General features: G+C 39.7%; 1 protein-coding gene across 1 annotated transcript; it reads left to right on the top strand.

The window, feature by feature from the left end:
* The first annotated feature begins 18160 nt into the window (after window positions 1-18160).
* LOC128743744 (zinc transporter ZIP1-like) lies at window positions 18161-19439 on the top strand. Its single transcript, XM_053840398.1, has 2 exons — window positions 18161-18640; window positions 18854-19439. Exons 1-2 carry the CDS (start codon window positions 18180-18182, stop codon window positions 19431-19433), a joined length of 1041 nt encoding a protein of 346 aa, XP_053696373.1. The 5' UTR covers window positions 18161-18179; the 3' UTR covers window positions 19434-19439.
* The last annotated feature ends 52650 nt before the right edge of the window (window positions 19440-72089 follow it).

Below are 72089 nucleotides of genomic sequence, written 5' to 3'. Positions count from 1 at the left end.
TGGAAAATTAGCTCTGGTATCGTTACCAGTTATGTCAAAGGTGTCTTATATCGAGGTAAAAATTGTTTTATATCGAGATTGTTTTATAACGAGGATGCAATTGAAAATCGTCATCGTCGGCAGCATAGAGCCAGGTTGACTCTTGCTGTTTCAAGCAGTCGTCCCCTTTTAACTCGATCTTGAGCTACTCGTCGCCAATTTCGCACACTTCTTAAAAGTATCAATTTGCTCTCGGTATGGTCGAGCCGTTTTGCACGTTGGGCTCCTGTTTTCCAGTTGTCGGTAGGATTGTTGAAGAGAACCAGTTTCGTCGCACTGTCGTTCGACATCCTTACAATGTGTCCCGTCCACCGTAGCCCATCGATTTTCACCAGATGTACGATGGGAATCTTTCCAAGCAGTGCCTGAAGCTCGTGATTCATGTGACTGCGCCACCCTCCGCTTTCAGTTTGTACCACGCCAAATATCGTTCGAACACGGTAAGGGCGCGTATGTCCTCCATGAGCTGCGTCACAGAATCAAGTGCATAAAGAACAACTGATCTAATAAGGATTTTGTAAATTGTCAGCTTCACATGGCTGCGTACGAAGAGTAAAAAAGGCCTAATTTTCCGCTTGAATGCTGCTGGATCTCCCTTACTAATGTTATTATCCGCGGTTACCAGCAAACCCAAATACACGAACTCATCAACCACTTCTAGTTCGCCACCGTTACCGGCCGTATGGAAGGTATGCGTTCGTCTCCTTTGTGACGTTTCTTTTTATGTATTTGGTCTTCGAAGCAATTATCTATAACCCGGTCTTCCTAGGCTCCGCTTTTAGTCTGGCGTAGATCACTCAACACATCACTCGATTAGAGATGGTCGGGTTTCATATTTTCCAAGCCCGAACCCGACCCGGGCCCGAAAATTTGTTTGCTGTCGAACCCGGACCCGACCCGAACCCGAATTTTTATTTTCTGTCAAGCCCGAGCCCGACCCGAACTCGAAATTTTATTTTTGGTCAAACCCGAACCCGACCCGAACCCGGATTTATTTTTTCTGCTAAGCCCGAAACCGACCCGACCAGAACCCGAATTTTTTTTCGGCCAAACCAAAACCCGATCTGAACCCCAATTTTTATATTATGTTAAATTTGATCTTGCCCTGAACTTGAATTTTATATTAATTTTCATAAAACTCACACATCGATTTAAATCTCGGCAGTTTTCCTTTCGTATTCTCCATAACGGTCGAGCTCTAAAATTCATTTAAAATTTTAGGTTTTTTTCACCTTTCTTTTGGAACTGAATTGAAAATTATAAAATATTAATGTATACACTAGAATCGTTTCTTTCACTTTTCACGGGTATATCTCTTAAGTTTTCTATGAAACCTGTAAAAAGCGAAAAGAAAAATTTACATGAAAAATTATTTTGAAATGCTTGGATCTTGTTTCATTATGTTATACCGGTATCTAATAGCTGAAAGCTATTAGTCTAAAGCACTAGCATCTTAGTTTAAGGGTTGCAAACATAAAAGGGATTGATTTTAACACTAAACATATCGACTTCACTCTACAAATATTTTTCGCGAGAAGACCGGAAAAGCAATGGGTCAAATGACCCCTTCACGACGATATGTTTAGTGTTAAAGGCAGCTAAACTTACAACTATTCCGAGGCACGAAACTTTTTGTCAGTCCACCCAATCACTAGTTTGGGCGCAGTTATGACATGATCCAACTAACGAATTCTGGAATATATAACTTTTGGTCTAAACTCGATCTAAATCTGAAAAGACTAAACCGTCTAAAAAGCAACCAGTCCAGTGTAGCTGATATCTGAGTCATACTAAATATCATTAAAGTACTGCTTGTTTTATTATGTTAAAATAATACTTTTACAACAACTGAATGTGGAGATGGTTCGGTTTCTCATTACCCAAACCCGAAACCCGTACTTATTTTTTTCGCTAAGCCCGAACCCGACCCGAACCCGAATATTTTTTTGGCCAAACCCGAGCCCGACCCGAACCCGACACCTAGTAAAAGCGTCAACCCGTCGGGTTCGGGCCGGGTTCGGGTTTTTTTCGGGTTTCGGGTCTGAAAACCCAAGACCCGACCATCTCTACACTCGATCCAATATAGTTCTGATCTGTTACATAAGTTTATCTGGAAACCATGCTCAAGCATTATCTATGATGACTGATCTCGATCGACTGTATCATATGCTGCATTCAAGTCAATAAAGGCGTGATGCGTAGGCACACTGCACTCCCGACATTTCTGTTATGTCCATTGGATGGTAGAAGTTAATTTGGTTCATAAAAGCGCAAGTTCCTATAAAGCCCGCTTGATAATTCATTACGAAAACTTATGCTATCGGTGGCAGCCGACATAACAGGATCTGGGATAGTGTATTGTAGGTGACGATTACCAGCATTATGCCGCGATAGTTGAAGCGGTCCAGCTGATCGCCCTTTTTTAAATGGGACATACCACTCCTTCCATCAACTCCTCCGGTAGCTTCTCCTCCTGCCAAATCTTAAAAACAACCCAAAGTACAGTCATTTGCCAGCGAACCCACAGCCTCCTAGCATCTTTCTTCATAGCCCTCTAGCGAGTTAAACAACTCGTGAGCCCAACCAACTACACATGAGGGCTAGTGGCACACTGGGATGCAGATTTTGCATTATTTTTTTTCTCTTTTACTTCGCCCGCGATTTTACTTACGGGCGGGAGTGCGAACTCTTGCGAGTAATCGGTAGCAGAGGCTCGGGTTGCAGTGACGAGCGTGAGTGACTACCGTGGCTGTAAGCTAAATACGAGAGCGAGAATCCGAAAGCGATGAGTATGCCGCGGTGTTCGTTAGAATAAGTAGGGTATTGTCGTAATCGTCGGGCCACTGTTATGGTCGGGCCATCACGATTTTACAGTTTTAGTAACTCATGATATCTATGATACAATCATTGCAAAACTTCTTACTGTGATAGCTAACTTTTCACAATATTGTGAGTTTCAATCGTGTATTCAAAACACCCGTACTGAATTCAGTGACTAAATCTTCCAAAAAAAAGTTTTCCACGCGCAATGAACTTTTCTTCAAGAAATGATTCATGAAATGCAATTATCGAGATAAATTTTGAAAATGTATGAAGTGTGTTGTGCTGCACACGTAGACTATAGAAAAATCCCCTCCAGTAAGGTGTTTGGGAAGGCTAAGGTGAAATACTAGAAAAGCGCTATTTGTACAGGTCGGGTCACTTGAGTAGTCATGGTTGGGCCACCATAGTTTTAAGCGCAGAAGCGCAATAATCGCTAGAGAATGTCAGTCACGTAAAATGTGATGAAATGAAGCAAAATTAATACGATAAATACTTGGATTTTTGTTGTTATTTCATTGTAGTTGTACAATTCGGAAAAGGCGATTGTAGCAATACTGATTTTACAAGATCGCCAAAATTTCGCAAAAATGCAATTAAAAATAGGGTATTTGTACATATATGAGCCGTTGCTCATGGAATTCATTCTTTTCATGCCTCTATATAGAATTTCAATACGTATGTCTTAGATTTTCTGCGGTGGCCCAACCTGTACAACATGACCCGACTATGACAACATTTTTTGTGTTCACGTAAATGCCTATAACTTTTTTATTTTTCAAGCAATCAGTTCAAAACTTTTCGGGAATATACCTTATTCTTAGACCTTTGCAACGATGTATTTAGATTTCCAAAATTCCTTTTGAAACGAAAGTTATGGACGAATTCCAAAACGTGGCCCAACCACGACGACACTCTCCTACCCTTGAATTAGACCACACGAATGCGGGCTTCGCAACACTGCTCGAAGGACTTGAAGAATGTTCCAAAGTCTTTCCTGGCAGAGAGATTCCAATAATTTGGTGGATTGAATATAAAGTTGTTCAAAAATAAATTGAAACGCGATGTCTGACTCATACAATGAATCATTTCTACAGCAAAGATGCTCGACTGTGCCTCAAACGGGTTGAAATCTCCAATTATTTAACCCAGAGGTTCACTTTTATCATTGCTAATAGTCGAAGAATCTCTTCAGCATTAACACCAAATGGTTTTTCTGTGAGTTTTACAATTTTTTATCAAATTTGGTTCTTCTTCAATATCGGAGGGGTTAGACAAAATAATCCGGACAGGCAAAATTTTGATGAATTTCAAACGGCCATAACTTTTACAAAATTGGACATTTTTTGATGAAACTAATTGCATACGGCGGGGAAATTTTTCTAGTTTTCCTAAAATATTTCAAAATTAGCAAAAGTCAACGGTCACCAGAGATATTCCACGTTGTCTGGTGGTATATCAAAAACTGATTTTTTGGATCGCCTGTATCTTTTTCTATCATGAAAATTTATTATTTTTATATTTTATCCCAAAACTATATTTCATTTCCAGTCGATTGGTCAAAAAAGATCGGAAATCCGACGAGAAACAACCGAGATATGGCCATTTTAGTGAAATTAGTTCTGGAAATGTTGCCAGTAATGGCTTACCTCTATGACCATTTTAAAATATGACCAAAACCAGTTCAATATGGATGTCAAACTTCAAATATTCACGAGGGTTAAAAATCCTGAAGTTTGACATCCATATTGATATTATTTCGAATATTCCCTGAAACGACCACTTCCGCCGGGGTACCAAGAACCTGCTACAGGGTTGCCATGGCACGCTGCGGACCTGGAAATGCTCCCAGTATAAATGGCTCATAAAACCTTCATGTTTGATGCTCATATTGACATGGTTTGCGTTATATCCTAAACTGGTCAGAGTAAAAGATGTTACTAGTACTGATTTTACGAAAATGGTCGTAACTTGGTTGTTTCTCGTCTGATTTCCGTTCTTTTTTCACCCATCGACTGAAAATGAAATCTACTTTTGGGATAAAATATGAATATGAATAAATTTTCAGGATAGAAAAAGATACAAGCGATGAAAAAAATCAGTTTTTGACATGCCCCCAGATAACCCGGAATATCTTCGGTTTCCGCTGACTATTGCGAATCTTAAAATGGTTTTGAAAGTTTAGAAAAAATTTCCATCGAATGCAATTAGTTTCATCTAAAAATATCCAATTTTATGGAAGTTACGGCCGTTTGAATTTCATCAAAATTTTGCCTGTCCCAATCATTTTATCTAACCCCTGTATATAGTCGAAGCAAAATTTTAAAGGAACTGAAAAAAAACAGTTTTTTGCCTTTCCAAAACCGGTGTCCAAAAATTGGACGGTATTACCGTTTTCGGTGTTACCGGTAATACCGGTTGGACAGCCCTAGGCTCAACGAATTGGCGACTAGTAGCCCTGGACCAAGTACAGTGGAAAAGAATTGTTGACAGAGTCAGCCGTCAGCAAGAGTCACCCTGGTTCTCTACTGGTAGAAGTAAGAAGTATTTTAAATTAGACTTGAATTTTAACATAGACACGACATTAGACACGAAGTATTACTTGAAATTAGGATGGGCATCTTTTGTCTTACTCTCTCACACGTTTTATCTTTTTCTGTTCTTTCTTCCAGTTCCGTTTTTTATTCTTTTCTGTACCGTTTTCCTGGTTTTTGCTCTCACTTTGCTACATTTTCCTTCCGTTGTTTTTTTTTCCTTCATTTTCCTTTTTTCTGTCTCGTATTTTCTCTTTCAATGTTCCATTTTTCTCCTATCACTGTCCCATTTTTTTATTTTTCGTACTGATTTTCCTCTTGTTTTTCAGTCATTTTTTGTAATTATCTGTAATTCCTGTTCCCCGTTCCTCACACTATCCGTTCCTGTTACCTTTTGAAGCGCCTCGTCGAAATCTGCGAAAGTACACGTCACCGACGCATCGAACAACGTATGGCCAGAATGATCCAGTGCATGCTTGTTGTAGGCTTGGCACCGATGCAAGCCATGTGTTCGATATGAAAATTATCAAAAATCTATTTGTATAAGAGGCTTGTCTGTAGCCAAAACCAGGTCTTTGACATTGACAGGTCATAAGAGACTTATCGGATATTAAAAACAGGCTCCTGACAGGACGTCATGTTTTCATAGCAATGAGTTCTATTCTCAGTCATCTCACTGGTCGACTGCTGGACTACTCGATTGCTCAACCGGTTGACTAGACTGCTCGACTGGACTGGTCGATTAGGCTGCTCGATTCGATTACTCGACTGGACTGCTCAACTGAGCTGCTCGACTGAACTGTTCGATTCGACTGCTCGACTCAACTGCTTGATTGGACAGATTGATTTGACTACTTGACTGAACAGCTCGATTCAACTGCTCCAGTGTACTACTCGACTTAACTTGATTGATTCGACTGCTTGACTTAGCTGCACGATTGAACTGCTCGACTTGACAGCTTGACGACTTGATTTCACTCCTCGAGTTAAACACTCGACTTGGCAGCCCGACTCAACTGCTTGACTTAACTGCTCGATTCAATTGCTAGACTGGACTACTCGATTCAACTGCTCGACTCGATTCAACTGCTCGACTCGACTCAACTGCTGGGCTAAACTACTCGACTCAACTGCTTGACTCAACTACTCGATTGAACTATTCGAACCGGCTGCTCGACTCAACTGCTCGACTTGAGCACGCAGTCGACTTGACTGCTCGATTCAACTGCTCGACTACACTACTCGATCGAATTGCTCGAATCTACTACTCAATTCAACTCGACTGCTTGACTCAACTGCTAGATTTCACTGCGAAACTTAACTGCTCGACTGAACCACTTGACCCGACTGCTGGACTAAACTGTTTGATTCGACTACTGGACACAACTGTTCAACTAGACTGCTCGATTCAACAGTTCGACTGAACTGGTAGACTGTACTACTTGACTGAACAGCTTAATTCAACTGCTCGACTTGACTGCTCGATAACCACTTGACTCGACAGCTTGAATCGCATGCTCGACTCGCCCTCAACTCGATAGCCTGCTTGTCGAGATATCACATGGTCGGTGTTAAATCAGACCAGACCAAGACCGAAATTTGAAAAAATGAGTTAATGACAGCAAACGATCAAGCATTTTCTAAGCAACATTTTACTAATCAGACCACATAAATGTTGCAAACAGCCAGAGTTATAAGATGATTTCGAACGATTGATAGCTATAAACCATTCAGAGCAGCAAACTTTGAATGCGTTTTTCTCGAAGACAGAATTTTATCACTTGGTTCTGCCTAACCTAAAATCGACCGTATGAATCGAATTGCGGCAGAAAAAGGACGGTTCAAAGCCACTCACACAAAAGAGTTACTTTGCCCACCTATAGATTCAGCATAGTGGAGATAATGTTTTTATTCAGTTAAATAAAATCCAATGCGAGCATAAAAACTATTTGTTTCAGTTTCCGGGTAAGACCCTTTTATGTACAATATCTTAGAGCTATATTATGCAATATGAGAACTCAAAGAACTAATACAACGATTAAACATCCTCGCAAACACTGACCAATGGAATGTATCCGCAGTTTTCTGAAGAGATCTTTATATTTTCCGGATCGTAAGATTCGGGCTCAACTAGCAGTTTTATAAACGCAATAAATAATCTAAGTTAAAACTAGTCTGTCCTGCAATGAAGACTGTCAACAATAAACATTTCTAGTCCCCATTCGAGTGTAACCGTCGGCCTAGTCTCCGCCCAAGATTTAGGAGACTGTCGCGCGTGTAAAATGTTTAACAAATGTCACAGAATAAATGGTCAAGAAAATAGTTGAAATACTGTATTGCAAACAGCTTTCCCCGGCGACGCACGCAGCCACGCGTCAACGGTTTCCACCCACCCACCACCAGGGGGCGGAAAAATGGAGTCGAGCTAGCATGTCAGGAAAACGATCAGCTAGAGAGAGAGAGAGAGTAGGGTTCGTGGCGCGAAGAAAGGTCGTAGGTCGTTGGACAAAAGCTAATCGAAGCCATTACCTTGTCTGAAGCCAAACCGTCAACGTGCAGAAATTCAAACAGATAGATGAAATTAGACCAGAAGTTTGTTAAAATACACGATAGAAGTGAAAGACAGAAATTACCGCAAGTTTGAAGGAAGAAAGGAAAGACGTGTATAACAAAGCAAACAACAGGTATGGCTATTCAGAAATATTCTACCGTAGTCCCGACCTTGACCGCCTCGAACCGGATGATAAAAATAAACCCTCTCGCTCTTAGGACCCCTGTAATTACCCTTTGCTTACCCTGTATTTACCCCGATTACCTGACGGTACCAACGTGACTCGGAACGAGACCTGGGTTGTACCGAATTGGGTCCTCACGTCCGCCGCTGCCACCACGATCGTCAACCCCGAAGCTGAGAGAGCGTCCCCGCCATCGACGCCATCGCAGTAACGTCGCGTCGTCGCCATCGCGCTTGACAGAAGCCTTGAGTGAGCCCGCAGTCGGAACGCCGGAGGTTAGTCGTCGAACCCCGTTCCAACATCGCCGACCTGACCGCAAGTGGATCCCGGTCAGCCTTGAAACCGGAAGTGAAACCCCGAAGCCAAAAGGTAGGAGGTATCGAAAGGAGAAGTCGTGAATAAACGGGAATAGTTGAGCAGAAGGTTTTCAAGTGTTTTCTTGACAGTAAGTCGCGAACGCTTGCCGTCCCTGAGGTTTGATTTAGGGGGTCTCGTAAATGCTGGGTAGTTACGACCCCGTCAGTTACACTTTGGCGCCCAACGTAAATTTAGAGTCGCGATTATTGTCTCGAAAGATAACACACTTGAAGACCAGTTACCTGTCTGCAGAAGTCTCTGGGAAAACATCCAAAATTCTTGATCACGATTAACCTCTTTTACTAAAAAAATCTATCACTGTTAATACAAAAAAGCTTTTCAGAAAAAAATTTCAGGGGTCCATGTTCGTTTGCCAACGCGGAAAATTATAACCCAACACAGATAAAGCAAATTTTACTACCAAGTCACAAGAACCTTTGAACTTACTATAACAACCTGAAAATTAAAACAATACTACAGAAACAAGTTCATTTTCGGATACTGGGAATAATACACAAAACAGAAAGCAGAATTTATTGAAACATTGCTTCCTGAGTACAATAATTCGGACGGTAAACTAAATAATTTTAATTCGTGTTTGATAGGTGTATCGCATTTTAGTTTGTTTTTCTAATTTTTACCTTCCAATAATCAAATCCCACTCGTCGCAATGGAAATATCAATTTTACTCGCACAGTATCAGGCGATGAACCTAACTCATTTAATGGTAGATGAGTTGGAGTACGAACTGCGAATTCGCGGATTGAATGTTGTCGCATCGCGTACTCAGTTGGAAAGAGTGTTGCGTAATCGTCTGAAAGAAGAAAAAGAGCAATTAGAAGTCGTGTATGAATTTGTTGCAGAATCGGTAGAAAGTGAATTAAAAATATGTAACGAAATCTTGAATGAAATAAAAGGGGAATTAGAGAAGAAACGAGTTAGTAAAGCACCAGAGCAAAAGTTCAAGACCAGATTAATTCATGTGTTTTTTAGAATGGAAAGGTTGAAACCCCACGTCAGGGATGAGGAAGATTTAAATAATTTAGCCGTGAAAGCAGGAAACTGTTTAAGATTGTTGAGTGTGTACTTCTCAGTCACTTCTCATCTGCCTGCAGTAAGAGCAGCAGAGCTAGCATTAATAAACGAAAGTTTGAATCAGATGCGTAGTGGTACAGTTAGTGAAGCAGAAAGAATAGAGGAAGAGAGAGAAGAAGAAAGAGAAGAAGAAATAGGAAATGTAGACCGAAATAATGAAGAGGAAGAAGAAATTATAGTTCAAGAACCTGAAGCTGAAAATTCCGATGAAGGGGAACCGGATGTCGATGAGAGAAACGGAATTGCTGATAGGCAGGTAGTTGCAGTGGATATTCAGAGTAAAGAAAAACCGGATAGAGAGAAGGAAAAGTTAATTGCGGAAAATAAAGATCTGCTGACAGTTGTAAATCAACTATTGCAGCGCATTCAGGTGTTAGAAGCAAAACAAGATAGAGGGCCAGTAGCGGAAGTACAACCTAAATCTATGAATAGCACCCAGATTGGTGCAAAAGATAGGAAAACTGTAGAGAATCCAAAGTCAAGCCCATTAGATTTTTTGGAATGGATCAAGGAGAGAAATAGCTCAATAAAAAGCTCAGAAAAGCCAGAAGCCAGAAAAGCAAGTGAACATGCTCGCACTACGCCAAGGAATAATGACCGTCTACCAGTACACAAATGGTCGGTTCGGTACGACGGTATGGATAATGGGAGGAGGTTAAACGAATTCTTGAAAGAGGTAGAATTCAACCGGCGCTCAGAAGGGTTTTCTGAAGCGGAATTATTCCAGTGTGCACACCATTTGTTCACACACAAGGCTAGATCCTGGTTCATGGAGGTGAATGGAGAGGATGAGCTGGGAAATTGGCAAAATTTGGTGCAGGAGCTAAAGAACGAATTCTTACCAGTGGACATAGATTACTTCTATGAGCAGCGAGTGAATAACCGTAAACAGGGTATCAGAGAGAAGTTTCAGGACTATTACCTGGATATGGTCCGGATCTTCCGCAGCTTGTCGTGTCCCTGGGATGAAAAGCGAAAATTTGATGTTCTTTTCCGGAATACACGTGATGATTGTCGAATCGCCATGCTTGCTGCTAACATCGCCACCATACCTAAAATGAAGGAGTTTGGTAAGCGATTCGATTCGATTAACTGGCACTTGTATCAGCGAAAAGAAAATAGATTTCCTCCAAGATCAGCGCAAATTGATGAGGTTCACTATCAGCGCCAATCGTACACTGGAAACAGAGCACAGTTTCCAAATCGAGGGCAGCAGGGAGGAGAGCAGAATCGAAAATTCAGCTACAAGCCAGAGTTTTACAAAAACTATCGGCCAAGTACAGGAAGGACCAATCAGCAGAACGATGAGCATAAAAGGTTGGATAATGAACGGAAGTTAGAGAAAACGAGACCATTTCAAGGCAATGTTCAACGATCTAAAAGTCCAGTGGCAGGTTCTAGTGGAACAAGTGCATTGTATCGCATAGTTAGAGCTTACGTACCAGTACGGAAAGGTGTGTGCTTTAACTGTCACGAACAAGGGCACAGTTTCAGGGACTGCACGAAACAGAGGAACATGTTTTGTGAACATTGTGGTTTCCCAGGTTTTCCAACTGACGATTGCCCATTTTGTCAATCAAAAAACGTTCACAAGACTGTTCAGTGAGGCGAGACAGTCCTAAACGTAATGCTACAAGACCTCACAGAAACGTAACAGACAACCCACCAAATATACTTTCAAAACCCACACGCTCTAGTGACGCAGAGATTGCTACTGTACTGATAAACCTTAGTGGCGATTCTAGACCCTTTGCAAAGGTAGAAATGATGGGAATCCCTATCGTAGGTTTACTCGACAGTGGCGCAGCAAGGACAGTTATCGGAATTGGAGGCAAAACTCTAATTAAGAAGCTGGACCTTGAATTAAAACCCACACCAATCAATCTGAAAACAGCAGCTGGACGAAGTTTAGAAGTGCAAGGTTGCGTAGATATCCCCATTTCATTTAACGGGCAAACTAAAATTCTGTCGGTTTTAGTAGCACCGAATCTAAGTCGAAGATGCATTTTAGGATATGATTTTTGGCAGAAGTTTGGAATTAGGCCAATGGTAAGCGGATACATCGAAGCGATTGCAGAGGAGGAACAAGAGCAGGAAATTGTAGACGAGCTGAACAGTGCACAGAAAAGACAGTTGGAGGAGGTAAAGCAAAGATTTTTGGTTGCGAAACCAGGACAGTTTGGAAAAACTAGACTGATGGAGCATAAGATTGAGATTAAAAGGGAATTTCAAGAGGCAGAACCGATTCGCAAAAATCAATATCCATGGAGTCCGGAAATACAACGGAAAATACACCAGTCAGTTGATAATATGCTGCGAGATGGTGTCATAGAGCCATCGGATTCCGACTGGGCATTGCCTGTAGTACCTGTCAAAAAGAGAGACAGTGACCAAGTACGGCTATGTCTGGATGCTAGAAAATTGAACGAGCGAACCAAAAGAGATGCTTACCCCTTACCTCATCAAAATAGGATTTTGAGTCATCTAAGCCACTTTAAGTATCTCTCTACAATCGACCTGTCTCAAGCTTTCCTACAGGTGCCGCTCAACCGAGAATCTAGGAAATACACAGCTTTTTCTATTCCCGGCAAAGGCCTATTTCAGTTTACGCGTCTTCCGTTTGGTTTAATAAACAGCCCAGCGACCTTAAGCAAACTTATGGATAAAGTTCTGGGCTATGGCGTTTTAGAACCCTTCATATTTGTTTATCTAGATGACATAGTAGTCGCTAGTAATACATTCGAAGAACACCTGGACAGATTGAAGGATCTGGCAGAACGGTTAGAACAGGCTAATCTGTATATTAATATAGATAAATCGAACTTTTGTTGCCCTGAATTACCGTATCTCGGCTATATTTTATCTCGGGAGGGATTGCGGCCTAATCCAGATCGTGTTCGAGCGATTTTGGGATTTGAGGCTCCCAATTCAGTAAGATCAGTTAGAAGATTTCTCGGTATGGTCAATTACTACCGTAGGTTCATCGAGAAGTTTAGTGAGCTTACCGCACCGCTCACTGACCTACTGAAAAATAAACCCAAACGAGTACGATGGACAGAGGCAGCAGAAGAGGCATTTAAAACCATTAAGGAAAAGTTGATTTCTGCTCCTGTAATGGTAAATCCTGACTTTAGCCTACCGTTCTGTGTTCAGACAGACGCCAGTGACACTGCTCTCGCCGGAATCTTAACACAGGTTCAAGACGGCGAAGAACGTGTGATTGCATACCACTCGGAAAAGCTAAAAGGGGCTGAATTGAACTACCATGCGGCCGAGAAAGAGGGACTGGCTGCACTTAGATGCATTGAAAAATTCCGCGGCTATATAGAGGGAACGAGATTTACTTTAATAACTGACTCGTCAGCTCTTACCTTTATAATGAAGGCCAAATGGAAATCGTCGTCTCGATTAAGTCGTTGGAGTATTATCCTACAGCAGTACGACATGGAGGTTAAACACCGGAAAGGGAAAGAGAATATAGTTCCGGACACTCTTTCTAGATCCATCGAAGCACTAGATGTCGGAGATGAGGATAAGTGGTACAGACAATTATATAGAGCAGTTGAGGAGGATCCAGAAAAGTATATGGATTTTAGGATCGAGGATGGAAAGCTCTATAAATTCGTGTCAACCCGTTCCGACGTCATGGACTACAGGTTTGAGTGGAAGGAATGTGTTCCGAAATCAGTTCGGTTAACTGTCATGAAACAAGAACATGACGATAACCTGCATATTGGGTTCGAGAAATGCATCGAAAAACTCAAGCGGAGGTTTTATTGGCCTCGAATGAGTACGGACTTGAAGAAGCATATAAAAGAATGCGAATCCTGCAAAATAAATAAGCATTCGACTAAACCAACAGTCCCAGAAATGGGTCAGCAACGAATTACAACCAAACCTTTCCAGATTATCTGCATAGATTATATACAATCTCTTCCCCGCAGCAAGCATGGTTATGCTCACTTATTGGTCATTTTAGACATTTTTTCTAAGTACTGCATGCTTGTTCCGGTGAAGAAGATATCTGCTGCTAATCTATGTAAGATTCTGGAAGAGAAATGGTTGCGAATGTTGTGTGTTCCTCAAATCCTAATCTCGGATAATGCAACAACCTTCTTGTCGAAGGAGTTTCAAGATTTCTTAAGGAAATATGAAATTCGGCACTGGGCGAATGCGCGGCATCACAGCCAAGCCAACCCTGCCGAACGCTTGAATCGAACAATAAATGCCATGATCCGCACGTACGTTCGGCAAGATCAGAGGCTGTGGGACACTAAGATCTCTGAGATCGAATTTGTCATCAACAACACAGTCCATGCTTCTACGAAGTTTACTCCACATCGCATAGTTTTTGGGCACGAAATAGTAACCCGAGGAACGGAACACGATTTAGAACAAGAACATGAATTCACCGAAGAAGAGCGAATGCAAAAACTGAGAGGTGTTGGGAAGAAAATCTTCGAGCTGGTAGGGGAAAACTTGCGTAAGTGCCACGAGAAAACGAAAAAACAGTACGATTTGCGACATAAGAGATACTCACCATCATTTAACATTGGCCAGCGAGTATTCAAGCGGACGTTCGGTCAATCAGCAGCCGGCAAAGCTTTTAACGCAAAATTGGGTCCTCAATACGTTCCGTGTGTTGTCACCGCGAAGAAGGGATCCAGTTCCTACGCACTTTCCGATCTAAAAGGAAAACCGCTGGGAGTCTTTTCCGCAGCAGATTTGAAACCGTAGGAAAACAAATTAATAAGAAGCCGTTTGTTCTTGAGAAATGTGTGGTCTAGCAGGAGGAAGGGAAAATTTCCGTTATTTCTGAATACATCAGGAAATTTTACCCGAATCTACTAGCATACCCTCGGATCTGGGATGGAACGATCAGGCAATCTTAAGCGACACTGTGTTTAGCGTAAAATTGAATTTATTTTGATGAAACGTTGCGAAGTTATGGGATGATTAGAAGAGAATTTTAAATGAAAATGTAGTTTTAAAAATATGTAAATTGTTTAAATAGATTAGGAAAGAGGAAGGAATTGAATTAAGGAAAGTGCATGCTTAAATATGCATGAAATGCATCGAGTCATCCTGCCTACAACCCTGTTAATAAATTGTCAAGGGCGTAGAGCACGTGATCGGTGATAACAATGAAGCGAATAAGGAGAAAGAGAACATGCAAAACCAGAGACCATGACCTTGAAACAACTATCGAAACTATCATAGCAAACTCACCAGAAACGAATAGAAAAATCATAATTCCACCGTTTCACATAGCCTTTGGTTATGCTGAACATCACGAGATCCGCATGGTCACTAGATTATGTCGCATCGCAATAGTCAGTCGTCTAAAACCACTAGGAAAAGAGAGTGAAATTATATAATTTCATTTCTACTTACCTGTTTCGAGAATATTTCATCTATAATTGATGAACTTTTAGCTAAATCTTCTGATATGGAATTTAGAATACAAGAATACACCTTTAAGAGATCACTTGGCCAAATTATAATTCGACAAATGTCGCAAAAATGATAAATTCTTGATATAATGCGCACCTATCATAGATCTAGCTAAAACTACATCGATCACCACGTTGTGCCGATCGTTGATTCAGGGCAGCTTTGGTTAGCAGAGAGTTCACTAATACCGATAAACTGATAACGTTATCGCGATTAGTAACGGTATGATTGGTTCGAAAAGGATCGATTCAAGCCGCGTGAAATATTTCACACCGTAGCATGGTACCACTTTGTAAATAGATTTTCTTGCATGATATTTTTTAATTATTTTAGAATATAGAATATTTAATGCATGTGACTTGTAAATATAGTTTAAGATGTATTTTATTTTGTGTTGGTTGTTAGTAAAAAGTAATTTTCCCTTGGTCGACGCTTGGATTCACTGAAAATAATTCTTAGAGGTTTCGTTGAAAAGCAGTGATAAAAAGAGACTAGTGATGGGTTGATCAATGTTCTTGAAAATTTGGTTCAGAGGTACGCGTCATTTAACTAGTTTTCTTGAGTGATTTTAATTTGCATAAAACGGAAAAAAAATTAGTTTTACTAATTTTTTTAAACCGAGTTGGGGGAGAGTGTAACCGTCGGCCTAGTCTCCGCCCAAGATTTAGGAGACTGTCGCGCGTGTAAAATGTTTAACAAATGTCACAGAATAAATGGTCAAGAAAATAGTTGAAATACTGTATTGCAAACAGCTTTCCCCGGCGACGCACGCAGCCACGCGTCAACGGTTTCCACCCACCCACCACCAGGGGGCGGAAAAATGGAGTCGAGCTAGCATGTCAGGAAAACGATCAGCTAGAGAGAGAGAGAGAGTAGGGTTCGTGGCGCGAAGAAAGGTCGTAGGTCGTTGGACAAAAGCTAATCGAAGCCATTACCTTGTCTGAAGCCAAACCGTCAACGTGCAGAAATTCAAACAGATAGATGAAATTAGACCAGAAGTTTGTTAAAATACACGATAGAAGTGAAAGACAGAAATTACCGCAAGTTTGAAGGAAGAAAGGAAAGACGTGTATAACAAAGCAAACAACAGGTATGGCTATTCAGAAATATTCTACCGTAGTCCCGACCTTGACCGCCTCGAACCGGATGATAAAAATAAACCCTCTCGCTCTTAGGACCCCTGTAATTACCCTTTGCTTACCCTGTATTTACCCCGATTACCTGACGGTACCAACGTGACTCGGAACGAGACCTGGGTTGTACCGAATTGGGTCCTCACGTCCGCCGCTGCCACCACGATCGTCAACCCCGAAGCTGAGAGAGCGTCCCCGCCATCGACGCCATCGCAGTAACGTCGCGTCGTCGCCATCGCGCTTGACAGAAGCCTTGAGTGAGCCCGCAGTCGGAACGCCGGAGGTTAGTCGTCGAACCCCGTTCCAACATCGCCGACCTGACCGCAAGTGGATCCCGGTCAGCCTTGAAACCGGAAGTGAAACCCCGAAGCCAAAAGGTAGGAGGTATCGAAAGGAGAAGTCGTGAATAAACGGGAATAGTTGAGCAGAAGGTTTTCAAGTGTTTTCTTGACAGTAAGTCGCGAACGCTTGCCGTCCCTGAGGTTTGATTTAGGGGGTCTCGTAAATGCTGGGTAGTTACGACCCCGTCAGTTACACGAGCTTCGTCCCATCTTTCTCCTTTTATATCCCGCTTAATATTTTTTTTCTCTTCCCTTGTTTCCTCTTTCGGTTTTCGCGAGAAATAACTCGCTTTTAACGAAATAACTTTTCCATTTTGGTTTGTCTTGTTTTCTGTTCCGTTTTCTCCTTCTTGCTTCCTCTTTTCCTTTCCCGTTTCCGCACCTTTTCTGACACATTTTTTTTCTGTCCCATTTTCTCTCTTTTTTTCCTCAGTTTTTCCTTTTTTCTATCCGCTGTTTCCTCTTTATCTTCGTTTATTATCCTGTTTTTCGCCATTTTCGGTACCGATTTCCCTTCTTTTTTTCCTTTCTATTCCGTACTCATTTTTTTCCCGTTTTTCCTCATTTTTTTATCTTTTCCAGTCTCGCGTTCTGTTTTCTGTCTCGTTTATGCCTCTTCTATTTTTTTCGTTTTCGTTTGTTCTGTTCTTCCTTTCTCTTCCTTGTTTTCCTTGTTTCATTTCATCGTTTTTTCTACTTTTTTCTCGTTTTCCTTTTTTCTACATTTTCTCTTTTAACGTCCCGTTTTCCCTTCCACTTTTTTTTTCGTTTTTCTTTTTCTTTTTTCCCCTCGCGTGTTTCTTCTTTTCCATTCGATTTGTCGAGTTTTTATCGGTTTTCCCCGTGCACTAATCAGCGGTGTCAACAATAAAATGAGAGAATTTTTTCAAAATAACCATGAATCATTTGTTCTAGATTTTCATGTGGAATTATAATAATATCACCTTTGTTTTAACCTTAAAAATCTTTCAAGTGCAAAAAAATATATATACACGCATTGAAAAGTTTCCCATTCCTAAATGATTGAACCTTTTACCTAATTAATGGATACTGAAAAAACTCAACAGAAATCCAGTTCAAATAAATTGTTTTTCAAGCACATCTAAAAACTGTGTTTACCTCACGTTGGTAAAGACCAATTGTAATCGTAATATAGAGCTCTATTTGATTCAACGCCTGCCGGTGGAACTAAACACTCTAACATTTGATACAGTACATTCCTATTATTTAGAACTCCCCATACTTAACGTTCGCTTTATTCGTAGCAGTTAATCTCTCGCCATAATCTAAGTTCTGCTAGCTCGCGGAGAACAGCATATGATTTTATTCTATTCTTTGAAATACCTTATTTGTAATGCGCCAAATACGGCAACCGACTGTGCCGCTCAGTGCCGCACTTTGTTTTCCGACTGCTGACAATCGGTGACAATGATGGACGAAAAATTACTGCCGCGTAGATGCAAAATACATACATTGTGTTGGGGCTATCTGTCGCCGGATTTATACGCCCCCGGACTCGCATACCTACAGCACAGCGCGACAGGTCGTACAACGAACGGCTTAGCCGATGCCCGACACAGTGCCAGTGTAGTAGCCATCAGTAGTGGCTAGTGATAAAAAGTTCGTTAGCCAAACGGCAAGCTCGTTAGTGTTTGCTGCGTTGCCTATGGCATGGCGCAAAAATTGATTAACGGCGGCGGCGGTTCTGTGTCCCAGTTCAATGCACTAAATATAACCGGTGCGTACTCAAACGAGTCTTCCGATTCTGAAGAGACCAGCTCAAAGCTGCTGGCCATTCTGGTGCTTGGAGCGGGAAGTCTCATTGCCGGCATAGTGCCTCTCTATTGCATCAAACAACGGCAGCACGGAAGCAGACCGGCACAGGCGATAACCGTGCTGCTATGCTTTGGAGCCGGAGTCCTACTGGCGACGGCGCTGGTGCACATGCTGCCCGAGGTGCGACTGTTCCTGCCCAGATTCGCGGAAGTGGTCTTTTGCTCGGGATATTTTTTAATCTACACCATTGATGAACTGGTTTTCCTGTGTAGTGCTTCCGGTCTAAAGAATACCAGCGAAAGCACCGGTCACGAGAATTACTGCTATGACGATTCTTTTTCCATGCGGAGTAAAAGGTAAATTGAAATTGCTAGTCGGAAGGCCCTCACACAGCCTACAGTAACGGAAGTACGTGCATGTGCACGATTGTAATCGAAATTAAAATCAAATAACTCACAGGTCGTTAATTTCGAGTAAAACGTAGAAGCTAGCATTTTTCCGTTTGTTACTGTGGTATGTGTACTCAACCTGCAGGGAGAGAAAAAGTTCATCTTGCGTACATTTTCCAGTGAGGCTGAAAACAATGAGAACCCTCCAGAAGTCCAAACTCAACAACCTGAACCGACGATGATGGAAAAAACAAGCCAACCACCGCAGCAGCACCAATCGGCAACCGGAACGTTCAGTCTGCTGTTAGCCCTTTGCGTGCATTCTCTGCTCGAGGGACTGGCCATCGGAGTTCAGCGTTCCGCACCTAAGGTGATGTTGCTGTTGGGTGCCGTCAGTGCGCATAAGTTCGTCGTCGCTTTCTGCTTGGGAGTGGAAATCGGCTCACAGAGGAGCAATCACCAGCAACATCGGCACGCTTCGAGTGTGATGAAAATAGTAATATTTTCCCTCGGTTCCGTCAGTGGCATCGCAATCGGTATGGCACTAGACGGTCTGGACGAGAACTTCAACAAGTTTGTAATACCGCTGCTGCAGGGCGTTGCCGGAGGAACGTTGCTCTACGTAACCGTCAGTGAGGTTCTTCCTCGTGAACGTGGCAAACGGCAACCGGGAACGGCGCACGGGATTTGGCAGCTGGCAGCCGTGCTAGCCGGATTCGCTGTGATGTCGTTTCTCAGTCTAATTATTACCGAAGCGTGACCGGTCGTTCGGACGGTCGTTCAATTGTGCGACACATCAACCAACGCGACGGTGACGCACTGAGTAGAGCCCAGGCCGATGGAACACACTCAACTAGAATTAGAACGAACGCCGAACGAGATCGAGCTAATTCAATCTCATGGCTCATTTTATGAACAATCCGCTGAAAACAACGGGTAGCAGCTTCAATCAACATAGTCTATAGAGAAGATTTATTCATGCGTGGGTTTTCATAAATATGGAGTAGGTACATGGAAATAATTTGTATTTATTTGAAAACAAGGCATTATTTGGCAGCGCAAAATTATATTCGTATTGGAAACGATTTCTAGTGAAGCATACTAAAATATTTAAGGTAAAGTTATTATACTGCTTTGTTATAAATCGCGCCAGCATCATAACTGTTACGTTTGTAATAAAAATTTGTTGAAAGAGAGGATAAAAACCAACGATTTTTCATAACTGACATTTCACAATTATAAAGTCGTCACACAAGTTACGCCACCTTGGGTTCACAAGTGCTTTGGTCCATTTTTTAGGACCAAAGAAATCACCCATTCTTAACAAAACAATGCACTAGCATGGCCAGACAGAAACAAAAGGTGGGCATCCGACCACTCAGAAGAATATATAAAACGGAACAATCGTAGGACGGCGAATCTGTTTTACTTATCATAAAAATACCATTGACCAAACTCGTGACTTTAGTCATGACCTTGAAATGAGGTCAGGCATATATAAATATTTATTTTTGAAACGATGATTCTACAATTGATGAAGGGACGGTAAGGGAAAGTAATGAAGAAGGATTTTTTCCGGGAATGAAGGGGAAGGGTGGAAAGGAAGGGGGGGGGTAATAGGTAGCTACCTTGCAAGTCGTAAGGGCCTGCATAGTGTCGTCGTCCTGAAAGTAAAAAGACGTTAGACTAAAAACTTCTCGGTCGGTGGTTTCTACAGTAGGTGTAGGAAGAGGCACATTGTGTGTCTAAAAATAGAACAACCCATGTCGCGCTATGGTTAATAAGGGGGGTTGTGCAGACTTCTTTTGTCCAGCGCCTCTGTGGTTCAAAGGTACACGGGTACCAGTGAGCGACACGCCCTGGCAGGTGTGGTGGGTTCAAATCCGGTTATAATCTCTGATTACAGCTTGGTTCGACCCATGCACCTTCCAGCATTGGACAAAAGATAGGAGTCACAGCGACAACTTGTTAACCATAGCTACCTATTACCCCCCCTCCCCCTTCCTTTCCACCCTTCCCCTTCATTCCCGGAAAAAATCCTTCTTCATTACTTTCCCTTACCGTCCCTTCATCAATTGTAGAATCATCGTTTCAAAAATAAATATAAAAATACCAGCCAATTGAAAACTACGGACTTTCGGATGCAATTGGATTAAACATCAAAGTTGAAATTGGATCTGAAATAGAGCATTATATTAGACTTCAATTTCGATTAGTTTGGATTGGAGCTTTATTTCAAATTGAAATGGAAATTGGACTTGAAAGTAGGCTTAAATTTGAAGTAATTTGGACTGGTAGTTTTACTTGGTAAGAGACATGAATTTGGACTTTTCATCTGTCTCACACGTTTTACGTCTATTCCGTTCTTATTTTCTATTCTGGTAAAAAGTTAAATCATTCAACCAGTTTTGTTAACTTGAAAATCCGGCAGTACAATCGTTAAAGTGTTCAACGCGTCATCGAAATTTTGCAATTTTCGAAAACCGACGGTTTTAACGGAATAACTGGTCGGTGTTAAGTCAGACCGAACCAAGTGACAAAAATCCATTTTCGAGAAAAACAAAGTCAAAGTTTTCTACTCTGTGCAATTTAAAGCTATCAACTGTTCGAAATCACTTCATATCTCGGGTTATTTGTAACATTTATGTAATCTGATTACAGTAGAATGTTATTTAGGAAGTTCTTTGATCGTTGATTAGAGTTCTTTGCTGTCATAAACTCAGTTTTTTAAATTTTGCGACTTGGTCCGGCCTGACTTAACACCAACCAAATATATTCAGTTATTCAATCTCAATTTCTAACAAAATCAATTTAGATTCTTCCTGTGACAGGAAAACCAATCAATAATAACTTTCTTTCTGCTGAACACTTTGCTTTGATAATTTTTTGTGTTGCGAGATAAAACAAAATATTAGAATACGGCAATATGGCCTCGCCTAAAAAAATGATTTCGGTGTTGAACTGTAATACTCGTCATTTAAACTGTTTGGCCAGGGTGTTACCGTTAAACTCTATAAAACTAACAAATTTATTGCGGTTTGACAACCCGACCAGGAGGCCGTAACAAGATTATGTCTTGCTTATAACACATTCTGATATGTATAACACATAATGTTACAAATCGAAAATAAACTAATTAGCAAGCGAAAAGAAAATAAATCAATTTTATTACAGATTCAGATAGAAGTAACAATTGTGTTATAAATGAGCAATATAGATTACGCCACTAAAAATATTTCTTTTATAATCTTTATTACTTTATATCACTTTTATAACAAAATATGTTACTTGCAAAAAACTAGCGTACTCACCGTCAGCATTTTAAAACTATATTAAATACGTCAATTAACAGTTACTAATACTTGCTGATATATCTTTATTTGCTAGCTTATTTTTGGAATATCTGGAAATGTTGACCATTAACCTTTTACACAATCTATTACAATTTAGATAAAATCGTTACAGGGTTTGTTATAAATCAGATATTAATTAAAGGAAGTTATGTTATAATTTTAGTTATTTTAACCACTTACGGAGTCTAAATTATAACAACGGTTGTTATAATATATCTAATTAATAACAACCGTTGCTAGAAAAGTAGTCACAAAGGTAATAACAAAATTATAATATAATTTTGTTAGGTCTAACCTAACGGCCTAATTTAATCATTTGCATATTGTTTTTTGCTACAATTTAAAAACATCGTGAGTACGTATTTTATGACATTTTTTTTTAATTTCTAATATTGTGATACATATTCTGCGCTGTTTACACTCTCTTGCTAACATAAATTTCCGGAACAACTCAATTTACTCTACTCTGCTCAATTTTCCGAGAAACAATTCGGTTTAGCTTGCTAATGGTGAAGTGTTTTATACTTAAAAAACTGCTCAAGTATATTCATATAAGCAAACTACGACAACTCATTTTCGAATCTTATTATACTGAATTCATTCGTCGTTAAATGATTTACCTAAATTTTTCCTTCCGTCACGATGGAACAAACTTTCGTCGAAACTTAGTCACGCTACAAGCAGTCAGCGGAAGCAACAACAGAAAAAAACGTCATAGAATATAAAACAATAGACACACCAGTGGAAAAACGAACGAACTGTGTTGAGGATTTTTAACGTACGTAGTGACGAGAGGGGGTTTCGCGAACCGGTGCGGGTGGAGGGCGGAAAACTTTTCCCCGGCACTTCAATTACCCAAAAGGGGAATCCACTTGATCCGCTCGCTCGCAGGCTGCTCGGAGGAAACTCGAAACAAGATTTAAATATCTCGCCGAAACTATGCGTCCGCTTGTTTGGAGTTGATGGAAAAAGAAAACTTTACGCTTGCTCTCTAATTTGAGAGAGCAACAGCGGAGTTTCGTTTCGCGCAAAACTGGTCTACTTTTTTTGTTGTTGGAGGTTGGGAACGAAACGAAAAAAAAGAACATGAAACATAAAGCGGCAGGCAAACGATTGTGCCGCGTAAGTTTGATGGAGAACTTTGGCCGAAAAATTGCTGGAATTTGATAGCGTTTGGTTGGGCAGTGTTTTCAGCAGTGAATAAAGGAGCAAAAATTTTAAATATAATTGTTAACACACATACAATGAGAGCCCCTCGTTATCGTTTACCATTCAACAAGGATATATTTTGGATACGAATGGTATATTTATGCAGTTTTTACATAACATCCATATATGTAAAAAGCAATATTGATTAGCAAAAAATCAGTTATGAAAAATTGTGACAAATGGATTAAAAACACTGTTATATGTAAATCAACGTTAATCACACTGTATCATTAAGCGAGAATAATTTGAACGGAAAGTTAAAAAAGTAGTTTTCTTTACTAATGAATGCCTACTGGTAATTTATTAAAATCTTGCTCATCCTGCTATTAATTCTGCATAATTCCTTCCGTAAACGTTAACAATTGCTACGCGAGTGACTCGCGATAATTCAAATATGGTAAGATATATCATATTTGCATTCGCTTTTTATCATCTCCGTAGCCGGCCCAACGGAATCACGGTGAAATGAATAATTTTATAACAAAACATTATTCATACCAGACTATACGAACCACTAAAAACAATGAAGTACGGCCATAAAATTGAATTACGCGTCGTCACGTCGGCTCCAGCAACAGCAGCAGCAGCAGCAGTTTGTGCCCTGGTGCTTGCAGCTTAAGCTGGAAGAAGCCAAGAAACATCCTCTTGTAGTAGTCCAGTACAGTAAGTCTGTCTCTTCGTGCCTCTTTTTGGACTCGCTCAGAGTAGTCCCCGGAACGAGCCCCAAACAAGGAATAAAACAAAACCAAAATCAAAAGAAAGCAGACCCGTCCGTATGCATTCGGAACGATGCGGGAAATTTTATTTTCACTACACGGCCGTTATTGTAGAAACCACAAAAAATAAAGTGAAAGAAAATAACAGTGGAAAACGTGATCGGTTTAGCCAATTTTCTAGCATTTCACTGATCGGTGCAGCTCACTTCTCACATTGAAGGGTCTCAAACATGTGTATAGTTTTGTTTTATAAAAGTATGTGAGTAAAGTTTATGTAAATTGATCTTTACATTCAATTGTTCGATAATCCGCGCTTGAAGGAATTTATAAGCGTCAAAGAAGGTTCGTAGAAACGTACTCCGATTGGGGCAAAGGAGCCACTGGCAAGCCTCGACCTGTGCATGCCGGTGCACGTACCTCACCCTCACTTTAAAATTATATAGAAAACAAAATAATTTTCAGAATCCAGAAGTCAGTAGTTTGTATTTTAATCCACCTAACGTCAACCTAACGTTTCAACTTAACGTTTTTTACGTTAACTTTCTCCCTTTGCTTTTACTACTAGTCACAATCGTTGTTGAAATGCACAGCACGATATCATGAGGCATTTAATTCCAGAACTTCTCCAAACTTAGCTTGAAAGTATCCACAGTCAATCCTATGGTACTCTCTGGTTTTCCTAGCATGCAACCCCATGCAAATCAGGCCACTCCTTTGAAGAATTAAAATCCAGAAAATTGTCCTCACACCAAGCCTGTGTAGCTTTCGCCTGATGAGACGATGCAGAAGCTTGTTGGAAGCAGTATGGTGCATTCTTGTAGGGTTTTTTGACGACGGGAAGCAAGTGGTTCTTCAAAACATTGTCGATGTGATATTTATTGTTGATTTTAACACCAGGCTCAATGAACAGCAATGGAAGCTTAAATTTTTTGGAGAAACATTCCCATGCCATCAACATGGAAACATTCTGGAAACTTTGAACATCCAAAGTATTCCGAGGAATATCAGAAAGATGGGCAACACATATCCGATCATTTCGTTGGTTTTGGTGATGTAGCAGGAACCGTTATCGTCCGAAAACGGAATTTCACAACCACCGTGACGCCGCTTGAGCAGCTGCCGACATCTTTCGACTCTTGCAACCTTCTGCAATTCAGTCAAACCGTTTTTATATGGAATCAATCAAAGACCATCTTTCAAAATTTTCTTCATAGTTAACTGTGAAATTCCCAGTTTCTTGGGCAACTTACGTCCAGACTGATCTGGTTTCCGTCAAATGCGCTCTTTTACTCGTTTCAAGGATTCCGGTGTCCTTACGGTGCATTTACGGCCAGGTTTGGGGAATATTTTCCAAGAACCGGTTTCTTTATATCGCTTGATGGTACGAAAGATAAATCTTTTGTTTATTCCGAGTGGCTTCAAGTTCTTTAAAATATCATGCGGTCGAAAATTTTCCAAAAACAGACTTATCACAAGTTCCCTTTTTACGTCCATAATTACCACGACTCTTAAATGATTGAGTATTCAAAACACACTTGAAAACTGTGTTGACATTTGAAATTCAAATGTCAACACAAATTTTGAAAACATATTTTAACCGAAAAATATGCAGACTCATCTGTGGTTATCTATAGAAGTGGAGCTATCGACTGTTGAGGATTCACGAATTTTATTTTTCGGCAGAACAGAAAATCGGCAAAGCAAAACGACATTTTATCTTTTCTATGCCCGACGATGGTAATGTATTGCGAATTAATGTGACTGCTAACTGAAGTTTTTGGAGCGTCTTAGTAGAATACGAAACCTAAAATTAAAAAAGAAGAAAACTTATCCAATTTAATTCTACTATGTGTATTTTATTCACGACAGATACGTATTTCGCCTACGACTTGCAGTGTCTGTTTTCGAACTTTTAATTTTAGGTGACTGCTAAAACATTCAGCAGAAGCCATCAAACAAAAGACGATAATTTTAAAACACAACTGAAAAGGATGTCAAATGCATGAATACATCGAAACGTCGGGCATAGAACAGATAAAATGTCGTTTTGCTTTGTCGATTGAGTGTCCTGCCAAAAATTAAAATCTCTGATTCACACTACTACTCACCCTGTGGAAGCGTAGAAGCAGTTCATCTCCTGCTGTGTTCCCTAGAAAATGAAACAAAAAAGGACAAATGAAACAGAAGAAGAAAAAATGGAAAATAGTACGAAGAAAAACGTGTCAAAAACTGGGCAAACGGGATAGCAAAGAAGGAAACCGCACGAGAGAAAAGAAGAAGAAAAATTGGAAAAAAGAAGAGTAAAAAGAAAGAAAAAACGTGACTAAATGGGAGGGAAAACGATATATAAAAAGTGAAAATATGGAAAAAAGTAAATAGGAGAAAAAATGAAGCACAAAAGAGAATACTAGACAGAAAGAAAGGAAAGAGAAAGTAGTAAAATGAGAGAGAAAAGCCGAGAGAAAAACAAGAAAATGAGAAAAATAGATGGGAATGGCGAAAACACGGAATAGAAAAGGAGAAAAAGAGAAATTACGGGAGCAGGAGAAAACTAAAGACAGAAAAAATGAAACCGGATGACAAAAAGGAACGGAAAAGAAAAGCAAAACCAGACAGAAAAGGAGCACATATTAGGAGGAACAACGGAACAGACGAAAACAAAAAAAATAGAAAAAGGCTCTAGAGGGCAAAAAGACGAAACAAGACTGAAAATGACAAAAAACGAAGAGGAAAATAGGAAATAGGAGCGGTAATTCGGGATGGAAAAAGAAAACTAGAGAGAAAAGAGTAACATTGAACAGAAAAAAACGAGAGAAAAAGAAAAGGAAACGAGTCAAGTAGAGGAAAGATGGAAAAAAGAAAAGGAACAAAACGTGGCAGTAGAGGTGGAAAAACGGGAGAGAAATAGGGAGAAAACAAGATAAGAAAGGGAAAATAAAACAGAATAAAGAAGTGAAATCAAAAGAGAAAAGGCAAAAAGAGAAAAACAAGCGGAAACGGATTGCAAAGGCTGAAAAACGAAACCGGAACAGAAGAAATAGAGGAAACAGCGAGCGTTAAGGCCGAAGCAGCGCAAGTAACAAAGAGCGTTGGTGAGATCGAGAAAGATAGCATTTTGAAAATCTTATTTTTTTCTTAAATAATTATTTTTCGAATACAGTGATGTTCCGATTCTGTCAGCTCCCGATTTTGTCTACTCCCGATTTGATCAGCTTTTTATCCCGATCTTGTCAGCCTATAAATTTTGTTTAACTTTTGGGCTTTTAAACATGATTTATAATACTTTTCAGCCTGCTTGAAAGCATTCTGATTCTCCGGGGAGAGTTTTTGAAATTAAAATTAGAGTATTTTTGTAGTAAAAGTTCTGTAGCTCCTAAACAAGCAAAGATAGAGGTATACTTTATTCAGCAATGTTGCGTATTTTTACTATTTATATAACTGTGTAAAACATAAAAAAGTCATACAACAACTACAAAAACAGCTATAATAGAAAACCTGATTTTAACGATTTTTCATTTATGAGAATCAGGATTTTTCTATCTTTGCAGAAGAGATAGAAGGTTACTGTTTTCAGTAAAATTTCTTGTAATAATATGCTGTAAAACTTTGCAGAACACATCAATGTGTCATATTGAAACTGAAGAAAAATAAATTTTTTATTGCACTTTTAGGGGGCTTAATCAAAATGTTAATTCCACTGGACGATAGAACTTTTAATTTTACGAAACTCTTCCAAACGTTCCATAAACCTAAAACCAAGCTTTCCCGTTCAAAGCTAATGCGCATCAAAAAAGATTCTGGGCCAGTGCGCTGTGCCCGGTTTATTGAGCCTTCGGTTGACCAATTGAGGGTTAAAATTTTATTTTTAGTAAAAGTCTTCGATATCAATTGAATGAAATCAGTTCTGAATGTTGGAAAAAAAATTTCGAACATTTTTTTTTCCCGATTTTATTAGTTTCCCCATTTTGTCAGCCCAAATTTCAACATGGGGCTGACAAAATCGGAACATTACTGTACAACATTGTGTGTAAAACCGGTACCTGATATGATATGTCACTACAGTTGAGTATTCAAAACCATCTAATAGAAGCGCACTCTCATTGAAAATTTTGCTTCGTCTTTCTTCTCCGTCTAGTGCCCTGGCTTGACTTTAAAAGGAAAAATTAAAGGTAACAGGAAGGAAAATGATAAAAATTAAGACAAGGCAAAGCAAAAAGGAAAACATGATAGAAAAAGTGGTAGTGATAGAAACGAGGAAGAAACAGAGGGAAAGCGAGACAAGAGAGAAGAAACAGAACAGAAAACAAGAGAAAGGGAAAAGAAGAATTACGACAAGGAAAAACAAAACCGATAGAGTAAACACGGAAAACGGGAAAACATCAAACGGAGTATAAAATGAGAAAGATTGGACAAAAAACTGCAAAACGAGACAGATTAAGAGAAAAAACTGTAATTTTCCAAAGAATCATAGAAAAAGGGAAACGGCAAAGAAAAAGCAAAACCGGAGAACAAAAGGGCAACGAGGAGCCAAAAACAGAATAAACGTGTCAGAAAAGAAAGGAATTCGGGACATCCGAAAGAGGAGAAACGGAGCAAACGAAGACAAAAAACGAGAAAGAAAGCAAGAGAAATGACAACAGAAAAAGAAGTAAAAATAAAAAATTACAGAAGACAAAAGGCACCGGAAAAAATAACTCCACGTCACAGAATAGGAGAAGAAAATAAAAGAAAAAGCAGAACAGACGAAAAGTGACAAAAAACAATAACAACAACAGAAAAATTAAGGGAAAATAGAAATAAAACAAGAAGATAAAGGGAGAAAAACAAAACAGCAAACAGCAGAGAAAAATGAGAAAAAAAGGAAAGAAAACGAGACAAATAGAAAGAAGATGGAAAAAAGAAAAAGAACAAACCGTGACAGTAAAGGGGAAGAAACAGGATAGAAAAAGAGGAAAAACGAGAAAGGGAAAATAGCAGAACAAAAAAGTGATATCAAAAGAGAAAAGGCATAAAACAAAGAAACAAGAGGCCAAAAAGTGGGACCGCGAAGTGCGAAAAATGGGACAGGAAAAGAGGAAGAAGAGGGAAAAGCGAGCAAAAAAAGAAAAGTGAGAGGTAACAGGTGGAAAAATAACAGAGAGAAAATAGCATAAGCATAAGCATAAGCATAGGATACCGCCCGTGTGCTGCTACTCCGTTATTGACCAGGACCGATGAAAATTGCAAAATGATGGCTGGAAAGAGCATACTTGGGACAGCACGCTATTCCTCATTGTGCAACCTTATCAGGTCCCTGCATGCTGATCAATACCGACGCCGGCCACGTCCGAATGCGGGTCCTGGTGGGATGGGAAGGAATGTTAGTCCAATACTTGTTGCTACTAAAGACCAGGGAATCCTCTGCATCTTCACAAGTATTTCGGGAAAGGAATTGTTGTTAGTAGATGGGGGGAGTTATATGAGACTAACCTGACTATTCAAAAATTTTCTGGTAAAGCCAGTAATTACGAAAATTAAGATATCTTTAAAAAATACCTTTTAATAAATTTAATATAATGCCATTGGTGCTCATATACAACCATAATTTGATAATTTATATCTAAAAGTATTATGCACATGCGAGATTTAAAGTGACTCGAAAACCTCGTGACAAATTTGAATTTATTATACCTGAAAACAAAAATCAGGCATAATGAAACAAGCCAATATAGTTCCTAAGTTGATAAGCATTTCCTCCTATCAACGCTAATATGCAGAGATATAGCGCCCTACACGCTTAAGAAAAATAACAGAGAGAAAATAGAGCAGAAAAACAACGTGAAAATTAAGCTGAAAAAACGAGGCAGAAATAGAGATTGTTGTTGTTTTTATTCGTTTATTAGGACTTTTTAAACGCAAGGCGTTCATTCGAGACCTTGCAGAAATAGAGAGAAAACGAGACTAGAAACGGAAAACAGAACAGAAAATAAGAAAAAGGAAAGAGAGTTACTATTTTTAATGTGGTTTTAACCAGGCTTCATTTTAAGTTTTTTGCTCAGTAGATGCTCATTTGACTACAGCGCCTCATCGAAAAGAAATTCTAGAATGTAGTATAAACGGCAATCGTAGAGCTAATTATTATCTACATTATTGTTGAAGAAAGCATATATTTATCTCTGTTATTTACGGCGCTATGAAGCTGCTACCTCATAGCGCCGTAAATACCAAAGATAAATATATGCCAAATATAGTAGCCAAATGAGCGCTCTTTTTGCTACGAACGGGGTAGAACCCCCATAACGCCGTAGATATAAAAGATAAAACCATACTTTCTTCAACAATATTGTAGATAATAATTAACTCTACAATTGTTTCTTACACTACATTCTCGAATTCCAGTTCGCTGACGCACTGTAGTCCAATGAGCTTCTACTGAGCAAAAAACCGAAAATGAAGCCTGGTTTTAACCAATCGGTCATTCACCAAAGGGGAGAGAAGAATAGCATAAAGGAAACACAAATTTGAAACGAGAAAACGGGGAAATGAGATTTAAAAGAAGAAAGATGAGACTAAAAACTAAAAAATGGGACAGAATAAGAGAAAGAAAAAACAGTAATTATCCAAAGAATCAAAGAAATAAAAAGGTAAAACGGGAGGAAAAGGCTAGGCGGTGCTGCTAGATAGAGTCAGTAGGATTGTGACGCTAGCCCCGTACTGTACTCTAAAAGTCGGCTGTGATGTCGATAAAGCAGGGCCAACTCTTAGAAAGACGTTCAAGCCTAAGGCTTTGCTTTGCTTTTTGGGAAAAAAAACTGGAGAGCAAAACGAAAAAAAGTATCCAAAAAGAGAATAAACGTGTCAGTAAAGAAGGAAATACGGGGTATCAGAAAGAGGAAAAACGTGAAAAAAGGAGATAAAAAGTTACAATGAGACGAAAACTGGAAACGAATATAGTAAAAAAGGAAGTGAAAAAGCGAAAAACTGAAAAAATAGAAAAAAACCAGTTTGTTTTTCACTGGTTTTTTTCTATTTTTTCTGAAAATTGAAAATAAGAAAAAATGACACACCAAACGTAAAAAAAAAGGAAAGAACAGTGAGTACAAAAAGTAAAAACCGATAAGAAAAGGAGAAAACACGGAGCAAAAAGTAAAAAAAAACGGGACTGGAGAAAAGTAAGGTCGGAACAGAAAAGAGATAAAACGAGTGAGAGAATAAGACGAAAAGTGCCAATCCTAATTATTTCGTCAAATTCAATTTTAATTTCAAATCCGATTTCAAGTTCAACTTCAAATAAAAACTTTATATTTTATCAAAAGTCTGAATTCATATATAATTCACTATAACTTTCAGTCCATTACTCTATATTTAAGCCCAATTTAAATTCCCATTTTCAGTTTAACTTGAAGTAACGCTTCAAGCCCAAATAAGTCCGAATTCAAGTACCTATTTCAGCTCTAATTCTAGACCAGTTCAACACCTGATTTCTAGTCTAATTTCAGCTTTGATTTTATATCCAACTGAACCCAAGAGCCTGGAGTTTTCAACATAATCGCAAAACAGTCTTCTAAAAAGTTAGGTGCCCTACCTTTTGGAAAGAGGGGAAGTGTTTGATGCGAAGAAAGATTAATTGGATAAACTGGGAAATTTCAACATAGACCAAAAATATATCGGGTTGTGCAATGTCAGGTGGGATTACATCCACGCTCTTTCGGTTGGTACCCAAATGTTTAATTCACTAAACTACTGCTGGCCGTTATATTGGTAGCCTAATAGCTAATTTTGTTTTATTCTCTCAATTTTATTGTTCAAATTCGGCCAAGTCTATCATCTTCCCTTTCCAAAATAGTTTTCGTCACACAAAAATAATATCGTCGCATGGAAAGTGTGTAATGCATTATAGAATTGGGAGAATAAAACAAAATTATGTACTAGACTACCTAACATAACGGGTGGCAGTAGTGAGTGAGAACGAGTCGGAGTGCATCGGGGAAAACTTTAGTTTGATCACGAATGGAATAATCAGTCGGATCGATTTGAATTGAGGAATTGAACAATCGAACTAATGTGCTCATGGCAGAATATTCTGTAAAGAATTAATTTGTGCTCTATACTATTTATTGAAATCGATAGTTAATTTACTTTTAAAGGTTAAATTATATTAGATTACAACTAAATCAAACATTGAATAAAATGGACTGCAATTCAGTCTGCCATTCAACAATCAACTACGATTGCAACAAAATCTTAAAGTAATTGAAGCAGACAGCTTCCTGTTAAAGACTATAATACAATTAGTATAATACATACTGTATTAACTGCAATCCAACTTTTGGGATTTGAAAACTTAAAATTTCAAATCCATTCCATGGTAATACCGTTAAGACTCAACTGAGATTACTTGAATGTTTGAAGATTTACAGTCACTACGAATATGAACGAACGTTAAAGTATATCCTTGTGCAGTACAGTTGAACATAAGCTTCCTTCCAATACTTTTGCCAACAAACGTACCGACGGCGGCGGCGACAATTCATTGTCTGAACTTACTCACGCGAGCGATTGCCGGCAACTTAATACGACCAGAATATTTGGGTTCCCAAACCCACCAACCACCAGCCACCACTTTCCACTCAGTAGTAGAAGAAAGTGTGTGAAGCGTCTGTTCCAGAATCTTAGAACCCACTTCCGTTCGGTAACTTTCCCATCAAGCCATCTATTCAGTGGATAAGCGGAAAATTACCGGCGCTGTAGATGAGGTAGCGATGGCTCCGCTGCTGTTGGGAATTATGAGCGCTGGCTTGGCAGCATGGCAGAAACCGGGAAGCGGCTTAGATTTGAGACTCGAAGCAAGCAGATTTATGCGAGTGTCACAGCGGGTAGGTATGTGTGTGTGCGCTGTTACACTAACTTGAATTATGAGACTGAGCGATTTTACGGCGTGGAAATGATTATCTTCCCGAGATGGCTTCGAAACTTATGTTCTTAGCACGACTTGAAATCCCGGAAGCTGGGCTTACAATTCTTGCTAGTTAAAGAGCTCGGCAAGTCGGCTGAACTACACGCAGACCGGAACCCGGGCTGACGGGGATAAAGGGATGAAGCATCCAGCCAGCATTTCGGAGAAGTGTATAAATATTAAATTTGACAATCTTCTTTACACATAATTTTCAAAAGGAAACTTTCCCATTCAGCTCGCTCGTACACTTCGGAACAGAGTCAGGGTCTCTCTATCTATTCATTCGTCAGTCCGGCAACGAAAGGAAAACTTATCATCGATAGATGGGATTTTTATTCTGTGGTGTGCCTCAGACTGGCATGTGGTCAACCTGAACCGGGAGGGAGAAAACCCGAGCACACTCCGGGAAAGACAAACCGCAGAGCGACACTGAAAGTTTTCTCATCGAAAACTGGAAGAAAAGATTTTACTATCCCGTGGGAGTGAACCGTTCGATTGGAACGGACCATCAAAGAATCGTTAAAAGCAAATGGGATAGCGATAAAATTGGATCCACTGCGAAGTGTTTTGACAAGTAACGGTTGGGGTGGGGGAAGAGGCAAACTTGCGGTGAAGCCAATATTGCACTGGTAAACTAGTTAATCGATTCTGGAGATGTCCGGCAACGGATAGAGGAAAAAGTGTGCTTCGTTTAACGACGACGGAATTAAATAATTGCATTTAAAGTGGTTGTAGTGCCGGAAACCAAAGCTGTTTATTTTTTTCAAACAGAACAGCACCGGACAAACACCTAAAAAAACACTATCAACCAACCATAAGGAACAATTGTAATTGCATCACGCTTTTGCAATGGATTTTATGATTCGGATTCTGCATGCTATGTAGGATAGGTAGAGAGAGAAACAATTCACCACAGACAGCCAACCAACTTTTCCCGTACGAAATAAAGACAATCAACGGCAGCTGTTGCCTGTCGTTGGCCTCGGAAGAGTGTCGGCCTAAAACTTTTCTAATCGCCCTTTTGTATTCATGTTTTACAATTTATATCGGTTTTATGAAGTTTCCGTCGGTCGGAACCACAGAGAGAAGCCACTTGGGATGGGCGTGGGTAGGTGGAAAGCGATTTTCATAGCCCCGGCAGCTGGTGGTGGTGGTCCTGGCATGTCGCGATTGTGACTATAGTGCAACAGTTTGAGTTATGCATAAAAGCCTTGTCTGCAGCTGAACGTTCCGTTGGTGGCAGTCAGAGCAATTGATTAATAAACATTCGAGCGGTGTGTTGGTTGGTGCTATCATTCGTAATGAGCTTATTGACAAATTACTTGTCATGTTTGATAATGTCTCCTGCGAGTGGGCAACCGCCGGTGATTAGCAGCTTGTCAGAGGCTATTTAATATTCAAATTGCGAACATGCCGTGTCAAGCCAGCGCAATGTGTCCCTTAGCGCATGTAGATCCGATTGATATTATTTCCGCATTGCGATTGTCCTTAGGGAAGATGTTCCGTTCAGGTTCAATCGAGAGCCGTCTCGCTCGCGTGAAGCCAGCCATAAAGCATGTTCGGTTTTGGTCGGACCAACAATGTTCTGCAGTGCAGTACGTATGGTGGATTGTTGCAGTTTATGATTCTAATTATGATTCAAATCTGGTGTACGGGAATTTTCGTTCCACGAATTCACTGTAAACATGTTTATAAGGTTGGTAACGGTCAGTTTCTTCACTGACGCTTAACGAAAACCTAAAATAAAAAGTCATCTTGCGTATAGTCAGTCCCATGCATTATTTGTCATTGTCAGTGACGTGACGAAAAATCACTGACTATAATCAGTAACCTATAATAAAATCACGTCGCATCCTGGTTAGGTGACAGCAATTTACAGGGTACATGATGCATTTTTGCAGTAAATGACATGTTTTAGAAAATTAGCACCAGTTAGTCAAATATGCAAGGAACGTCGCTCGACGACGCCCCACACAAAATAATCCAAAGGATTAATATCAGGACTACTAGGGGGGCCAAATTTCATTCTCCCAAAACTCCGGAACGTTTTCAGTAGGCCGTTTTTGTATTTTGTTGGAATTATGAGCTGGTGCTCCGTCTTGTTGGAGGATGAAATGACGACCTGCAGCAACCTCCTTCATCTACGGGACAAGAACATCCTTCAGAAGCTTCAGGTATACATAGGCTGTTATCTTTAGTCCTTGTTGTTCTCAAAAATACGGAGGCATTACATCCCCGTCGCTGACTACGATCTGGTACAAGCCACCTATCATTCTTTCGATTCACTTTTTGATCATGATTAAAGTTTTTTTTCATCAGAGAAAAAGATGACAGAATCTTCATGATGAGGATGATTCAACCGACTCAGAAGCTTTTTAACTTTTTTTAATCGCCGTGATTTGGTCATAGCATTCATAAATTGAACTCTACGTAGCGCATACGACTTACAACCAAGGTTTTTGGCCATTACTCGCCGAATTGAGAAGTTCGAACACCCGATTTCCCGAGCCATGGACTATCATTTTTTCCACTTTTTCGACTCTGTTCCGTTAAGCGGTAATGGAACGGCCCTTGTATGCCATCCGGGTAGGTGCGTAGCATAGTTTATCACTTTCCCGAATCTTCTTTTACACTGAACAGTACACTGTTCTTTTCGACACTTTTACCGACCGAACTATCTCCTTTACGCTTGCTGCGGCGCGCAATAAAACGACGACGGCTAACCGATTATTTTCTTGTTTCGACATCTTTCAGTTTACTCAGCATTAAGCAGTATAAGCTACTCAGTGCTGCCAGATATATCTGAGTATTGTTTCGTAAGCATTAGAAATTGCTATTTGAAATTTACTGCAAAAATTCATCACGCACCGTTACGTTTAGCGATAATCAAAAATAAACAGTCAAACAGCAAAATTAGTCAATTCCATCAATTTTTGTCAGTGATAAAAAAAAGTCCGATTATTACATACTAGTTGAGCCAGCATCTTACGATCCGGAAAATATAAATGTCTGTTCAGAATTCAGAAAACTGCGGATACATTGCATTGGCCAGTGTATGCGAAGATGTTTGATCTTTGTATTAGTTCTTTGAGTTCTTATATTTCATAATATAGCTCTAAGATGTCGTACATACAAGAGTCAGCCGGAAACTGAAACAAATAGTTTTTATGGTCGTATTGGATTTTATTTAACTGAATAAAAACTTCTGGCTGTTTGCAACCTTTAGGTAGTCTGATTAGAGTAAAATGTTGCTAAGAAAATTCACTTTTTAAAATTTTGCGACTTGGTCCAGTCTGATTTAACAATTAACACCGACCATATGATATCGCGACAAGCAATCGAGTTGAGCAGGCGATTCGAGCAATCGAATCAAGCAATCGAGTCAAACAGTTTGGTCGAGAAGTCGAGTCGAACAGTCAAGTCGAGCAGTCAAATCGAGCAATCAAATCGAGCAGTCTAGTCGAGCAGTCAAATCAAGCTGTTCAGTCAAGCAGTCCGGTCGAACAGAAGCCGAATCGAGTGGCCGAGTCGAGCAGTCAAGTCAAGCAGTCAAGTCGAGCAGTTAAAACGAGCAGTACAGTCGAGCAGTTTAAATGAGCAGTTAAGTCGAGCTTTCAAATCTCGAGCAGTCGAATTGAATGGTTTAGTCAAGCAGTCGGATCGAGCGGTTAAGTCGAGCAGTTAAGTCGAGTAGTCCAGTCGAACAGTCAATTCGATCAGTTGAGTCAAGTAGGCCAGTTGATCAGCTGAGTCGAGCAGTCGAGTCGAGTAATCCAGTCGAGCAGTTGAGTCGAGTAGTCAAGTCGAGCAGTTGAATCGAGTAGTCTAGCCGAGCAGTTGAATCGAGTAGTCGGGTTGAGTGACTAAGTCGAGCTGTTGAATCAAGCTGTCAGTTGTAGTCTAGTCGAGTAGTTGAATCGAGCAATCAGGTTGAGCAGTTGAGTCGAGCAGCCTCTTCGAATATTCCAATCGAGTAGTTGAGTCAAGCAGTTCATTCGAGCAGTCGAGTCGAGCAGTGGAATCAAGCGTCGAATCGAACAGTTGAGTCGAGCAGCCTAGTCAACCAGTTGAGCAATCGAACAGTCCAGCAGTCGACCGGTGAGGTGACTGAGAATACAACCCATTGCTACGAAAGTATGACGTCCTGTTAGGGACCTGTTTTTAGTTACCGATAAGCCTCTTATGACGTCCTGTCAGAGACCTGGTTTTCGGTACAGACATAAGCCTCTTATATAAGGCCATTACAAATATTTTAAAAAGTTTTTATCCCACCGGTGTTGAGCCACTGAAGGGGAGGCAAAAAAACAAAGAGAATTTTTTAATCGAGCACAAAAAAATATAGATTTTAGGCATTTTTACTTAAAGCTTAAATGCGAAAACCAAATCTATTCTTGCTTTTAATATATACGTTATTATTTTCCTTGCAAAAATCTACGAAAAAAAATTTTTTGGCCGATTTTCGGAAATTTCGCTGTTTGAATTCTCATTTCTATTTCATGCTAGAAGTGTTTACTCAACTCGTTCACTCATTTTTCGAGTTTTTCAGAGCCCACAGACGAATGATTTTATAACAAAAAATTAAGGCCATTACAAATATTTAAAAAAGTTTTTGTTCTTCCGGTGTTGGGTCACTGAAGGGGGGAGGGGCGAAAAAAAAATAAAGAGAATTTTTTAATCGAGCAAAAAAAATATGGCTTTAAGGCATTTTTACTTAAAGTTTAAACGTAAAAACCAAATCCCTTCTTGCTTTTCATAAATACGTTGTTATTTTTCATGCAAAAATCTCCGAACAAAAAGACAAAAACGAAAGAAAATTTTTTTGTCAGAGTTTCGGAAATTCCACTGTATAAACTTCCATTTCTTTTTCGTGCTGGAAGCGTTAACTCAACTCGTATACTCATTTTTAGAGTTTTTCAGACTGTAGAGCCCACAGACAATTGATTTTATAAAAAAATTTAACTCGTAGCCTATAAATTATGTTTTTGCCCGCCGATTTTTCAAGCCAATTTCCAAGGGGTGGTGACAAAAGTTTTATTTCGAAAACGAAAAACTTGTTCCTTATTTTTGATGCTTTGGAAAGGGGACCTTTTGTTCAAAATTAGATGTTTGATATACCATTTTAATATGCAAGATGGTGGTTGATAGTTTAAGTTATTTTGTTGATTTTGCATAAAAATCTATACAATAAGGACGAAACGCTAAATAATAGTCGGCCATCTTGGTTTTCAAAATGGCCTGAAACAAACGCCCCGTTCAAAAAAGTCCGTATTCCAGGAATATTCATACAAAAAACTGAACTATAATTCGCAAAATGGTGCCAAATAGTGATTTTTTATGTATGACAGTCTTTCCCGCTTAAAAAAGTTCATTTTGTATAAGTTTTTATGCAAAATAAGTAACCAAAATAAAACGATGAACCATCCGCCCTCTTGAATTTAAAAGTAACTATTGTAAGTAAGTAAGTAAGTAAGTAAGTATTGAATTTCGTCTTCTAGTAGTCACCCCCTTATTAAAAATATTCAAATTTAGTAAAATAAACCACATGCAACAAATTGTTTGGCAATGAATTATTTTTCATAGTCATAAGGCATGGCATCTGCGAGTCGATTTAATATTCATTTATGTCACCACGCATGTTGTAATTAGTGTCAGCATTGTCACTAATCGACCGCTGGATTCCAATCACAGCGACTGTCCCAATTTCATTCGCTATCCCAATCTATCATGCTGAGTCGATTCCCATTCATTCTTTCATGCTGAGTCACTATCCCAGTCTCAACGGCTGCCACAATTTCATCCGCTTTCCCAGTTTCTCAGGCTGAATTGCTGTCCCAGTCTGTAGGGTTGAGTAATTGTCCCAGTCCTTCAGGCAGAGTTATTTAGACAGTTTCTCAGGCTGAGTCCCAGTCTCTTAGACTGAACCGCTGTCCCAGTCTCTCAGGCTAAGTCATTGTCCCAATTTCTCAGGTTGAGTCGCTGTCCCAGTCTCTTAGACTGAATCGCTGTTCCAGTTTCTCAGGCTGAGTCATTGTACCAGTTTCTCAGGTTGAGTCGCAGTCTCTTAGGCTGAGTTGCTATTCTAGAGTCTCAGGTTGAGTCGCTGTCCCAGCCACACAGGCTGAATTGCTGTCCTAGTTTCTGAGGCTGTAGCTGTCCCAGTCTCTTAGGTTGAGTCGTTGCCCCAGTCTCTAAGACTGAGTCGCTGTTCCAGTTTCTCAGGCTGAGTCGCTGTCCCAGTCTTAAAGGCTGAGTCGCTGTCCCAGTCTCTTAGACTGAATCGCTGTTCCAGTTTCTCAGGTTGAGTCGCTGTCCTAGTCTCTTAGGCTAAGTCGCAGTTCCAGTCTTTCATGCTGAATCGCTGTCCTAGTCTCAGCGGCTGCTACATTTTCTTCTGCTTTCCCAGTATCCCAGGTTGAGTCGCTGTCTCAGTTTCTCAGGCTGAGTCGCTGTCCCAGTCTCTCAGGTTGAATCACTGTCCCAGTCTCACATGGTGTGTCGCTGTTCCATTCTCTTATGCTGAGTCATTGTCCCAAAGCGGTACATACCGCTCCTTTTTATCCAAGCTGGGTGATCCGTGGATCGAACCACGCCATAAACGAAGCCAATCGTAACCGGATTCGAAACCACTTCTTCTCTCAGACCCTGTGGATCGCAGGTAGTGATTAACCTTTGAACCACAGTGGGCCGGACAAAAGGGTACTCCACAACTCCCTTATTAAGCGTGCGACGTATTTCAAACTCCACCACTGGTGGGTTGAGTTATTTTTAGACCCAAATTGTGCCTCTGCTTCTGTCTATTGTAATTAAACTATCTACTGAGAAGTTCAATCTAACTCGTTTTATTAATGGACGACGACACATTTTTGTTGTCTTGACAACAAGAAAATGGCGAAAAAGTGACGAAAAGACAACAAAACAAATTTCACACTTTTCAACAAAACTAACAATCCTTCAAGTGACAAACTTTCGGTTAAACTAAAATTTGAACAAATTCTTATTTCTTTCTTAATTGTGAAATGAATTTATAATCCTTGCTTAGGATAAAACACAGATGGTAAAAGTGCGGACTTCTCTTCAGCAACGTTTGATAACGCTGCTGGTCAGGTGATCTAGTCAGATAGGTCCGGTTAGACGAAGCTGAGTTTATCCAGAATTAAATGTAGGATCGACAAAAATGAAACTGTAACATTAGTATTGGTTTTTATCTACTCTGCAAATTAAAACTCAGTAAATTTAGCCATAGTTTTACACAATTGAATGCTGAATATCCACTTGAATGTAGAATGCTCTCTTCATTTAGTTCTAATCTGGTATCAATTTTGCACTAGTTTGTTGCAAATCCTGCTCTCTTTCAATACTATGTCTCAGGTTTTCCTAAATTATAACTAATTGTTGCTCTTAGTCTGCTTCTAAGTTTTTAACCCTGATCGAATTTTATCAGTTTTCTTTTGTGGTTAATTTCAACTCAATTTTACTTCATTCAACTTATTTTTTTAGACAGTGTTTTAATCATACTTTTGTTGTGGCTGTGAAATTATTCTTAAGAATATAGTAACAAGTAAGATTGTAACTCTTTTCTCTAGGATCTAAGGAAGTTTAGAATCTGTATAAGCTGTAAATCTGTAGAAATTATATATTTTGAAGTGGAATGAGGGGAATATTCACGCTTGCTTTATACTTTGTGTTCCAGCAAGAAACGTAAAGCACGCCACCGGTTGGCTTGCATGTTCCGTAATTTAATTTTACCCAATTCCAATCCTCCATAGTGCTTTACTGTAGCATATTTGTCACGTGCAGGGGGGTGTTGATTTACATAAGCTTATTTTGATTGCAGCTCCTCATGCAGCAAAATTTAGATTAGCTGGTTTATGGGGAAAAATATCTTCCCGTGTGTTTCTTTACGCTTTTTAAGGGGTGAATAATATAATACTGGCTATTACGATCTTAACCAGCTAATCAATAAAGCAATTGAGAAAATTTCGTTTACCAATCGACGAAAATTTCGGTAAATTCAGTATGTGTGTAATAAATAGTATAATATCCTGTACCCCAGATATGATCGGTAAAGTCTCTAACCCTAGAAAACCCGAATTTACTATCGTGAGAGCTAGCCGGTCGATAACACAGACCACAAGACCAAGGGATGGTGTTGGCATAACTGTTAGTTTTCATCACGATTGCAAACAAGATAAATATCTAACGCAACGGAATTGCCTTCCCTGGAAAATGTATCATAATTTTGCGGAAAATTGTTATTATAAGATTCCTAGAACGTATATAACTATTGTAAAACCTAATATTTGAGCAAACATTCAACTTTTGACTTTCTAGGTCGCATGAACGGCTCTAGATAGAATTTTTAGTAAAAGCCCACCTACACAATAGTGTGGGCGGATGATTCAAGGGATAGCAGTTTGTTTAATCAGTTCAGGCACTACCGAGGTCATATTCTCAAAATGATTGGCAAACAACTGTAGCATTACCAGGAAGCTAATTTTGAATTTCTGCAGCTAATTAGACTTCACACGTTAAATGCTGGCTTAAAGTATATAAATAGTTCCATTGAATTAAAATTTTACATTGCATCATGAAAGTTTCCGGTTCTAACTTTTACAAGATTACGCTATTTAAGCAAAATGACATATAATCAAATCATAAATGGTTTGTTGAACTCAACTAAACCAACATTCATCCGGCTTCCATAATGGATTCGTTCCTCCATCCACTGGCAGGTAGGTAGGGCTAATGTGTCAAACTATCGATTTAACGCACAACCACTCGGAAAGCCCGCTTTATTTTATTGTTTACCATTTATGCCTAATGAAAATCGCATCCCGGAATCTGGTGCAATTCCCTGTCGGACCAGCAACAACAGCCGGCCAGACGGTTGGGCTGGGCTGGTGCAAGGGAGGCACCCTGCAGTGATCCTATTAACTCGATTTCAATTTTAATGATACAATACATATGAAACGATAAAACATTTACCCTAAATCTGGCTTGCAGTAACCGCAGAATGCGCAATACGGGTCCGACGTATTACTGCTGCTCCAATTGTCCGACTGGCTGATCTGCTAATGTCTGCGGATCCACGAGCACTACTTTATTCCCACCGCGGAAATCCTCGAACCTCCGGAAAATCGCGTTAATAATTTGCCTTGCGCAAATTTCACTCTCAAATTAAAACCGAATAACAAGCTATTGCAAATTAACTAAATTTCCATTTTCGGAACCGTTTTGGGGGTTCCGTTTAGCAAACGAGCTCCCACTTGCGGGCTGGAGCTGGGCAAGACAAAATAACCCAGGAAGGGTACGTACGTGGTACCATCGCGGGTTGTCGTAATAGCCAAACATCATTAAACCACCACCAGCCAGACCCGCAGTTCGGTCGTATTTGGTTTGATTAAACTAACCTCCTTTCCCGCCTGTGCTTTCACGGTGCACGGATCTGTCTGGTTATCGGCTTAGCGTGGCCATCAGCCGCCGAAAAACGACCGGTACAGCTGGGCCACACATGGTGACGCTGGATGATAACTCCCGGTAAATATTAACTGCTGTTTGCTAGATGATTTATGAGCGAAATGATGGCGCGTTTGATGTTTGCATTGTTGGATGATTTTCGGTTTCGTTCGATGTGATTTATTGCTATGTAAAGGATTGAGGTTGGCGTAAATCAGGTAGCAAATATTCTTGAAGAATATCAACGCAAAGCAAATCTCCTTGAACAATTAACATTAGGGGTAATTTATATGTAATGTTAAACTCCTGCACAGTGCTTTAAGCAACTGCTTCAAATAACATGCACATACCTATTTCAGTAAGCAAACATTCGAAAATCTACAGCTTCAAACCAAATAGTTAGTGTACAGTAAAGTCTATCCTCCGTCTGAGAAAGTTATCCCATGATACGGATTCCTCCGAAAAGAACCGCATTCTGATATGTTTCCCCTCTTTCCACATCGCACCGGTGCGGTGTTGTTGTTGTCACCTACAATCATACCGTTGTTATTCAGCCTTCCGATGGCCGGGTCACGGAACGGATGGACAGGACATACACGAACGAAAGAAGACGAGTTATTCTTTGAAATGCGATACGATAAGCAGGCTCCGTTCCTTCGCCACGGAATGCGATTCTTCAGGTAACGACACCAACTGGACTGACGGACGAAAGGACGGAAGGCTTGGAACGGACGAATCATTCCAAACATGGGAAATCTTTTCGTCCTGGAATCCGATCTCGGGCTGCATCTATGCAAATTGAAAAGCATAAAAGCATTTTGTCGACCTCGGTAAAAGTGCCATCGCTTCCTACCTTGTTTGTGTGTTCGCACACCGGTTCGGAAGTAGAAGCAGCCGTCAGAGATATGCCAATCCGTCCTACCTACCGAAATGTGGCAAGCTTGTACGGAGTAAGGTGTTTAACGATACTGACGAGCTGTCGCTGGTGCAATGTGCGTGTGTAGGTGGTGCAGTTGCATCACACTAGAGCATGTACGGTACGGTTTGATGGGAAGGAAGTGTAAATATAATCCTTCAGAACTATCAAATCAAGCCGGCACACCCGGAGAACCGGATTCTTGACACCATTCCTTCTTTGCGGTTTTGGTTAAAGGAAGATATTGGCAAGGCAGTAGACGATAAGACGGCAGATCCTCTGAAGCATAGACCATTACACATATCGTTTTCAATGCACATTCATTTCTGCCGTAGATTGCACTAGTTATACATCCAATTCAGAGGCGTCTACTTCTATCAACTGGATTTCATGCCTGACTTTAACGTTTGAACCTTTTATGTCTTGACTTGGTCTGTCAGACACACAGCGTTCGTCTGTTGGTTGTCTATTAATCCTGGTGGACCCAACAGATAACTACTTCATTTTGACCGTAATTAAATTGGTAAAGTCTAACTGAAATATGTATCGGTAGGTCCCAAAATATGTCATTAAACTTGAAGGTGAATCTTAGTTGTCCTAATAGGTGAGAATTTTCGACTACAAAACGGAGCAGAAAAAGAGTAGCTGACCAAACAAACTACCTAGCGGAACCCTAGTTATATAGAAAAATTTAAGCAGTAAATGCAATTTTCGCTTAATTTCATAAGGGTCGCGAGCTTTGAATGGAGAAAAATGTTGTTTTCTGTTAATATTTCAGTTAATTTCTGTAAATATGTTTTGGGAATAAAATATTCTAGCTCTATCAAAATTCTTCACAAAATTGGTTGATATCTCTACCTTGTTTTTAACTTCATAGACTTTAAGAGATAAATATTTCATGATAGTATTTTTTGTTATTTTTGCTCCTTAGTTGTTTTGGTTGAAAAGATCGATTTGCCTGTTTATCTGTTTATTTAACTACTTCAAAAATTCATTCCTCTGCAACCAAACTTGGAAAAGTAAATATTTTAGCGAAGTTTCTCACCACAATGGAAATTTTTGTGAAATTTTTTTACGAGATCATATTTTTTCTGAGCTTCTGAAATAATTTACTTATATTTTTATTAAAAAATGTTTGCTCTATTATACCCTGGTTCCTACGAAGTGAACTTCAGAATTACTTCAGGAAAATTAAGCTTTCCACCCATGGCGAAATTGTATTACTAATGCTTAACATTGTTGCATATCTGGTTGCGGTTGTTGATAGAATTGACCGTGCGATTCTTTTGTGGAAACTCTCTCAACTATATGCTTCCCAACAATTGATTGAATGGTTGAAGCATGGGATACCCCAATGGTAGAGCATGGGGAGCTATGGGTTCGAGCTTTACCAACGAATATTTTATCAATTAATTTGCAGTTCCTCAAGGAAATATCATAGACCTTTTGCTTTCTTATTTGTTTTTTTTTTGTCAACGATGTTGAATTATTACTGAAATCCGGTTGGAAGTTGGGATACGCCGATGATCTGAAACTATTTGCTGCGAATTGCAAGATTTGCTCAAAATATGTGCCAAATGCTACAGACAGAAATGGCTAAACTGTTTTTGCGCCAGAAGGTTATTGGGTTAAACGGCCAATTTACTTACTTAAGAAATATTTCCTACCGTCTTAAATCCTTGTATTGCGGCCTAGTTCGTCCACTGCTGTAGAACTGCAACGTGATGTGGTTTCCCTAGCATCTTACTTGGAGCCTACGGATCGAACGTCTGTGAACAGATTTATTAGACTGGTTGACATTTCAATAACTTGCCACCTTATGCAAATAGCAGGTAAAAAGCATCAAGCGACATTTGCGGCTAAACTTCCCAAATTTGCTTTTCTTGCTTATTTTCCAGGCATCTCAACTAAGACTACGCTAAACGGGTTAACTACAAACTTCCTTGCATTAGACTGCATTTGTAGCTAATGAACCAATAACGAAATGTATACGGACTTTCTCAAACGTGGATGAACTGTACGAGTTCGATCAACCATAGCACTTGTTGATGCAGAAACTAAATGTAAATATATAAAAGTGAACGTGAGTATGATTGAATGTATGTTTCGCCTTAGTTCCAGGACGCCGTGACCTTTCTCCTCCAAACTTGGTACAAATGTTCCTTGACGACGTAAGGATATCAGCACTGGTGATTGACAAAAGGGTGGGTCCTCAACAAAGAGGAGACATCCAAATAAGTAAAATAGATTGAGTTTCTCTTGCATTTGAACTGATAGCAATTACAGAAGTGGCTGGGAGACTTTGGAAATTTTTGGAGAGCTAACAGACTGGTAAGTGGCACGGAACAAAGGGGGGAGCTGTTCAGGGGGAACCAACAGAGGGAGGTAACGTCTGTTTCGCCATAACTCCAGAACAGCTCAACCGTTCTCTACCAAGAGGATCGTCTGACATAAGAAGATCGTCACAAAAAGGGAGGAATATTCCTAACAAGGTAAGGGGATCGCCACACAAACGGAAGGAAATAAGGCCTCTTTTACTTACTTACTTACTAATTCAGCCGAGAGCCGGGGTGACTCTTGCCGTATCAAGAATTCCTCTCCATTGTACTCGGTCCTGGGCTACTCGTCGCCAATTCGTTGCGCGTCTCGACACACGCAAGTCGGCTTCAACCTGGTCGAGCCATCGTGCACGTTGAGCCCCTCTATTCCTGGTGCCGGTGAGGTTCTTGGAGAGGAACGGATTTCACTACACAGCCGTCCGGCATCCTAGCGACGTGGCCGGCCGTAGTCACCCAACTTTTGCCAGGTGTACGATGGGAATCTCTCCAAGCAGTGCCTGTAGCTCGCGATTCATCTCCGCCACTCTCCGCTTTCCGTTTGGACTCCGCCAAAAATAGCCCGCAACATCTTTCGTTCAAAAACGGCAGGTGCACGTATGTCTTCCGTAAGTAAAGTTCCTGTCTCAAGTCCGTAGAGGACTACCGGTCTGATTAGCGTTTTGTACCTTGTCAGCTTTGTGCGGCGGCGTATGCTCCTTGATCAAAACATCTTGCGGAGGGAAAAGTAGGTTCAATTTCCAGCTTTATTGCGTCGCTGGATCTCCTGGACGCTGGAGACAAGAGGGGAATCTAAACTGGACAGGGATCGGGCACTGGGACTGGGACTGGGACTGGGACTGGGACTGGGACTGGGACTGGGACTGGGACTGGGACTGGGACTGGGACTGGGACTGGGACTGGGACTGGGACTGGGACTGGGACTGGGACTGGGACTGGGACTGGGACTGGGACTGGGACTGGGACTGGGACTGGGACTGGGACTGGGACTGGGACTGGGACTGGGACTGGGACTGGGACTGGGACTGGGACTGGGACTGGGACTGGGACTGGGACTGGGACTGGGACTGGGACTGGGACTGGGACTGGGACTGGGACTGGGACTGGGACTGGGACTGGGACTGGGACTGGGACTGGGACTGGGACTGGGACTGGGACTGGGACTGGGACTGGGACTGGGACTGGGACTGGGACTGGGACTGGGACTGGGACTGGGACTGGGACTGGGACTGGGACTGGGACTGGGACTGGGACTGGGACTGGGACTGGGACTGGGACTGGGACTGGGACTGGGACTGGGACTGGGACTGGGACTGGGACTGGGACTGGGACTGGGACTGGGACTGGGACTGGGACTGGGACTGGGACTGGGACTGGGACTGGGACTGGGACTGGGACTGGGACTGGGACTGGGACTGGGACTGGGACTGGGACTGGGACTGGGACTGGGACTGGGACTGGGACTGGGACTGGGACTGGGACTGGGACTGGGACTGGGACTGGGACTGGGACTGGGACTGGGACTGGGACTGGGACTGGGACTGGGACTGGGACTGGGACTGGGACTGGGACTGGGACTGGGACTGGGACTGGGACTGGGACTGGGACTGGGACTGGGACTGGGACTGGGACTGGGACTGGGACTGGGACTGGGACTGGGACTGGGACTGGGACTGGGACTGGGACTGGGACTGGGACTGGGACTGGGACTGGGACTGGGACTGGGACTGGGACTGGGACTGGGACTGGGACTGGGACTGGGACTGGGACTGGGACTGGGACTGGGACTGGGACTGGGACTGGGACTGGGACTGGGACTGGGACTGGGACTGGGACTGGGACTGGGACTGGGACTGGGACTGGGACTGGGACTGGGACTGGGACTGGGACTGGGACTGGGACTGGGACTGGGACTGGGACTGGGACTGGGACTGGGACTGGGACTGGGACTGGGACTGGGACTGGGACTGGGACTGGGACTGGGACTGGGACTGGGACTGGGACTGGGACTGGGACTGGGACTGGGACTGGGACTGGGACTGGGACTGGGACTGGGACTGGGACTGGGACTGGGACTGGGACTGGGACTGGGACTGGGACTGGGACTGGGACTGGGACTGGGACTGGGACTGGGACTGGGACTGGGACTGGGACTGGGACTGGGACTGGGACTGGGACTGGGACTGGGACTGGGACTGGGACTGGGACTGGGACTGGGACTGGGACTGGGACTGGGACTGGGACTGGGACTGGGACTGGGACTGGGACTGGGACTGGGACTGGGACTGGGACTGGGACTGGGACTGGGACTGGGACTGGGACTGGGACTGGGACTGGGACTGGGACTGGGACTGGGACTGGGACTGGGACTGGGACTGGGACTGGGACTGGGACTGGGACTGGGACTGGGACTGGGACTGGGACTGGGACTGGGACTGGGACTGGGACTGGGACTGGGACTGGGACTGGGACTGGGACTGGGACTGGGACTGGGACTGGGACTGGGACTGGGACTGGGACTGGGACTGGGACTGGAGAGTCACTTAAACTGGGAGACTGCGACAGTAACCTACATTTTCAACAGCGAAAGTACCCATTACTAAAAAGATTGCACATTATTTCTAGAGATTTCGGAAGTGCATTGGAACAGTCACTAAGACTGGAACAGTTCCCTAAAGTGAGGAAGTCACTGAGATCGGGGCAGCCATTTAGACTGGGATAGTTGCTTAGACTGCAAAACTGGCACAGTCACTGAGACTGGAAGACTGAGACAGTCACTTAGACCGGGAGTCTGGGACAGTCACTTACAACAAGGCCAATTTTTGAAAAGATTGCACATGTAGCAAATTATTTCTAGAAATTTTGGAGGTACTGTGGAATAGTCATTGAGACAGTCACCGAGACCGGGACAGTTACTGAAACTGGTATAGTCACTGAGGCTGGGGCAGTCATTTAGACTGTGAGATTGGGACAATCAGTTCGACTAGCAGCCTGGGACAGGCGCCTTTTTTTCTGCAGCTTAAGTCGCAAATTTTTAGAAATTGGCGCAAGTAGCACATTTTTTCTAGAAATTTTGGAGATTCAGTAGACCTAAATGACTTAAATACGTTATTATTACTGAATTTTACGAATATTCCTGATAATTCAAGGAATTATCATTGGAATATAAGTCATAAAAGCTTTACTCGAAAAAAGAAAGACACACAAAAGTTTTCCTTTTTATCCACTTTTTCTTCAAACCCAGTTTGTTCTTCAATTTCTTAGGTGGTTTACAAAGTTCGACATTCAGTCTGTATGTATGTATGAAGGTAGCCACCATCACCTCAAGGGTTTCCCATTGTACGCAAGTAGAATTACGGCAGAATCAAATTTATCTACCCAGCAACTTTCATGTCAATGCTGTTCGTGAATAACCAAAAGAGGTTGGGTGTATCTATAAGCAATGTCGCTTATATGATTCCACGGGAATATAAGACACTCCTTCCAGCATAGACTTTCGGTTTCTAGATACATAACTTATCTTGCGTGCAAACTTATCTTGCGTAATGATTTGTGTGTTAGAAAGGCGCGTCAAAATCCTCACCGACCTTATATGACTTGGCCTGGTTACCAAATCCCTCATCCAGTCTTCGATTCATTCGATACCCTGATGCTCCTTCCCCTTTACGATAATGATGATATATGGTAGTGAAATAAAATAATCTCACCAGCAGACCCTCGAATGGAATAGAGTTGCATCATTTGAGTTTCCATGAGTGTTTCCATTAATCATTTAATTTTTTCTTCTGGTATCCATGAACCTTATTTAAACTTTTTTCGGCTAAAGTTTTCACTGTACACTGTTTGTCACTATTTGTTTGAAGCACCTCTCATGAACTAGAACAAAACAAATAAATAAAACAACTTATATTAAGCTTACGTACTAACAAGGTCGTGTGGCTCAGCCGTCACCCAAACCCGCAGTTTTGAGATCAGGCAGCCGGGATCCACCCAGTATCGTACTTCCTAGCTTTGCTACTCAATGGAGCGTTATCGGGTAAGGCCACTTGGAGGCGCTAGGTAAAGGCTTGGGATGGCTGGAACTATGTTGGACGCTTCCTAATTTGCATTCCCCATTTCATACTCACGAAGTTCGACCTTCAGTATGGCCCAAAACTTCTCAATCGGGCGAAGTTCAGGGAAGGCAGTCTAGAAGCACACTTTTCAGGAGATTTGAACGCTGATGGTACCCGTCGTGACGTACGACTCGCTCTACCCACAGATGATCTACCAAACCAAGAACTTTTTGGTGAATTTGTCCACTTCTTCTTCTTTATCTCCTCAGGTTTATGTTAGCCTTGATGTAGGTTTCGTCGTCCATCATGAGATCCCAACCGGCATCGTAAATAAAGCCTAATAAAGCGCGCTCGAGATGACACTCCATCGTTTATAATGGGAGTACAGGGATACCTCGATATAAGACAACCCCGTTATAAAACAGCCTCGATATAGGACAATTTGATATAAGACAATTTTCACCTCGATATAAGACAAATTCCTTTGACTTAATTGGTAACGACACCAGAGATGATTTTCCATTCCAAAAGCAGCGCCTTAAAGATGTTCATTATTTCATAATAATCCTAAAAATTGTAAAAAAACTAATAGCTCAAACAATAACAAATCGTTCAAAAAACGAAAACACACAACGGAAATTGTCGACTGTCAATGCAAATTTTTTTTGAAAAAATCGTGTTTCGATATAAGACGACTTTTTGAAATTTTAAATTGTCTTATGTCGAGGTGTCCCTGTAGCTGACCAACACGATATTCAGCACAAAGTTGTATAGCTGTATGAAACTGGTCGCTCTTAATCGGATCTTGTCATATAGAAATACCTATATAAGTGAATCATTTAAAATTAGTCATCAGAGCCTATATCGCCTCCAAAATGGTACGTATAAGCTGGTTTTGCGCATCAAATACGATTTTGTTTGATACGTATGAGTACGTAATTCTCATATACATATACATATGAAAATGTTAACTGGGTAGTTTCTATACTCGACACATGTTCCTGGAGGTTTGTGGGACCAAGTAAAATACACTTTTATAACTCAAATTATAAAATACACTAAAGTCGCCTTTTCCGCGGTTTATTTTCTTTTGGTCACTCGGAAACGGACTTTTGCGCTATTTAGTGAAAAACTTGGAACTTATCCCTGGCGTAAAAAGCAACGCGAGTATAGTATTTTAGCTTTACAAAGATTTAAAGTCGCTCAAGAACTTCCTGGATTATTTATGGATCACTGATGTTTTGGATTATTCAGTGCCTCTGGAGTAAACCTCCAGATACAGATCAATCAACTTACGGCGATTTGCTGTATATTTCTAGTTAATTGATGAACTAGGTGTCATTTACGAAATTTTAATTTTACGCTTGCTGATGGGGTACTAGTCATACCAACGCTGGGGGGAGAAGTTAAGTTCGAATCCGGTTCTAATTGGCTCCCATTACAGTTCGATCAGCGGATCCCCTAGCGTGGGAAAAGAGGAACGGTACACTTACTTTATAAGCGTTGCTTTTAACCTTCGCGCCTTGTCCCACTCTATTTGGATGCTCTGAGCATTAATAATATGTACCATGAGCCCTCTACTCAAGGAAGCTAGGAATTCAATATTCTAAATGAATTTATTATAAATCCGAAATCACATGATAGAGCGCAAATGCCACCTTAAGTAGTCCCAAGGGTCGCTCCACGTATCCTCTTATATTCCCTTCCAGCATAATTGAAAACCTCGCTCCGGCAGAACATACAAACACCACCGACAAAGTGCCACACTGATACCGCCACCATTCAACGGAGAACGCGGATCAAAACTTTTCCCCACCGCCGCCGCCGGCCGGTCGGTAGCGGCTGCTTCGGTCGAGAACTTTTAATTGAAATTGCTCCTCCGATGCGATGTTGGAAGAAAAAGCGGGAACTTTTGTGTCCAGCAACACCCTCCGAGAGGACGAAAAATGCATTTCGCTCCCGCCGGGAGCGGGAACGAGCATCGCTCGCTGCACATTAGGTACTTTACACGGCTACCCGACGGCTCGAGAAGAAGGAGTACGCCAGGCACTGACAGATAATAAATTAACTTGTTCTTGTGCAATCACCGTGATAAAGACAAAATAATAAGACCGAACGATGTCTGGTTTGGCCAGCAGCATGATATAATAGGTTATAATGCGGCGATTGTTGGAACGGAAAGCTAATTGAACGCTGCATTATTGGATTCCTTCCGTAATGGCGAACTCTGGAAATAGATTAATGATTGAATCCATGTCAGAAATAAAGTCATTTTGCGTTCATTTACCCTGTCAGTTGATATTGTTTTAACACCCACTTCGGGGTTTCCGTTTGAAAAACTAACTTCGGAACAACTTGAAAAGAACTTCATGAAATATTATTCAAAGCTGCCGGTTTGCGAGCGTTCTTCCCTTGAGACTGCTCTTTATTCAATTGGTTACCGTTCGAGAAAGTGCATATAAATGAAATTAGGTGAGCACCGAGCTGCATACGGACGAACATAAATAACTTCGGGTAATGGGAGTAATGGGACTTGTGAGGCAGTTTCCTGTCCTGCTGGAGAGATACGAGCAAGCACCATCATCCGGAGTGGCTGGTTGGGTATTGCATATCAGTAGGTAGGTGCTCTGCTTGACCGTTCGGTCGGTCGGTCGGTGCTGGGCTCACAAAGGAAGGGAAGTGATTGTTTTTATTAGCAGTGTCAGTCCAAATGAAAATTTATTTATTTACGATGACCGGACAGGACCTCCGAGAAAATGGATGTGTCTACTGAGCTGGCTCGTTTACCCACTTCGTTCGGGGATGGGAAAAGTTGGGAATCAAATGGCAGCTATTTACTGTATTTTGTTTAATTGCTGAGAATGTGCATAGCTCGCATAATTACGCAGGTAAACATGCTTCGGCTTGGACGAGCCAAGTGGATGCTAATGAAAAGATATTCGAGATGGTTTCGGAATACCAATCAATGCAGGAAAACAGTACGAGGAATAAAATTGCATCTTCAGCGTGAAAGGCTCGAATGTGAAGCATAAGTTTTGAACTCTGTTCTGGTTCTATTATTTCAGATGAACTGGACAAACAATAGATTGGGGCTTATTTAATGAAGGATCAAACCACAGCACCCCAAAATAACAACTGTCGCTAGCTGCAAGCTGTATTTCCGAAACACAACAACTCTGTTCTGTCATGATTGAATTTTTTCCTCCTTCGACAACATATTTGTTAATGAAAGCTCGTTTGTTCAAACATCGAAGCATGTAACTGAATTTCCGTCATTGTTTTCTGAACAATGGGGCTTGACATTCAGATTATGATTGGAAATTGCAACATACCTAAGGTCTGTTTCTCGGGTTGTCTGTCAATGATACTCTTTATCCCCAAAGGCGTAACATAGCGCTGCAAAAGTATCCTTTTGTTTTAGCTTACCTATCAGTTTGTCACTGTTTTGGCACTAAGCTTCGATATGAGGTTCATTGTGCATTCAAAATAAGCTATTATTTTCATTTGCGTTTTCTTGTCAGAAATATTCGCTATATTTCAACTAACAACAAGACATCAAGCGTCTCCATTGTATTGTCGCAACCTTATTTCCTAAAAAGAATTCTTAAAATTTGTTATGTAAAATTGTCACTGTTTTCTAGGAAAAATATCTCTTTGATTCTCGTACCATAAGAACACTTACAACTAGGCAAACTTTATGTTTTGTTGCCTGGATCTTTATAAAAAAATATTTTGTTTTGTTTTACCGTATCAATATCAAGCAATAATATCAATTACCGGCCAAATTCATTCTATACAAATCATGAACTAGCCAAAATCAGTAAAATCAATTTATTGTTTTCCCTCATTGGTGCCTAACCACCTCGAAAAATTCTTCAATTTCTGAAACAGCTTCTTAAACTCGGTTAAATAAAATAGCAATCACACGAAATGCACTCAGCATCAAGCTGTGGTTTGGCTATCTCTCTCTGCGGAACAAATAATAAAACTATTTTAAATAACGCAGTCAACTTTGAGTAAAATTTATGCAGTAGCAGCAATTCCAGCTGGAAAAGCAACGAGCAGCGTACGATAGCCGGAGCACAGAAACAATGGAAAAGTTTTCTGAAATCATCATCACGAACACTATTCTACATGCTACGTTTATTATCTGTGTGACGCCGCAATCCGTAACTTTTGCAGAAAATTATCAAAGAAAGTTGACACGAAAAGTCGTTCAACCAGATTCCGTAAAATAAACCCGAAGCAAAGGTGCAGCGGTAAAGTCATCGAAACCATCGACACAAAAACGTGGGCTTGCCCACCCACAAAGCATAAGGTCAATTTAACATTTGAAATATCTGGTTAGCTGCATCATTTTTCCCGTTAAATAAAACCCGACCCAGCAGCAAGGCAAGGTACACTACTACACTGTACTGCCTAACAAATCGAGCGAAAACCATATTGTTAGTAGCTACACAACCGATGTAGCTAAAAATGATAACTTTACCGTACCCGAGCTTGTTACAGCGTAACCGCAAAAACCAGAGCATATTGTGCATGATAGAGTGTTTGAACATTCTTGTCCGCACCAACCCATTGCATGATGCCGGGTTTGTTTCAATTTACTGCACATGGTGTCCTGTCGGTGTGCCTTGCCCTACCCTATCCTGCCCAGCCCCGTTCCAGCCTCGCCGGTGGTCGACCGATGTCCCTAGTCATTTGCCAGCCCCTTTCGCCCACCGCCGCCGCCGGTCGCGTTTCAACACCCGGTTATGTAGTACACATTTAGCGGTTTCAGCCATCTAATTTTACACTCTGGACAGTCTCCGGAACCTGAACCGGGGGGCATCGTCATCATCATCATCACCATCACCATCATCGCCTGATTCTGCGGCAAAGGCAACAATGTTAAACTGTGCGCATTGTCGAATTAAATTGAACATGGCCGCGATGGCAACCGCCCATCGAACAAATTTCCAGTTAATTTTTGCTTGCACAATGCAACTATGCACGGTGAATTGAAAACTGAATCGCGTAACGAAACCTGAACGACACGCTGAAATTAGGATACTGTATAGATAGGGTGTGGAATTTAACGTAGAATTTTGAAATAACTTTTCGGAGTTACTAAAATGCCAACAAATTTGGTAGTACGTCATGTTTGTTCACCTACTGAACACATTCGAGAAGTGGTTGTTCTCTTCAACGAACCATGATTAAATTACCATACAGCACATCTCATTTTGTCTTGTCAATTTGTCTGAGTAGCTCATTTCAGTGCAGACTTTTCTGAAAAATGTCCCAAGTAACAATCCGAAAACTTATTAGCTTTGGGAGTTTTTCCGACTGTGATGATAATAGGTTGGAGAATTGGCTGTTCAGTCTTTAAATTCAGTGGACGATTTGTTTTATTTACGCCAACGTTTCGATCTTGGGTTTAGATCTTCTTCAGGGCTTCTACAATATGTCTTATTAGTTATTTGTGATCTATCTTGTAATTTGTTATATGACTTACAAAGTTTAAAGAAGATCTAAACCAAAGATCGAAACGTTGGCGTAAATAAAACAAATCGTCCACTGAATTTAAAGACTGAACAGCCAATTCTTCAACTTATTAGCTTTGTTTAGGTCATGTATGAAAAATCCTTCCAAATCCTTCCAATAACCACTTTACTTCAAATTCCGAACTATGAACTCTGAACACTGAAGTCTGGAGTCTGAAAGTTGGACTCTAGACTCTGGGTTAAATAGCAATATCTTTGGGATTAAACGTCCTTTTCAAAACTTAACCCTTCTTTATCGACAGTCTTCACAGCCGGCTATAAGAGCATAGGACAGTTTCAGGGCTAGTGCAACAATTCTACTGACACTATCTAGCAGCACCGCCTAGCTGAGATTCGAACATACATCAACTGGCTTGTAAGACCAGCATCTTACCTTGAAACCTACTAAGCGGACTCTGTAGCTCTGGTTTCTGGACTCTGGACTCTGGACTCTGGACTCTGGACGTTGAACTTTGGACTCTGGACTGTGGTGAAATCTGGACTTTGGACACTAGACTCTGGACTCTGGACTCTGGACTCTGGACTGTGGACACTGGACTCTGGAGTCTGAACTCTGGACTCTGAACTCTGGACTCTGAACTCTGGACTGTAGACTTTAAACTCTAGACTCTGGACTATGAACTCTGAACTCTGGACTCTGGACTCTGGACTGGACTCTGAACTCTGGACTCTGGACTGTGGTCTCTGGACTCTGCACTTTAGACTCTGGACTGGTCTCTGGACTGTGGACTCTATGTTCTGGACTCTGGATTCTGGACTCTGGACTCTGGACTCTGGACTCTGGACTCTGGACTCTGGACTCTGGACTCTGGACTCTGGACTCTGGACTCTGGACTCTGGACTCTGGACTCTGGACTCTGGACTCTGGACTCTGGACTCTGGACTCTGGACTCTGGACTCTGGACTCTGGACTCTGGACTCTGAACTCTGGACTCTGGACTCTGGATTCTGGACTCTGGACTCTGGACTCTGGACTCTTGACTCTGGACTCTGGACTCTGGACTCTGGACTCTGGACTCTGGACTCTGGACTCTGGACTCTGGACTCTGGACTCTGGACTCTGGACTCTGGACTCTGGACTCTGGACTCTGGACTCTGGACTCTGGACTCTGGACTCTGAACTCTGGACTCTGGACTCTGGACTTTGGACTCTGAAGTCTGGACTCTAAACTCTGGACTCTGCCCTCTGAATTCTGGACTGAAGACTCTGGACTCTTCACTCTATACTCTGGACTGGACTCTGGACTTTGAACTCTGGACATTAAAGTCTGAACTTTCGTCCGGACTTTTGTTTCTTTGTCTTCTCGGTTGACGAACGTTGGTATCAGCTGCTAGATTTTTAGAACCCTTGAAATTTTTGGTTTTGTATGTATAATTTAAAATTAAAGCACTAGAGTTTTCGGATTTCCAATTGTACTTCTAGAATTGTTGTCTAGATATTAGTATTATATATTTTTTGAATTACGATTATTGGATTTTAAACTTCGGCACATTCATGGTTAAAATTTTTAAATTTTTAAATTGTAAGCCATTTTAAAAAGATGGAATTTTGAGCCGTTATGTCCTTTATTCACTTGTACATTTTCGGATTTCAGATCCTGGATTTGTAGATCTTTAACTTTTCTTAAAGACTTTTAACCTATTTAAGTTTTGGTCCTTTAATTGGTTGGATTTTTCAAGTTTTGAACTTTCGGACTCCTAGAATTCTGGACATTTTTTACAATCTTGCATTTGAACAGTTTCGCCTTTTGGATTTTTCGATAGTGGAGCTTCTGAACTTTTGGACATTTAAATTGGAGAATTTCGAAATTTTGGCCTTCAAACTTTCTGACTAAGAAACCTTAACTTTCAAATTTTTGGAATTTTGGACTCTTAGACATTAAATTTAATAACTTTTGGAGCTGCAGTGACTAGATTTAAAACTTTCAGGCTTTTAACATTCAGACTGTTGGACGTATGGATTTTAATTTTTTTAGATCCCGGATTTTTAATCGTTTGGATATTTGGATTTGTGCATTTTGGATGATTGGTTATTTGAAGTTTTTGATTTTGGTTCTCGGGCTTTTTGGAAGAGCAAACTTTTGTACTTTTCCTGTAACCTATACAATCTTGGTCTTTTGTACATGTCGAATTTTTGACTCTTAAGCTTTTCAAATTTGGATTCCAAGGCTATTAGACTTGCGGCCTAAAAGTTTGGATCCTCGTAATCTTGGACTTTTAGATGTTTATACTTTTATACCTTTGGTTTTTTGACCGCTTAACTTTATCTTTTATTGAACATTTCTAAATTTCTTGGTGATTTTTTATATTTTTGGCATATTTAACTTTTTTACTATTTTTCCAGTTTTGTAAATATTTTATAATTTTTTAAAACTTTTTTTTACTTTTTCAATTATGTTTCTTATTTGTTTATAGACCACATGGTTGACCTTGAAATGAGGTCAGGCATATGTTTGAAATATATTTAAAAAGATATTTGTTTGTTTCTTTTATAAATTTTTTATACACTTTTTTAAACTTTTCACAAATGTTTACATTATTTGCTTTTACGATTTTTTCTATGAATTTTCCAACCCTTTTCACTGTTTTTGCCTTTCATGCCTTTTCTTTTCATTAATTTTTTTATGTTAGTTTGTTCTCATTTTACATTTTCTGTTTATTTTTTCCTTTTTTACTTCTTTTACCATTTGACTCTTGAGAGTTTTTAACTTTATATTTAAGACCTTTTAACTTTAAAACTTTTCGGCATTTAAACTTTTGGACTTTGGGTCTTTTGGTGCTTTAAACCTTTGGGCATCCGGACCTGTGGATCTCTGGACCTCTGGAACTTGAAACCTCTGAGCTTTTGAAGCGCTGGACCTTCAGACCTTCGGGTCTTTAATCCTTTGGCCCTGTGGACCTTTGAACTGTGGACCTTTGAACTGTGGAACTATTAACTTTTGGACATTCGGGCCTTTGATGCTCGAAACCCTTGATTCTCTTAACCTTTGGTTATTTTAACCTTTAGACATCTAAAATTATCGACCTCTAAATCTGTGGACTTCTAAATCTTTCGACCTATAAATAATTCTATTGAATTTTTCATCCCCTTATAAGGTACCCCGGGGCAAGTGGGAATACTGGGTAAGTGGGAACGGAGCTCATAACTCTCTTCAACCTCATTTTCTCCAACCGAACCTTTCTAGAAATGAAAAATACAACTCAAACGCATGTATTAAAATTATAGATTATTTATAACAGGCATTCCAAACATCAAAATTGGACTTTAAATTTGAGCGTTACTTTCAATTTGCGTTGTAAGTTTGACGCACCTTTCTATAAATGATATTTTGGCCACAAGCTTTACGTAAAAGTACATGTTTTTCTGACAGTAGGTAAACATAATGAGTGTATTAACATATTACACCCGAAAACTAGTTGTTTAATTTGACAAACGGCATTAAAAAAATGGGTCGAAATAAGGTCGGCACTTCAAAGCACCCGGGGCAAGTGGGACCTATTAAAAATAAAGTGTTTTAGCACAAAACTTCCTGTCTTAATACATTTTTTAGATGTACTAAAGAACATTTTCAGTTCAGTTACATAATATTTATATCAGTAAAACTTTAAAATAAAACCGAAAGGGACTAAACAAAGGGGACACAGAAAAGAAGTTAGTACAGCTTATGAGGGAACAAATAGTTTGGTCACCAAAACGATGTTAATTGAATCTGGAAAGGCAAATTTGATATAATTAAGCAAATCGGCAACTGGAATTGAAAGAATAAAGTGTAGCGCTTATTACAGCGTAACTATCTCTTATGAGTAGCTCTACCGAATTGGGCATAGTGGAACAAACAGATCATAATCGTATTTTCGAGTTATTAAACAATGGTTAATCCTAAATTACGTCTCGCAAGAATTGGATACAACGACATATTTAACTACATTTCATTACAATAATGCTTTACAGCGTAATTGCTCACGATCTGTGTTTTATATAAATTATAAAGTCGCCCGTTGTTATCTGATTTTGTTACGCTATTTTTGATGAACCCTTCGTACAAATATTGTGTTGCGGCAGAAAGCCGCATTGTAATCAGGGTTGCCACATGCACAGATTATTCTGTGTTTAACAGTTATTTGAAAGAAATCGCCTGTACAGAATCTGTATGCATAGAATACAGATTTTCGCCAAATTACACAGATTAAACAGATTTTTGAGCTTTTACATGAGAGTGAAAGAGACGGAAATAGTCAGCAAAACGACTCTCTATCTCTTTCACTCTCATTGTTTTGCATTGGAAAGATTTTGGCACAGATATTTTTCCTCGCCGTGCAGATTATCAGATTTTTCCAACAAAAAACACAGAATTATATGTGGCATCCCTGATTGTAATCCATCTCAGTTAGCGTCTATTGTCCAGCCGAAGCTAGTCACAAAACGCTATTGTCCGTTCAACTAAACGTGATGCACAAAGGCTATTATTCTGACCATGTAATAAATCTACCGCAAGTGTATAAAAGGCGAATAATAAATAGCAATCAAGACAGTGCCCTAGCAACCACCGCTGTTGGCGGATGGTTGCCGTAAGATGAATCTAACGTTTTATTTTAGTGTGAAGACATCCAGTCCCGTTGGTAATCGGCCCCCCTAACGACGATCCGGAACATATTGTTTTTGATTGCTTCTTGCAATGCTTTAACGTTTCTGTATATTAACTTACACAATTTTCTGTTATTTTATGCTTTTTAATCAAATTTGAATATAGGTCCCACTTTCCCCGGTAAATGGGGCAAGTGGGACCTATCGCCATAATTTTGAAAATTCTCCTCCAGATTCATTTCATGTAAATTGATAGGCCTTTTTCGTAATTAATCCTCTGAAGTGATACCACTGAAGAGTTTCTGTGCTGAAAGAATGTTGAAATAATCATAGGTATAGAAAACACAATGTAATAAACCCAAACTATGTATTTTTTAGGTCCCACTTGCCCCGGTGTACCTTACTTTGGATTTGCCAAATATTGGAATTCTAAATATATTGCTCCTTAAAATCTTTGTACTTCCAGATTTTTGAACCTCTGAATCTTTGTTCCTTTAAATCTTTCAACCTTTATACCTGAGAACCTCTAAATCTTTTGAACTCTTAATCTTTGGTTATCTTATTTTTTGGAATAATAACCCTTTGGACCTTAAAATTGAACCTCTTTACCTTAAAAGTTTGGACCTACAAGTTTTTGGACTTCTGAGCTTTTGGTTATCTTAATCTTTGATTGAACCTCGAAATCTTTGGTTCTTAAACCTTCGGTTCTCTAAACCTTTTGAACTCCCAAATCGTTAGACCTCTTATTCTTTAGAGCGTTGCGTTGGACCTTTAAACCTTTGAGCCTGTGGAACTATCGACGATTGGTATTTCGGAATTTCAGACCTTAGAACTTTCGAATATTCAGGCCTTTGGTACTCGAAACGTATGGTGCCCAAAACCTTTGGTTCTTCTAAAGTTTGGTTCTATAAATCTTTCATCCTTTGAACCTTTGGTTATCTTAATTTTCAGATCACTAAATATTTGGACCTCCAGAGTTTCGAAACTCTAAACTTTTGAACTACAAAATCTTTCGACCTCTAAATCTTCGAACCTCTAAGGCAGTAAACCACTACATCTTTGGACCTCTAGATTTTTGGACTTCTAAATCTGGTAATCTCGAAATCTTTGGGCCTATAAAGCTGCAGAAATCTGTTGGTTGTCTAAATCTCTATAGGGTATTGGACATCCAAATCTTTCGACCTCTAGATCTTTGGACCTTCAAACGGTAGACCACTAAATCTTTGGAGCTCTAAATTTAAACTGCTTAACTTTTGGTTATCCTAATCATTTGAATTCTAACCTCAACCTTTGACCTCAAAATTTTTGAGCCTTTTAAACTTTGGGCCTCGAAATCTTTGGACTTCAGAACTCTTGGTTATCTTAATCTATGATTGTCTCAATTTTTCAGTCTCTAAATCTTTTGGTTCTTTAAACCTTTGGTTCTCTAAATCCTTGGAATTCTAAATCTTTCGAACTTAAATTTTTTTAGTAGATTTCTAAATGTTTGGATCTCTAAATCTTTATATCTATTATCCATGAGAGCATTGAACCTCTATACCTTTGAACTTTTAGTTCTTGGAACCTGTAGACATGCGTACTTGTGACTTTTGGACGTTTGAAATTTTGAAGCTTTGGAATATTGGACTTTAGGCTATTCGGACCTTTGGTGCTCGAAACATTTGCTGCTTAACACCTTTGGTTCTCCTAAAGTTTGATTCAATGAATTCCTCTTAACCTCCTGTTATCTTATCCTTCAGACCTCTAAATCCTTAGACATCTAAACCTTCAGACCTCTAAAGCATTAAACCTCCAGATATTTGAACCTCTAAATATTTATACCTCTCAATCTTTGGACGCCTAAATCTTTGGATTTGCAAATCTTTCCACCTTTAATCTCTAGATCTAAATCTTGCGATCTCGAAACCTTTTGTTCACTAAATCTTTGAATTTAAACATCTGCAGACCTCTAAATTTTTAAACCTTTAGGCGTTTGGTAATATTAATCTTTGTACCTCTAAACCAATAGACCTGTCGATCTGGATGACCTGTACTGGGCCTGTAGATAATTAGAACTCAACTCTAATATTTGAACCTCTAAAGCTTCGGACCTCTAAATCCATGGAGCTCTAAGCATTGTACATCCAAATTTTTCGGCCTCTAGCTATTTGCGCCTTTTAACTTGGAGACCTCTAAAACTTTGGACCCCTATATGTTTACCTTATTAACCTTTAGTTATCTGTGGAAGTCAAAACCTTTGGTCCTTTATATTTATGAACCTATAAAAGTTTGGATCTGTAAATCATAGGACCTCTTAATACTTGGTTATTTTAATCTTTAATTGTCTCAACCTCTGCACCTCTACATCTTTGGTTCTTTAAACGTTTACTTCTCTACATCTATTGTTTTCTTAATCTTTTGATCTCTATATCTTTGGACCTGCAACCTACAGACTTCTAAACCTTTGGAACTCAAAATCTTTAGACCTCTTATCCCTTAGAGCGTTAGACTTTTCGACCTTTGAACCTGTGGACATGTGGATCTGTGGAATTTGGACGTTTGGATATTTAGAAATTTAGATCTTTAATATATTGGACCTTACAAACATTTGGTGCCCGAAACTTTTGGTACCGTCATCCGGGGTGAGATTGTGCCAAAAAAACATATGTTTTTGATGTTTGGCTCAGTATACACACAATTTAGGAACTAAGTTGATTTCAAACCTGTCAATATATACTAAATTGTTCAATTAACAACTACCGTAGAGATGGTTTAGTTACAATGAAACCAAATTTCACTGGAAGTGCATGAACTTTGGCACAATCTCACCCCTTCTACGGGGTGACATTGTGCCAAAAACATAAAGTTAAACTAAAAACCTAAAGAGTGAACATTAGCATGTTTATAAACAATACATATAAATATCAGTATAAAGTAGTTCATATGGGGCCGTCCATGAACTTAGTGAACTATTAGGGGCAGGGGGTCGGCCAAAAACAACGCATCATACAAAAAGTATGAACGAAAATAACCCGGGGAGGTCTGAAATTACTAAATATGAGATTGCAGTCAATGGACAGCCTTTATATAGCCAGTAGCGTTTCTAGGGTTAACAAGGGGGAGATGTATGAAGGGGTGTATCCTAAGGGGGCATACCTATTTGATCATTTAACAAAAGTAGCCATTACTTCGTTCGAGAACCCGCGGCCGCAGAACATGTGGTCTATCCCACCCCCTCTCCCTTCCTTAAAACTGGCAGTTTATACACGGTATGATATATTCGTCTTATATTAGAGTGTTTATTCAAAGCATTTGAAATTTCCTGAGAAAAAGTAAAAATTAGTTTAAAATATTGACCAGACCTATGATGCTGTTTGCTTCAAAATGGATGATGCAATCTAATCTGTCAAAATATTGTGCTCAATAGTAAAGGATGTGAGTGTACTGGTGTATACTGACGTATTTTTGTTGTATATGTGAAATCCACAAATTGGATCGATCATTATGGCTTGGCACAATCTCACCTCCGTGAAGCTCGAAAAGTACAAAGTTTCGAAAAATATAATTTTCGTAATCAAAACTTATCCAACTCATAATAACCTTTCAGTACATTGTAAATGATTAGTTTTTATACCTTCAAAATAGCAAGTTGATGCGATTTCTTGTTTGGGTTGGTTTATGGGGGACATTTTTTACAAGCGTTATTTCCAAGTCTTTTTGAGCGCGAACTTTGAAACCCTGTTTAGGCTAAATAGTTTGCTAATATTATCTGTGTTCCATTCTAAGTTATGAATAAATATGTTATTTTCCTCATCATCTTGAATTTAGGTCACCAGTTTCTATAGATATAACAAATTTTCACAAATAAACATTTTTGGTTTTTGGCACAATCTCACCCCGGATGGCGGTACTTAAAACCTTTGTTTCTCATAGAGTTTCGTTCAATTGACCTTTCATCCTCGTAACCTTTGGTTATCTTAACCTTCAAACCTCTAAAGCTTTGGACCACTTTACCTTTAGACCTCCGGATTTTTGGACCTCTGTTACTTTGTACCTCTAAATCTTTCGATCTTTGGACTTTCGGATCTCTAAATTTTTGGATCTTTAGTTATTTGGATTTCTAAATCTTTCAACCTCGCAATCTTTTGACCTCAAAACCTTTGATCTTAAAAATATGTAGACTTCTTTGGGTTTTCAAACCTTTGGTTATTTTAATCTATGCACCTCTAAACCAGTTGATCTGTAGATCTTTAGATCTATTAATATTTGGAACCTCTAAATCTTTGGACTTCTAAATCTTTGGACCTCTGAATCTTCGGACCGCTAAGTCTATGGACATCCAAATCTATGGACCTCTAAGTTTTTGAAACTCTATATCTTTCGACCTCCAGGTCTTTGGATCTTTTAACCTGTAGACATCTAAATCTTTGAACCTCTGAATTTTTGACCTTTTAACCTTTAGTTTTCTAATCTGCGGAATTCTGAGCATTTGGACTTCCAAATTTTTGAACCTATAAAACTTTTAACATGTTAAACTTTGGATCTGCAAATCATTGGACCTGCTAACTCTTGGTAATCTTAGTACTTGTTTCTCCCAAACTTTGGATGTTTGATGTTTGTTTGAATGTTGTTTCGTTAAACCTTTGATTCTCCAAATATTTGTTCTTTAATCCATTGCACAGTGGTCCAGAAACGAAAGTTAAGTGGAAACTTACTTTTGCGGCTAAGCGATTTAGAATAGCTCCCCACAATGTTCAGCAAAGTTGTACAACTCTAAAAGACAAATAATGTGAAATCAATGATTGAGTTCCAGTTTAGCTTGTAAACACATAATCAATAATAACTTTTTATAAGAAAGAGACAGAAGGATAATTTCTTCGATAAAGTTGTAGCTAAAGATTATATAAGTAACTTTGCCAAAGACATAGTAGGCGTATTTTTAGGCGTTTCTAACTTACAGGGTGTTTTACAACAAGACCTCTCAAAAATCACTTTTTTGCTGATTTCTTCCAATGCAGTGGTTTTATTGCATTATAATGTTTTACAAAGTTGGTTATCTTATCAATAGACATATTTTTGTAGAACATTGTATGTTGAAAACTCATACGTATAACGAGTTCTAACGTTTTTCCTGTGTTTTTTTAGTCTTTTTGGGAATAGAATATCTCAAAAAGGGGCAAACGAAAAAAATCAAACTTGGCCGTTTCTGAAAGCTTGGAGTTTTATCTCAACCATATGTGAAAATAAAAAACTGGTTTTTCCTCTAACTCGAGTAATTTCAGTTTAATTATTTTATGTTTGACCATTTTCTACTATGCAGTATTTTCCAATATCTTCTTGAAGACGATTAAAGTCAACATGTCAATAGTAAAACAGAAATTTATCGTACTTTGACACAGTTTCTTCTGATTGTCACGTTAAATAGTGTTCGAACTCCAGATATGACATCAGTTATCTATCAGCACCAGCTGTTTTTGATAAATATCTATCTTTCAATTTTCATTACTTTGCAAATATGCTTCAATAATGTTTTAAAAATAATTTTCAATAAAAAAGCAAAAAAATATTAGTTATTTCATACGTAATATTGTTAACTGTTATTTAAGTTTTATGTCAATTTTTAATCGCCGGTAAGTATATCAAAACAGGCAAAGAGGTAAAAGAGAAAAAAACCTATAGATCCTTTTCGAACTTCAACCACCTTATATCAGTATATCGTTGATTTGGAAAACATAAAGGGTAGTCATTTATTTGAGAGATTCAATAAATGTTTTGTTTTCGAAATATTTTATTATTGTTAGCAATATAATAATTTATTATATTAATAATTGGTTTGCGCTTGGTGGAAGCTCCAGAGTACGTGTACAATACGAACGATTATGTATTGCAATGACTGGATCGGACGACAGCAGGAGGCGTTTGAACACATCCTCCAAATTAGCAATCCGGTTAAATTTTCTGGCGTGAAATTCCCTGAACTTACAAATACATTTATTTCGCGTTTCCTGTACCTCTTCGCTTAATAACCCTATGGGTTGTGCCGTGGCCTGAATAATATCTGCGCCGTGTACTAGCATTTTATTAACGGTTGGCGATATAGCTAATATGGAATTGAATGGGAAATAATCTCCTAAACTACCGAATTACTTTCACGAACATTTTAGATACTAATTTAAAATAACAGTAACGGTACCCTCAAATCTTTTGACAATAAACTCCAGGACTCTAATAGGATTTGCTTGAAAGCGTTCCTCCATTTTTACTACGATCATAGTCATGTTCCTGTTCCTGAATACGTATAAGACATCAATTTTGAAGACTTCTCAGCTTTCTGACACTAAAGTAATTAAAAAATTACTTTAGACTAGAATCAGAAATATCAATATAAAATTTAATTTCATGTGGATATATCCAAGTGAAGATTTCCATGACTATTTGTAAAATAATGAAAATTGTAAGATAGATATTTATCAAAAACCAGCCTGCCGCTGTATGCAGCTAATGAACAATTTTAGAAACATACTAAGCTTAAACATGTCGACTGATACTATTAAGAAAATACTTTCTGATTATTTCTGAGAGATCAATTACATGTACACACTGCACACTGCATTTTATATTATTTTGTATTTGGTATTATAATTTATATTTATATGTATGGATTGGATGACGGGCGAAGTTCATATATCTTGATAATAAACAATTGTAAAAACTACCGTTATAAAAACTTATTTGATGAATATTTCAGCAATGGTTCGAAAACTAGCACAAGGTCGAAAAACTAGATCTCTTAACTTATCCGGAGTTCGAAGACTATTTTACGTGACAATCAGAAGAAATTGTGTCATGGTACGACAAATTTCTTTTTTACTATTGACATGTTGACTTTAATCGTCTTCAAGAAGATATTGGAAAATACTGCATAGTAGAAAATGGTCAAACATGAAATAATTAAACTGAAATTACTCGAGTTAGAGAAAAAACCAGTTTTTTATTTTCACATATGTTTGAGATAAAACTCCAAGCTTTCAGAAACGGCCAAGTTTGATTTTTTTCGTTTGCCCCTTTTTGAGATATTCTATTCCAAAAAAGACTAAAAAAACACAGGAAAAACGTTAGAACTCGTTATACGTATGAGTTTTCAACATACAATGTTCTACAAAAATATGTCTTTTGATAAGATAACCAACTTTGTAAGACATTATGATGCAATAAAACCATTGCATTTGAAGTAATCAGCGAAAAAGTGATTTTTGAGAGGTCTTTTTATAAAACACCCTGCAAGTTAGAAACGCCTAAAAATATGCCTACTATGTCTTTGGCAAAGTTACTCATATAATCTTTAGCTACAACTTTGTCGAAGAAATTATCCTTCTATCTCTTTCTTATAAAAAGTTATTATGTGTTATGTGTTTACAAGCCAAACTGGAACTTAGCTGTTGATTTCGCATTAATTGTCTTTTAGAGTTGTACAACTTTGCTGAACATTGTGGGGAGCTATTTTGAACCACAAAAAACTTTCCACTTAATTTTCGCTGCTGGACCACTGTGCATTGGTTCTATTAACTTCCAGTTAGATTAATCTTGAACATCTAAACCATCGAACCTCTAAAGCTTTAGACCTCTGAAGCTTAAGACCCCTAAACCTTTGAACCTGTAGATCTCCATCTCTATTTATTTATATTTGGTCCACTACACTTTTGACCTCTAAAGTTTTAGACCTCTAAGCTTTTGGTTTTCTTAATTTTTGTAATTTAAACTTCCAATTTTTGAACCTTCAAAATTTTAGATTTTAAAACCTGCGAACTTCTTAATGCTTGGTTATCTTAGTGTTTGATTCTTTTAGCCATTGGACCTCTACATCTTTCTCTTCAAACAATTGGTTCCTCAAACCTTCGGTTCTTTAAATCTTTAGATCTATTTAGATTGAAAGGTTTAATCTCTATCTTTGTCTTTGGACGTCTAAATCATTGGACCTGTAGACTTTCGTACCTCTAAATCTTTCGACCTAGACCTTTATAACCTCAAACCTTCCGATCTCTCAATTTTTTGAACGCTCCATTTTTCGACCTCTAAAATTTTCAACCGCTTTATTTTTGTCGACCTCCAAATCTTCCGACCTTTCCGACTTATGACGGTTCTGGTGACCAAAATTACGGTCATTAAAACCGTAATAAGAGTGCAATAAACCTCAAATTGTTGCTTGGGCTTGAATCTTTGTCCTTTGGGTTATTAAAATTTATGAATTGTGAATTTGAAACTTTTGAAATTCGGCAATTTTTTTGAATTTTGAACTTGGAAGAAAAAGTTTAAAAAGTTTTCAATGGAACAGTGAAACTTCGTCATTACTCACTTTCGGATATTAATTTAAGAAATTTTCTGTTTAGAAAAAATTAAATAAATACCGAAAACTTAAAGGAAACAAAACATAATAGATGAAAGATGAAAGATGAAAGATGAAAGATGAAAGATGAAAGATGAAAGATGAAAGATGAAAGATGATAGATGAAAGATGAAAGATGAAAGATGAAAGATGAAAGATGAAAGATGAAAGATGAAAGATGAAAGATGAAAGATGAAAGATGAAAGATGAAAGATGAAAGATGAAAGATGAAAGATGAAAGATGAAAGATGAAAGATGAAAGATGAAAGATGAAAGATGAAAGATGAAAGATGAAAGATGAAAGATGAAAGATGAAAGATGAAAGATGAAAGATGAAAGATGAAAGATGAAAGATGAAAGATGAAAGATGAAAGATGAAAGATGAAAGATGAAAGATGAAAGATGAAAGATGAAAGATGAAAGATGAAAGATGAAAGATGAAAGATGAAAGATGAAAGATGAAAGATGAAAGATGAAAGATGAAAGATAAAAGATGAAAGATGAAATATGAAAGATGAAAGACGAAAGATGAAAGATGAAAGATTAAAAACGAACAGGGGAGAACAATTAAATATAACAAATCAACACTTAATCCAAAAAAAATGAGAAAGTGAAACGAACAAATAAATTGTAAACTTTTCCTCGCAAGTTTTTCCTTTCGTAGAAACACAAATATCCAAACCTAAGACGCCGCTTGTTTCTTATTCGCAACGTTGTCTAGCAGCGGGTACGATTATAATTAAGAAACTTGGGTTTCCTTTCCAGGCAGCGGTTAGATTAAATTCGAGCGAAGTATAATGAGTTAGCTCCTGCAGCCAGCACCCGAGTGTACTGCCGAAAACAGTATCGCCTCTCGCAGCGAAAGGATTTATCGCTCGAGACCTACCTTTCCGCATAAATTGATTCTAATTACCTAACCGCAAGTTGGCCAACCGACCGAAGGGAGACGCTGTTTTTGAGCGCTCGGTAGGAGTGATGTTGAACCTTCTAATATAGCCACTGTAAGATAAAACCACTGAAAACTTTGGGTAAATGCTAGCAACACAAAGAACTTCGATTGCTTTATGATAAGGAAAGGTCGTTCGGGTACAGAAAAAAAGGCTGACAGGTTTCCTTTGAAGATAAACAGCATCGCAGCTAAGCTGCAAGAGCAAAAAAGTTAATTTAAACCGGACTCACATGATCAAGATGATGGGAAAGTCTATTGTTGGATAAATCTCTGCACAGAGTTCGACTTGGAGTGATGCAAATTTATCGACGTACAATCAAGAGTGGCAGCAGACAATGAACGGTCAAATCTTTCAGTACCTATCGTACCGTGCATCATCCTCAAATCGACATGACAGACTGGATGGGATGAGCCGGGTATGGGCCGCTTCGACAGTGAGCCTTCAACGGAAACAAGTAAATCCAATTGAGTTTTATGAACCTGAAGCCCAGCCAGAAAATGGACCTCCGAGCCTGCCTACACACTGTGCATTTCTAATCGAGCATATCCATCGGAAAGCCAGATGTCGGTGATCGTCTCTAGGATTAGTTCGTGCAGAATCTAAATTGTGCTTTTGCTGCTCGGTGACGCCTCTGCCGTTGCACAGCGTAATGAAAGGCCATCGTTGGTCGTTACGAAAGTTGAACCTGTGCTGCACCGGTTTCACCGAGATTCGGACCATTCAACGAAGCTGAATCCGATGCAGGGAAGCAGGGAACAACATTATTCTTAGAATAGACGGTACGAGACAGCTAATCGAGCAAGAAGGCGAACATTGCAGACAGCTGTCGAAGGGTCAGTCACGCGTGCCCGGTAGTGCCCGGCCGAAAATAGTTACTCGTACAACAGATCGGATTCGTTGTGATTGTTTATAGGTAAGGAATGTTTGTGTCCAGTTTTCGAAAGGGGAAAACATATTGCGAAAATGTTTCTTTTATTAGTCGTCTCTACCAAATATGAAGCACAGCACAAATACGTGGTACATGAATTCCAATGATTCTAGAGGCAACCGAAAGCTTTGTTCTTGAGCATGAATAAATCATTGGAGACCATCCTTGTAAACTCATAGCTGTTTTTCAATTTTGATTAGAGAAACATTTTCTTGCAGGATTTGTATCCCAGTAAACTAAGTCTTATAAACAATCTTTGCATATTGTATCCCCAATCGAATAACCTCATTAAGAAACTCAGCACAAAGTTCAATTTAGCAAACAGATGTAAATTGTGCCGATTGCTTGCCGGTGTTTCGTGCGAGTGCTCCACCCCGTAGAGACACCTTTTGGGGCCTCGTTTTTCTTGCGTTCCATTGCTTCCGAATAGCAGCAGTGTGTGATAGCGAAACCATCATGTCAGCACCTGACTCGCCGGCACGAACGAGTTGAACGGAAAACTGCCGCTGGAGAATTTATGAAAATTCATTAAAACTTTTCACCCAATGACGACGGTTGTGTTGCCGCCGCCGTGTGAGACTGCACATGTCTAAGCGCGGCTACAACTTCTATGCTACATGAATGTATAACATATAATGTTGGTAATGGTAATGGAAATAAGTTTTTGGAAAACGTGCTGAAAATTGCCTAACATAGCTACAGTAAAGGTGGATACGTTGTCTTTCAAAACAGGCACCAGCTGAATTATTCTTTATCGCCTAGAGGCGCCTTACCAAGTGAAATCTTCGGTTCAAAAATGTTAAAGTTATTTACCATTCGTTCAAGTTTGTTGAAAACAGATTTGATGCCATGATGAACTTCGTTTAAATTTCACGATTCCGATACAATTATAGCAATCTTACTTCTTATGTTACTGTCTCACATGTAAATTAGAATTTATCACTAGCGCGGAAAACTTCTTCTACGACTGTGTAAACGATGGCCGATACACATGTCCAAGGACCTACCGGCAGTTGTTCGATTATTGACACGTTCCAAGCAATCAGAGCCATATGCTACGAATACCTTCATAAAGGCGGCCCACTCGCATATTGTGTATGCACAAACATGAGTGCGACTCAGTCCAACCGAGCGAGCCGATGATGATGATAGTCTGGCAGGCAAACATTATCGTTTACAAACCCAAAACTTCCCCGACACGTATGTATGGTTAGCATATGGAACATCACTATACAGCAAGTCGAAGCTTTTCCGTACAATCCAACATTCGAAGATGTCTAATAAATATTTAAACTGGTACGTGCCAGGCCGATTCGTTCATGCGTCATACTCAAATGACGATGGTAATCATTCCCCAGTTTCGGCCTTCGATTGTGTTTATTTAGAAGACATTATAATGTTTAGAGAAAATTGTAGAAAGAATTATAATACTAAAATGATTAGCAAATGGTTGATTCATGAGGACTAAGCTTATGAACTAGGTAAAAATTCAGTTGAATTTGCTTTTTTCTATTTTTCTTTACTGCTATGGGTTATACATGACGAAATGGATAAGTGAAAAACACTCCTTAAACTTGACCTTAAAAATCCGTTGCACTCAATATAAATATAAACCCTGAATAACAGTGAACCCAAACATGAAACATGACCAATATTTTGCAATATTTGACACCACATTTAATGATTTTCGTTAGTGATTAATAGCCCGGACTGAAAACTACATTCACGTTTAATTGAATATAGTGCCATTTAGCATTTGATTTTCAAATACCGAAGATTGGTCCATCGCTGTGCAGAATACCATTGGAATCATTTCAGCTTAACTCTGGAATTTGTGAATCTAGTATCGGAATGTAAGAGGACTGCAGTCCAATATCTAGACTATATCTGTGACGAAATCGAACTACGGTGTATTAGAATTACCGAAGATTTTAAAATTCAGCATTAATTAGAACATAGGTATTATGTGAAGTTCGGCTAGATAATTTCTTATTTTGTAGCAATATTTAACAATTTTTTTTTGTATTATTTCAACTTGTTAATCTAGCAAAATCGAGCATTCAGCTAGT

The sequence above is a fragment of the Sabethes cyaneus genome, chromosome 3 (assembly GCF_943734655.1).
Source record: "Sabethes cyaneus chromosome 3, idSabCyanKW18_F2, whole genome shotgun sequence".
Taxonomy (NCBI): domain Eukaryota; kingdom Metazoa; phylum Arthropoda; class Insecta; order Diptera; family Culicidae; genus Sabethes; species Sabethes cyaneus.
The sequence above is the reverse complement of the archived record's forward strand: the minus strand, read 5'-3'. Positions and strand labels throughout refer to the sequence as shown.

Excerpts from the sequence above, each read along its gene's own strand:
- LOC128743744 (XM_053840398.1), top strand. The coding sequence starts at position 18,180 with ATGGCGCAAAAATTGATTAACGGCGGCGGCGGTTCTGTGTCCCAGTTC. Across the intron at positions 18,641-18,853 it reads TTTTCCATGCGGAGTAAAAG|TGAGGCTGAAAACAATGAGA; the intron begins GTAAATTGAAAT and ends TACATTTTCCAG.